Consider the following 72,089-nt stretch of genomic DNA (forward strand, 5'->3'; position numbering starts at 1 on the left):
CACTACACCCTCATCTGTGACATCTTCTAAAGAGGCGCTGAAAGAGGGCTGACCTACAATGTGATTTACCAGGTCTTTAGAAAGAAAATGGGGCCCTGGTCCTCCATGCACTATTGACACTGCAGTCATTTTCCCTGCCAAGAAATACTCATCCTCCCTAACAGCTCATAGAAAATAAAGCGAAATCACACACTCATAAATAAGACGGTCGTGACAAATGTCTGTAACACACTTTTCTTTTCTTTTTTTATTAACAGGAACTTCACAAAACAAACAACTTAAATTAAATACTCACCAACTAAATTGTATACCAGGTAGCATCTGTTGGGAGGTCCATCAAAAATGGGCCGATTCTGCAGGCAGCTCATTAGTAAAGTGAGAAGTTCCCTTCTTGGTCCCCCTGTATCAAGACCCTCTTCCAACAAGCCAGCATCATCAGAGAACTTCACAAACATGTCATTGAATTCCGAGTATGAGACGCGTTTAAATCCTCTGACTGCCCCATCGCACACACTGGATCTCGTTATGTTGAATCTGCTGACACTTTTCCGATCAATAACAAGGGCTAGATTTGAAATAATATCAGGAGCTGTTACACTGCTTTGTTCCCTAAAGAGAGTAAAAAGTATGTTTTTTTTAATCAATGTAATCAGCATTTGTAGACTTACATTCTCCAATCAACATACTTTTTAGCTTACTCTATTGGTAGTGGCAGGGTTGGGGAGTAACGGAATACATGTAACGGCGTTATGTAATCAGGATACAAAAATCCAGTAACTGTAATCTGTTACAGTTACGTCAAAAAACGGTAGTTATCAGATTATAGTTACATTTTGAAAAAAGGGGGAATACTTTCAGGATTACAATGGTTTCATTTAAAACTAAATAAATAAGTATTTTGGCATAATAACACTATAGGCTATTAAGCGCTGCTTGATTATACAGTAGTTCCTGGTTCTGTTGCCAGTAATGACTCACGTGTGCCACGCGCAAATAACAGCTGTCTACAATCTCCTCAGACGCAGATTGAATCACTGCTGCTAGTAGAAACGATGCTGCCTGCGGGTAAAATCGCTTTTAATTCATGGAAATTCCGCTGCTATTTTGTAGAAATTAGGAGAGTAGCTTTTGTAGTACCCAAAATGTCCTTTCTTAATCTTTTCTCACATAACGGGATGTTCGCTGTCTAGGTAACGTAGGGGAACTCCCACTGCCATTGCAACGCCCCAAGTTCAGTCAGGCAAATTAAGAAAGATCACGGCTTCAGTCAACATGTAGGCCTATTTTAAAATAAACTAATTTGTAGATTGTGTAAAAATTTTAAATGTTGTGTTTTAATTTTTTAGTTAAAAATTAGTTAAAAATAAAACAAAATAATCTGTAATACCATACATTAGCCACTAGATGTCTGTATAGCCCTTTACATAAATATATATTCAGGCCTGTGTGTATATTTTGCAAATATTGTACACTGGACCAAATTCTTAATAAATAAAAGTTTTTTTTTTTTTAATTAGTTTTTTTATAATATTTCTTCTTGCTTGACTTTATTTATATACGTGAGCTTGAAGTAATCCAAAAGTAATCAGTTACATTACTTTCATATTATAGTATTTGGATTACATTACTGAATACTTTTTTTATTAAGTAATTTGTAACTGTAATGGAATACATTTTTAAAGTAACCCTCCCAAGCCTGGGTAGTGGGAGGTCAAGACCGTGTGGTGTGATTAAAAGCTCATCGTCGTCTTCAGTAGTCACAGGCGCATACACTTCCATGTATTTTCTACAAATAAGAGATCATCATTATGCACAAATGTTAAAATTGACAAATTCCATGACACAAGATTTAATAAACCAAACAAACCTGTAACACCAGTTCTGCGTCGCAACATGGGCGGAAGTACCTGGGCGGTCATCCTCCGAGTCTGAGAGCATTATCTTAAAACAGAAATCAGGCTTCATCAACAGCTATCATGTTATATATGTAAACAATAAGGTACCTTATTGCTTTTATAAAACGGTTACCACACAATATTAAAGTAAAAAAAAATTATTAGTGCACCTTTCATGAAGTTAAATCAATAAAAGCATTCCTTCCGCTAGAAAAAAATAGTCCCTGACCGTGAACAACAACGTTCCAATGTGTAATATGCATGAAAGCTCAAATAAAAACAACAAATCGTTCTCAAACTTTGTCTCATTCTTTTTATGAGGGCGCAGTGATAAATAGAACCGTTGGGTGAAGCGGTCATAGCCGTGTTTTATCGTGAATAAAGCACAGCTATTGACCAATCAGAATCAAGGATTGGAACTAACCGTTTTATAAAACTGTATCTTAGAGTCATTTTATACAATGCATCACACAACAGATAATAATTGGATTGTGGCTGGCAGTTTATATTATTTTTTTGTGTAGTGCCTTATTAAAAGCACAACAATAGACAACTATAAGATCCAAAAACCATTGCACGGGTCATGCTAGTCAGACTAATGGGTTCAAACCACGGTTACTACTAACCTCATCTACACCTCCTTGTCCACAAAACTCTACACTTCCTTGAGACGGTTCCACAGTATAATCACTAAACGGCACACAAACAACGAGGATTAAGATATAAACTGTGAACAGATGTAATAAGATGTTTTACAGCCCTTTAGATTTAGATTAGATAGACAATATCCAATTTCTTCTGATTTTATAGTGAACATGAGCCATGAAAAGATTGAAAACATCTTACATTTTACTGTTCATGCTGTCTTGTGGCGTGCTTGTATGCTGAGGTATTATTGGCTGAAAGAATGATAATAATTACAACAATGTAGTTGAAAAAGCTAAAAACACACACATACATATACATATATATATATATAGTTTTTTTTTTCTTTTTTTTTTTTTTCACAATTTAATATTAATTAGACCCATTAATCTTACCAGTGTGTCGGCCATGCTTGATTCATCAGTTTTCTGGGATTTTATGACAACTTCTGAGTCAGATTCTGAACTGAGAACCTGTTCTGCAAGACACAGAACAAACCATGGTAAGTAACTTTGCTTAAACAAACAAAGCATGAATTTTAGCTAACTAACCTATAAAGTCTTTCTTTCTGCAAATAAACAAGTTTATCCTTGCATAATTCTTTCCGATTTCTGTTTTGTAATCTTTCAGTGTAAAGGGCCTTTGTGTCCCTGGAATATTAATGACTTCGGAGCCATCTGGGTACAGAAGGATGTAGGGTCCTTCCTCCATGTCTTTATTGAAGTCTTTCATTTTTTTTCAGCCATCATGAGGAGATTCTTCGCAGTTATTTGTGGGTCCGTGAATAAGGGGAGTGTTTTCCCACGTTGTGGTTTTAAGTAACCACTCTGCAGACACATTATACCGACATTAATCTGTAAGAAAAAAAGTGTATCACTTTAGCAAGAGTGCCATTCACAAACCATCGCTTAACAACCATTTGAAAATTATACTGTAACGTTACCTGTACTTTCTTCTTCTGCTCGTGTTTGCTTCCTCCTTTCTTTCTCAAGGAAAAGTTCGTTCTTTCCTTTGACTTCAGGTTTCGGTATTCCAAAAACTGTTGCAAATTGGGCGCAGGTGTTGAGTCTACACCTGTACCTATGCAAGAGACTAAACATCAACGCTGCTCACACCCTAACTGCTTAATATTCAATATTTTTCTTGGTATGAGGTCCAAGTCAAGACACGTTCTAGCAATGCTATCTAGTTAGCCATACCTGTCACGTTCTTTGCCATGGGCGTTTTCTGTCGTGTCTCTTTTAAAATCTCGAGATTTTTGCCACATGAATTACAAACATTTGGAAGAACGCCATATTTGAATCCACAGTAAGGACAATACATGTTCACACATAAAAAAAAAAACGAATAAAGTTAGCTTTTCTACCCTCGTGCTTACTTCCAGTCTATGCTTCCAGTATCGCGTGATTCCGGTTCTGGCTTGATTGACAGGTGTCTCGTCCAATCAGCGATAAGTATGTCATTCTCAAAATATACACAAATCCGGCGAAACACGGAAGTAAAGCAGCGCCGCCATTACTGCGTGCCTTGCTGCTAAGTAGAGTGTTGGTCCTGTAGGCGGCTGTAGCAGATGTAGCTGTACGAAATGTTATTTTTATCTATTCATCTTTAATTTTGTACAGTAGCCCTGCTGTATGGCTACAACACTTCCCTCGGCCGGCCATGCAGTCACACACTACTTCGAGAACTTTGCAGTTTTCTCTCTGTATTGTTACTGACACATTATGGTACGAGTTCACTGCCTGTGAAAACCTCATGACACCTTTTAATGTGATGAGCTCATCTGCGAAGGTATGCAGTTATGGCCAATCCATCTGAAGCTCATGTAATTCTTACCTTCAATCCATGCCCTGTAGTTTAGGTTCTGAAGCTCGCATGCCAGATGATTAATAAAATAATCTTGAATACCTGAAAGCTGCCAACTCTCACGCTTTCACCGTGAGACACACGCAACTTTTCACGCGCTCTCACGCCACACATCCATTTTCTCACGCACAGAAAAATCGCGAGGCAAAGAGGACACGGAGACCGACAGACTAGACAGAGCAGGTTAGTTATGATATAAAAAAAAGCTCAGCTCTCAGATTCTGTCAATTTTATTACGAAATTCAAACAATAAATACCGTTTTGGTGTTTGTAAATGTGACGTGACGGATCCCTAGCGCACGTGAACTGATCATCTCTAGCTAATAGTAAATAAACACGAATGAACAATGTTAAAAGAAACAGTACAACTTACCGAAATGTATATTCATCATACACAATATCGATCAATCAGTGTTTTTTTTAACCGCGGAAAGGGTCAGTAAAACAGCTGGAGAACAATTATGTCACATAACATTTACCTCAGGAAAGCCATTTAATGACCATAATAGGCGCACGTTAGTTGGCTAGAAAAAAAAAGAGCTATAGAGAATATTTTGCTAAATGTGTACTATATTACATATTTATTATATTTTTACTCATATCATTAAATAAATTTGTTATTATAATAAAAAAACGCATTATATTTTTACTGATACAACAATACAACTGATATTAATACTGATAAGGCTCTCTGTATAACTTACAGCATTAGGTGAGTTTTTTTTTTTTCTTGAGAAAAATTAACGCCCATCTTGTGTACCTAATATTTATCCAAATTAGTCAATATCCCTTTAATGTTCACTCCAAGAAAAAAACAATGTAAAAATGATTTGTTTGCATTTTTTAAGTTATTGGGGCACTAATAACACAATTAATAAAAATAAATAAATATATACCCCCCAGTTTTTTAAATATAGGCCTCTACCAAATGGTTGAGATGCTGCTTGATGGTAAAAGTACCTATTACATAATTATAAATGTATAATAGCATTTAAATGATCATTTAATACCTACAAAGACAAAAACAAAGTTACAACAAAAGAACTTCGCTCCCATTTTCTGCATAAAATTCCAACAATTTTAACAACAATTGTATTGTCAAAAACATATGGGGCCCTCTCCAACTTCTCAGCTCTGCTGTGTATAATCCCCAAAGAACTTTTGTTCTTGCATTGTGTGTGTGTGTGTGTGTGTGTGTGTGTGTGTGTGTGTGTGTGTGTGTGTGTGAGACTGTATGCCTGTTTGTGACTGTATGCCTGTGTGTGACTGTATAACTGTGTGTGTGACTGTATGCCTGTGTGTGACTGTATGCCTGTGTGTGTGACTGTATGACTGTGTGTGTGACTGTATGCATGTGTGTGATTGTATGACTGTGTGTGTGACTGTATGCCTGTGTGTGACTGTATGCCTGTGTGTGATTGTATGACTGTGTGTGTGACTGTATGCCTGTGTGTGACTGTATGCCTGTGTGTGATTGTATGACTGTGTGTGTGACTGTATGCCTGTGTGTGACTGTATGCCTGTGTGTGATTGTATGACTGTGTGTGTGACTGTATGACTGTGTGTGACTGTATGCCTGTGTGTGACTGTATGCCTGTGTGTGACTGTATGACTGTGTGTGACTGTATGCAGAGGTGGGTAGTAACGAAGTACATTTACTTCGTTACATTTACTTGAGTAGTTTTTTGGAAAAATTGTACTTTTAAGAGTAGATTTGAATGTGGGTACTTATTACTTTTACTCGAGTACATTTCTAATGAAAAAACTGTACTTTTACTTCGTTACGTTGGGCGACGTTCCTCTCGTTACTTTATTTTAATGCAATATGTGTTGTTAAATGCGTAAGTGCGATGTATCTTTTTTCTGGGCTTGAGCGATGCTCAATTCACAAATGAATCACTCTTTTGAGTCGATTCTGTTCAAAGACTTCATCAAACAAGTTGGCAGATCTGTCTAAATCGGTTCGCGAATCAGTTTGAATGAACTGTTCAGTTCCTGCACGCACTGAATCGTCTGAAGCGGATTTGTGTATACCTACCTTTTCCGTTTTGTCTGAATTGTCGTTGTGTTTTCTGAATTGTTATTTTGTTTTCTGAATTGTCGTTGTGTTTTCTGAATTGTTATTTTGTTTTCTGAATTGTCGTTGTGTTTTCTGAATTGTCGTTGTGTTTTCTGAATTGTCGTTGTGTTTTCTGAATTGTTATTTTGTTTTCTGAATTGTTATTTTGATTTTAGACTTGCTATTGTGTTTATAATTAGTTTTTTTGGTTTTTGGATTTGTTATTTTGTTTTTGTAATTGTGATTTGTTTTGCACCTCTCGGCCACCGTAGCTTTTTGATAAATGGCATTATGGGTTTGAAATTTTAGTTCAAAAGCCTGGTTATAGTGTTTAAGCAATTTTGAAAAACTGAAAAACTGTAATATGCACATCTATTCATTTAAACCCATCAATGCAAACACAACTTTGCATTTGTAATCCAGTTACTTTCAAGTAAATTGATTAGACCACATTACTGAACATTGAGAATTTTGTTTCGCATTAAAAAATCTTGATCTCAGAATAATTGTCACGGAAGTAAATGAGTGAGTAATTTATGACACAGTATATGCATAAAAGCTTAAACCTCGCTGCCCGGATATGTTCTCCAGGATGCCATCATATATAACAGAGGCAATATTTCCTGGTCAACATTTCCTTGTTCCTGATGCTGGTGGAATATTAATCAGCACTAATGTAATGTGTTATGCTGGGTACACACCAAAGGATAATCGGGTCATATATTTTTGTCATTATTTTTTGAAAATGAAAGACTCACACAAACTCATGCCTATCCTCATAATTCTAGTTTTGACTTCTAAAGTTTTTTGAATTCGACCCAAATCTATAATTTCACTTGCACTGCACAGCAATATACAATGAAAGTCCAAAGTTTCAATACTGCTCAACACCATTTTTTATTCATGATTAATTTTGCATTGCATAATAATCTGTGCTGGTCAGAGGTGGGTAATCCAGGGGTCAGAAAGTAGAAGTCCTGCCATATATTTATTCCACCCATGAACTTAGTCAGCTGATTTCACTAATTAGTTCTATCTCCTGTCTGAATTAGCAAATCCAGGTGATTGGAACAAAATACTGAGGAGGACTTTTACTTTCTGAACCTGGACTTTACACCTCTGGTGCTGTTCAACTAGTCTAAAATTAAAAAACCCCTAGAGAACAGTAAAAAAACAACAACAGAAACACAGGAACATTGTGTGTACATTAAATTCCACAGGGAAAAGGGCTTCTATTTGTGACGTGCTGCCTTTGCATTTGAACATTGCACATTTTAAACAGTACACGCATTAGCTGAATAAACGTTAGCCAATACAAACGTATTTATAGAAAACAGTTGGCAATGAATAGACAGGAGTCCTATCACAGCACCAATAATAGCAAAACGAATCACTTATTCTAAAACGAATCAAGTATAAGTTCGAATAAGACGAATCCGATATATAGGTCTAATGAGAGCTGTGTTGACGGTAAAGCATCCGTCATTTAACACATTTTTAAAACACAGATGGATAATACAAAATGCTTTCTGACATTTTGACAGAAAAAACACAAGCAAGAACAAAATTTAAACTTAGCCCGTCAATTTTCATTTTACAATTATCTTCTCTCTCTGTGTGCGCGCGTCCGTGTTTGTGAGAGAGAGAGAGAGCGCAGCACTGATACAACTGTACTTTTTAATCCATAAGTAACTAACGCTCTAGTTGTCATACAAAAATAAATATGTAACATAATGAGGTACTTTATGTAACAAGTGGATTGTTAGTTTCAGGTCATGTTCCCAAGGGGACGGATTGAAGTGATGCACAGACGGAGAATGGCTAGGCCATAGATATCATATAATAAAGGCTAGATGTCTCGTCCGCGCTGCTGACCAATGGAGGTCGACGTCCGCACACGGCGGCCATCTTGCCACAGGGAGCTCGCTCACACATAACATTGTGTTATAATGGTGCATGTACTTTTAAATAACCATAACTTGCTCAATTTTCTACCGATTTTCAAACGGTTTGGTTTGTTATAAACGTCAGAGATGTAGTTATGACACTGCATACATATGAATAATTATGTTCAACATGTTCAAGCATTCAGAATTATAGTCACGTTAATAACGTTTGTAAGAAACCAAACCGTTTGTAAATCCGTCAAGATTTCAGCAAGATAAGAGGATTTGTTTTCGTGCTGATCACTCACCTTACTTCAGATACCACAGACTTCGCCAGAAAGCTTCCCTGTGGCAGGATGGTGATGCCATTCGAGACTCCGCCTTAAGACATCTAGCCTTATATGGATATCTATGGGCTAGGCTATGACACTTGTAATTAGGGATAAGCGAGTACAGCATTATCTGTATCTGTATCTGTATCTGTTAACCATATGAATTATCTGTATCTGTATCTGTACTCGGACTGGGCGGGGCCTAACCCGGAAGTGGGCGGGATTTAACCCGGAAGTGAGTCGGGTTGTCTTAAAATGGGCGGGGCTTTAACCGGTATGTTATTTTAAGCATGCAATTGATATGGGTTGATCAGAAATTGTTATATTTATTGCTGATTAAAAAAATATTTACATGACAGCATCAGCATTGAGCTTCAGATCAATGGTTTTGATCACGATAACAAACGAACTACAGAACAAGTTTTGCAACAATGAATACAACACATGCTGTTGCAATTATGAAGTAAAATGTAATGAACAAGAGTTTTCATCTCAACTAGGGCTGGGTGATATGGACCAAAAGTCATATCCCGATATATTTAGGCTGAATTTTGATATACGATATATATATCCCAATATTTTTTATTTTTCATGTTTTATTTTTTTCAAAATTTGTTAACACACACACAAGTACTGTCCCCCTTTACTTAACATAAATTGTAAGAATATGACTAATAGTAAAGACTAGTACTAATAAATAAACATTAGGCCTATGCTAAAGGTATTAAATAGCAGTCCCAAACTAGTTTTTGTTAATACAATGTTGGTATGAGCCACCACAGTCATTTAAAAATATAAAAAATAACACAAAGAAAAATAGTGGCATTTTGGGGTTAATATGGAAACGACAGTTACCATGGTGAATAGCCTACACAATACAAGAACTGTTAATGAGACATGGAAACTGCTCCTGGTGAATAGAATGAAAATCAGACCTGCATTACTTTTATTTCGTGTAATTTACAACGTAACGGCGTTGCATGCTCGTAGTTTCTTTTGCACTTTATATACAGTGAGGCGATACACAGCGCGCAACGCCGCATTTGTGCGTGCAATTGAGTGTGCGCTACGACTACAGCTGACAGGACAAGAAAGTCCGTTTTTCTGAGGTGAAAGACTTTATTTCATGTTATAACATAACATGCTCTAAACACGCACGCAAAGTGGAAAAGGAGGGGCGGGGTGCGGGGAGCAGTGCAGAGAGCTCCGAGTCAGCAGCTTGCTTGGAGCAAGGATCACAGCGCAAATTTGAACTATATCGGTATGCGATATGGTCTAATTCCATATCGCATTAAAAAATAAATAAAAAAATAAAAAAATATATCGATATATCGCCCAGCCCTAATCTCAACATAACTTTCTTTTTTTTTCAATCCGAGCACAGATATTGACTCGTATTACTCGTATAATACTCGTACTCGACAAAAGTGCTTTATCCGTACCGGATACTCGTTTCAGCCGAGTATCCGGCTCAACTCTACTTGTAATGAAGTTATGCACATGTGTTCAATAAAGTTCTTAGTAAGCAATGATACTGCTTTAATCGTCCATTCTGTATAGTTTGATAAAACAGAACAGTATGAAACATGGTGGCAGCGGGCATGAATTCAGCCGAAGTTAGTTAGTACTGAGCCGTGAAGAGTGAAAAGTGCCGCTAGCTTGTTGCAGTTAGCCTAGCCCGGGAGTTCGAGCAAGTGACTGGCCAGTGTCTATGGAGGCGAAGCGGGAGCAGAAAACAGCGCCAGGCGTCACGATGGATGATCTCAAGCCGACGCCAATACTTTGTTTGGATTCAGCCAACTTTGCGAAAACTTGGAAAAGCTGGAAGGAGGAGTTTACGCTGTATACGGACCTCACTATGCCCGATGCAGAGGACACAACTAGAGATAAAGTTGTTTAATTACCTCCTCGGAGAGAGAGGGAGGGAACTTTTGACAACGCTGACAAGCAGTGATACATCTGCGAGGAGGACAGTAAGTACAATGATGACGCAGTTTGATAAACATTGCAATCCGCCACTGAATGAGATTGTTGAGCGATATAAGTCTTTTGTTAGAGACCAAGGACAAGATGAAAATATTGACAGATGTGTCACAGATTTGAGAGTATTGGCCAGCACGTGCAAATTTGGTGACATTAAACTGTTGTCTTCGGTTGCAAATCACTGTTCACAGGCTTGCAGTGATTTTGGCCGTATTTCGGCGAGAAAATGGAATTTTTTCCGCAGAAAAATGGAAGTCAGAAGAATACAGATCATATTTATTATGCGTTAGCGTGAAGCTGCAGTTTCACAATACATGAATTACACTTATGAAAACCAGTCAAATGTTTCAATTTTTTTTTCTTACACTTGAAACACGATTTACACTTTTACAAATCTTCTCTTGCGCATGCAAATTTAATTTACGCTTGATCTCACGGCAATTCGTACGAATTCTACGAGGTGGCTAATTCGTACGAATTCATATGACCTCACTCGTACGAATTCGTACGATTTTTGCTAAATCGTACATATTTTACGAATTGCCCAATTCGTATGAATTCATACGAATGACCTACCCCTGACCCCGCCCCTAAACCTACCCATCACGTGGGTTGAGACAAATCGTACAAATTCGTACGAGTGAGGTCGTACGAATTCGTACGAATTAGCCACTTTTTTATCACTCGTACGAATTCGTACGAATTGGTCGTGAGATAGCGTTGAAAGTGTTGACAAAAGCTTAGGCCAAATGGATGATATTATAGCACACATTCAACACACACACGGCTATCTGATGTGTTTTCATCTGGAAGATGTATTTTTAAGAGTTTAATCTGCCAAACTGTCAAATGTCCCCTGTCAAATATTAAACACACATTTAGGAAACGTCTATGTTGCATTTGGTTACGAGTGAATCTGCACTTTTTTTAAACAGATGTTTATCAGATGTTTGTACACAGTTAAAGCAATGCTGTCAAGAAAACAATGTTTAACAAATCTTGAGAAGTATGTGTGCTTAATGAAGCACGACTGGTAGCTATATGAAAATTCAGTGTGTTACAGCAACTTAATTAATATATCAATATTTAATATTAATGTCTTCAAATCAATAGTTTCCTCGTCAGTTGTTAAATAAGTGCAATTTAAATATTAATAATGACTGAATAAATAATATGTATTTGTTCCACACACACAGGAACCCAGACTGACCCCTTCCACAGCCAATAACCCTCTGTCCTCCTTTTCTTCGCTAACCGAGGAGGAAGTATCTACACTTCTCCTCTCCAGTCATCCTACCACCTGCCCTCTAGACCCCATCCCCTCACACCTTCTACAAGCCATCTCTCCCACACTTCTACCAGCACTCACACACATCATCAACTCATCCCTCCATACTGGCACCTTCCCTACAGCATTCAAGCAGGCTCGGGTTACTCCACTGCTTAAAAAAACAACACTAAACACATCATTTGTAGAGAATTAGACCTATCTCCCTCCTACCTTTAATTGCGAAAACACTTGAAAGAGCTGTTTTCAACCAAGTAACATCCTTCTTATCTCTAAACAAACAGCTGGATGTCAACCAATCTGGCTTCAAGAAAGGGCATTCAACTGAGACTGCATTACTGTCGGTCACAGAAGCCCTACGGATCGCAAAAGCTGCTTCCAAATCTTCAGTCCTCATTCTCCTGGATCTGTCCGCTGCCTTCGACACTGTGAACCATCAGATCCTTATGTCCAGCCTCTCAACACTGGGCATCACAGGAACTTCACTCCACTGGTTTGAGTCCTATCTCACAGGTAGGTCCTTCAAGGTCGCATGGAGAGGCGAGGTATCCAAAGCACATCAACTGACCACAGGGGTTCCTCAGGGTTCAGTTCTTGGTCCCCTCCTCTTCTCCATCTACACTACATCACTGGGACACATCATACAGGCACACGGTTTTTCCTACCACTGCTATGCTGATGACACACAGCTCTTCCTCTCATTTCAACCAGATGATCCCACAGTAGCTGCACGGGTCTCAAGCTGTCTGGCGGACATCTCCACATGGATGAAGGAACATCACCTGCAGCTCAACCTGGCAAAGACTGAGCTTCTCGTCCTCCCTGCCAATCCGTCTCTACAGCACGACTTCACTATCCAGCTAGATCCATCATCAATCACCCCATCAAGGTCGGTCAGAAATCTGGGAGTAACGTTTGATGACCAGCTGACCCTCACAGATCACATTTCAAAGACAGCTCGATCATGCAGGTTTGCGCTGCACAACATCAGGAAGATCAGGCCTTTCCTAACTGAGCATGCAACACAACTTCTCGTCCAGGCCCTGGTCATTTCTAGGCTTGACTACTGCAATGCTCTTCTGGCCGGACTTCCAGCATGTGCAACCAAACCTCTACAGATGATCCAGAATGCTGCAGCTCGTCTTGTCTTCAACGAGCCCAAGAGGGCCCACGTCACTCCTCTGTTCATCTCTCTGCACTGGCTACCTCTCGCTGCTCGCATCAAGTTCAAGGCATTGACTCTTGCTTACAGATCTATCACAGGCTCAGCTCCCTCCTACTTTCACTCACTCCTACGAGCCTACGTCCCTACCAGACGCCTACGATCAGTCAACGAGCGACGTCTCGTGGTTCCATCACAGAAAGCCACAAAATCACTTTCCAGAACATTCTCATTCACAGTTCCATGCTGGTGGAACACTCTCCCCACCCTCATCCGGAATGCAGAATCCCTGACAACATTAAAAAAACAGCTGAAAACCCATCTCTTCCGTGAGCACTTAACTTCATAAAAAAATAAAATAAAAATAAAAAACCCTTTCCCTTTAAAACCTCACTTATCGGGCTTATGCTACTCTGAATAATGCCTGAACTTCGTATTTTGAGCACTTCTTGCGTTGTTGTTGTTTTTGCCTCTTCATGATGACTCGCTTAATCTAGTCCTAATTTGTAAGTCGCTTTGGATAAAAGCGTCTGCTAAATGACTAAATGTAAATGTAAATGTATGATTCTGTCTATAGACTCTTCAGAAATGTGTGTATAATAGCTTAGCATTTCTCAACATGAGGAAGTTGTTTGATAATGTGTTTGTGACTGATCTACAGTCTTCAGGATAATGATTTAAATAGAGAGATTCACTTTGCATTGTCAGCACATGCTTCAGTGCTCTGAGAGTGTTTATAGTGCTGTGAGTTTAACACTTCATGACTGAGAACAGAACACAATCTTCATCATCACACAAGACTTAACTACAGCAATGAACACAATCAACATCTTCATCTGGACCATTGCACTGTTTATTCAAGGTTTGTGTAATACAGTTTTTATAATTAACTATCTTAAAATGTGAAATGTATATATTTATCAAATACTGTATATCATCATATATATAATTTAAATTTTTGTTTGTGTTTTCTTTCAGAGTGTAGAGGACAGATCACTGTAACTCAGAGTCCATCAATACCAGCAGTTCAACCAGGAGAAGAAGTCAGAATAAACTGTAAAACCAGCAGTGATGTGTATGTGTGGAGAGGTTATCATTTATTAGCCTGGTACTCACAGAAACCTGGAGAAGCTCCTAAACTCCTCATATATGATGCAACAACCCGTAATACTGGAACTCCATCTAGATTCAGTGGCAGTGGATCTGGCAGTGATTTTACTCTGACCATCAGTGGAGTCCAGACTGAAGATACAGGAGATTATTACTGTAAGAGTGTACACATTATCAGTGGTAGCTGGGTGTTCACACAGTGATAAAGAGTCGTACAAAAACCTCTGTCAGTCAGACGTCACAGTGACTGCACTGATACAGCTGAGAGAAACTGCAGCTGCTGATGGAGGATCACAAAGTCAAGTCTCCTTTATTTATATAGTGCTTTTTACAATAAAGATTGTTTCAAATCAGCTTTACAGTGATAACAGGAAAATAATGCAACAAAGTTTGTTTCTGCTGTACAGCAGATCTATAAGAAAACATCGTCCTAGTCCAGCTGAAGTTCAGTGGTGGTTAACTTTTGTTGTAAAAACGTTATTCATTTAGTTAATTTATATACAGTGCTTAGCAGAAGTGAACACACCCAAGCTAAAGGTGACTAAAAAAATCATCTTTTGGAAATTGATCTAAATGCCTTAATAATAAAAAATTAGGAAAACTCCAACCTTTAAAGACACCAATTTTCTTTGTGAATGAATAATGTATCGTTAATAAATAAATGGGTAACACTTTAGAATACTGTTCCTTCATTAATGAATAACTACACAGGAACAAATGAGTAATGCATTAGTAACACTCTAGTAACTACTATTAACTAACAAGAAACTCTGATTAACGAATTAGTAAGTAATAGCGCTCAGTCGGATGTGGTAGTTCACTATTAGCTAATCAATAACTACTATTTGTCATACCTCACTGAAGACTATAAGATCTACTATATACAGGTTAATAAATATTTATAATGCACAATGTTTAATATAAGGTAATAGTAGCCCATAATACATCTTTCTAAAGGAACTACTAATTATTTGGATGAGTATTCTAAAGTGAAGATCATGGGAACACACAAGTAATGACTAAAGTGTTACCAAATCCATTGGAAGGAATTGCTATTCAAAATCTTACAAAAATCGTACTCGGTTACTAACGTAACCTCGGTTTTCTCTAGAGAGGGAACGAGTACTGCGTAAGTCTTACGCTAGGGGAAAATCTCTTTTCCGCGAGATACTGAAGCCAAAAATTATCCTTAATTTTGAAATAATGTAAAACGCGTTGCGGCAGCATGCAGACACAGGCGAGACGGCTCGCGCGCCTATTGGCTGCCCTGCGGCAACTGCAGCAGCCTATCGATAAGGCCTTTTCGTGACGTCAGCTCCAATGGCGGCGCTTCGCGCCCAATACGTCATGTCCCGCCAGAATGGGCGTGGCCTAGAGCTATAAATATAGCTTCGAGAGGCTAGCTCACTGGCTTTTCATCGCCGAAGCGAACCAGAGCATGTGCAGGCACGGCAAGATACGCAGTACTCGTTCCCTCTCTAGAGAGAAACAAGGTTACGTTAGTAACCGAGTACATTCTCTTACGAGAGGTTCTCTCGTACTGCGTAAGTCTTACGCTAGGGGAACACAGTGTAAAACGCCGTGCATGCTAAGATCCAGCACCAAAGTCCCAAGGGCAAGTGCCCGGGCTTATATAGTACATGATCATAAGGGACTCACAGAGAGCCCAGGAAAGAGTGGCTAGAATAGCATCATTCCTGTAATACAGTTTTTCTCGATTGCTTAAACACTATAACCAGGCTTTTGAACTAAAATTTCGAAACCATAATGCCATTTATCAAAAAGCACACCCATTTCACTAAACTATAAACACTATTCCCTGTTTTGACACATGAGTCAGATTTGTTGAACTGTCACTGCAAAACTCTACACACAAATCCCTTCATTTCTCATTGCCTAGACCATGTTGTCATTTATAAAGCACTAGCATTCAATATTGTTCACTCAAGTCAGCACAGCTTCAGCTCAGGTACCACACAATTACCCAGGTGGAAACACTAAGAGTCAAAATTGAACACACATCAATCAGATCCTTCAATAGATATATAAAAGGGCCCAAATCAGTTTATTGTGTTTTGGAACAATGGATCCAGAAAGATATGAAGGAAGAGATGGAGGAGAGATAAGAAGGAGGAGGAGGACGAAGGGCAAGGGCAAGAAGACAAGCAGTCTCAGATGAAATTCAAGCCACTCTAGTTGCCCATGTCTTAGTCAATGGTATGACTGTGAGGGAGGCTGGGCTACGAGTAAGGCCAAATTTGAGTCGCTTTACCATCGCCTCGAGCACCTTAAAGGAGGTGTGGTGGCAAACAAAATTCTATCACTGAAAAAGAGAAAAACATTTCCAATAGTCTTTGATGAGGTGTATTTTCTTGCAAGAAAAGGCCAGCAGTCGTACAGTCACACAGAGTGGCTGAAGAGTGTGACAGTGAAGGGAGGGCATCCTTTCTCCTTTATAGTCTTGACTCCCAGAATGTTATCTTTCTAGGCCAATGATGGTGTTTCAACCATACGTGGAACATTCTTAGACGTGTTCATCATATTGTATCCTTGAGTGGAGAACCTCCTGTCATGACCAACACTCTTTACCATTCCAAAACAATTCCATATTAGAATATGGTTTGTTTGTGCTCTTTTACTGTTATATGATGGTCACACACATCTTACTGTAAGTAAACATCAAATTTTTAGAGGAGAGAATAAAAAATAAAATAAAAACAGTAAAACAGTAAAACAGAGAAAAAATGTTTGTTTTGTTTTGTTGTGTGTGTGTTGTACTGTGTAGTACATGAATGAATAAAAATGTGCCAATGTATCCATTGGTTGTGTCTTTTGAGTTCATCATGTGAAAAGGTTTGTGAGGGGGGGAACCACAAGCAACATAACTTACCAGTTTGGGAAATGTTGTTTTGAATTTATTGCACCAGTGTGTTAGACTATGTTGTAGTGTGTGTGTGATTTTGAGGGCTTGTGTGTGATGTCTGAGGGCAAAGTTTGGTTTTTCAGCAAGAGTGAATGGTTTTGAGTGTAGAGCTTCATTTTGACCTGAAAATAGGATGTTTGGAGAATTGGGTGAGACGTTATGGATTTGTGTTAACAGTTTTGATAATACGAGGCATAGTTTCAAGAAATGTGTTTAAGCAATCGAGAAAAACTGTAATATAACATCCTATAAGGAGCAGTTATACTGATGATGTGTCGTACAGTCAGGGCGACCCCCGGCCTGGACTGACGAATATAGTGGGTCTTACACACTGCCCATAGAGCTGCGCGATCAAACAGCGAGCATTTGCTCAAGCAGTTTCAGTATTCTGGCCCGAACACATCAGGGCAGGCAGTACCGATTTTAGACCGAAAGCAGCTTAGCCTGCAAGGCGGGAACCTCTAGGTTATAAAACCTTATAAATGTAGACGGGGAGGCCCAGCCTGCCGCCATACAGATATCTTGCAAGGCAATCCCACTAGACCAAGCCCACGACGAGGCCACGCCTCTCGTGGAGTGTGCTCTGACACCTAATGGGCACTGTAAGCCCTTAGAGGTATAAGCCAGCGCTATAGCATCAACTATCCAACTGGACACGGCAAGTCCCTTAGAACGTCCGTAGAGTGAAAACAAAGAGCTGCTCTGTCTGTCTGAAAACAGACGTGCGGGACACATAAGCTCTTAAATCCCTGACTGGGCAAAGGAAGCTTGCGTCTCCTTCCTCGTCAGAGGCCGGTAGGGCTGACAGGGAAATGACCTGCGCCCTAAACGGTGTGTTGAGGGATTTTGGAACATAACTGTGCTTAGGTTTGAGTATAACTCTTGAGTCATTAGGCCCAAACTCCATTCACGTCGCGCTTACTGAGAGCGTGTGTAAGTCCCCTATGTGCTTCACTGAAGCAAGAGCCAGAAGAAACACTGTCTTGAAAAACAGGTGTTTAAGATCAATCGTCTGTAAAGGCTCGAATGGGTCACCGCTCATTGTTTCCAGCACTGTAGAAAGGTCCCATACAGGGACTGAGGGAGGTCTGGGAGGATTCAGTCTCTTAGCTCCTCTAAGGAAGCGGATGACTAAATCGTTCCTTCCTACTGACTGACCCAGCGTTGTTTATGAGAACGCTGCTATGGCCGCCACATACACTTTGAGCATGGAAGGGGTCCTGCCCTTGTCCAACAGCTCTTGTAGGAAGGAGAGAACCTCCGTCACCCCACAGTCTAGGGGCGACACGCCACGAGCTGTGCACCTGCTGGAGAACACTGACCATTTCGAGGAATAGAGACGTCGCGTAGACGGAGCTCTAGCCTGCGTGATCGTGTTTAACACTCCGCTTGGGAGGTCAGCGGGTACCCGTTGATGGCCCAAACATGAAGGGACCACAGCTCTGGGCGCGGATGCCAAATCGAGCCCTGGCCTGAGAGAGGAGGTCCCTCCTCACTGGCATTGGCCATGGGGCAGTGCTTGCTAGCTGCATCAGAACTGGGAACCAGGGTTGGTTTTTCCAGAACGGCGCTACGAGTAGCACTGAGCATCCTTCTCTGATCCGTTCTATCACCTGAGGCAGGAGAGAGACGGGAGGAAAGGCATAGAGCGGGCGGCGGGGCCATACATGAGCCAGCGCGTCCCTGCTCTTGGAGAAAAATTCCAGACAGTGAGCGTTTTCTTGAGACGCAAACAGGTCTACTTCCGCTCTGCCGAATTTCTTCCACAGCAGCTGGACTGTCTGTGGGTGTAGAGACCACTCGCCTGTCGGAACATTGTTCCTGAACAGTCTGTCCGGTCCTACGTTTAGGAGCCCTGGCACATGCGCTGCTCTCAGCGAGAGCAGGTTGCGCTGAGCCCACACCAGGAGGCGTTCTGTCAGCCTGTGCAGGTTTCGGGACCTGAGGCCGCCCTGGCGATTTATGTAGGACACCACTGACATGTTGTCCGAGTGGACCAGGATGTGGTGTCCTAGTATTTGGGGACAAAAACGCGTCAGCGCGTTGTCTACTGCCAACATTTCGAGGCAGTTTATGTGTAGAAGCTTCTCCCGTTCTGACCATGGCCAAAGAACGGTCTGCCCTTGAGCAGTGCTCCCCATCCCAAGGTGGATGCGTCCGTAGACACTACCTTCACACTCGAGGAAGTCCCCAGGCTTACACCTGATTGGTACAAGTCGTTTGCTTTCCAAGGTTTCAGAGCTGCGATGCATTTCTGATTGACCTTGAGACGAAGCAGACCGGAAGCCCACGCTCGGCGCGGTACTCGCGCTTTCAGCCAGAACTGTAGCGGGCGCATGCGAAGCAATCCCAGCTGAAGTACTGATGATGCTGAGGCCATGAGACCTAGCATCCTCTGAAATTTCTTGAGCGGGACAGATGTGCCGCAGCGGAAAGAGCTCGCTGCGTGCTGAATGTCTAGTACGCGCTGTGGTGACAGTCGCGCTATCATAGACAGCGAGTCCAGTTCTGTGCCCAGAAAAGATATTATCTGTCTGGGAGACAGAGAACTCTTCGCCCAATTGACTCTGAGACCCAGATTCTCGAGGTGATCGAGCAAAATGGTCCTGTGCTCTATGAGCACCGAGTGAGATTGAGCTAGAATCAGCCAATCGTCCAAGTAGTTCAATACTCGCATGCCCTGTAGTCTGAGGGGTGCGAGCGCTGCGTCCATGCACATCGTAAATGTACGGGGTGCTAGAGACAAGCCGAACGGTAGGACTGAGCACTGATATGCCTGGCCCTCGAAGGCGAATCTCAAATGTCGCCTGTGACGTGACGCTATTTGTATTTGAAAATATGCGTCTTTCAGATCTATTGACACAAACCAATCTCCTCGGCGAATCTGCGCGAGGATATTTCTGGTCGTGAGCATTCTGAACTGTCGCTTCGCAAGCACTCTGTTCAGTTGCCTTACAGATGGTGGACAACCAGAATGAGACTTTTACCGCCGCCGTTCCCGCGGCGGCAAAATTGGGATGTGTATTTGCTGCCTTTTACCGCTGAGTGGCGCTGTAATCACAGACTTTGAAAAGTGTCAGTTTATTCTCTTTATGACGTAATCTGCCGCGGCAGTAATCTGAGCTGAGGCCACAGATAAATTCAAGATAAATATTGTGGTTAAACGAATTCAAATTCATTAAATTTAAACAAAGTAGACACACGTTAAAATTGTGTGCCCAGTTTTTCTATAATTTTGAAAGGCTATGTCAATAGGTTACTTGTCATTTACTTCATGCTATTTTAATGTGTTTGTAGATTTATTAACTGAAACATAACAGTGAAATAAATTAAAATAATTTACCGTAAAATTAAAACATTGTTAGGACTTGCAGTTACTAACCGATGTTAGTCGGTTTAAGCATTCTTTGTTATATTCAGAATTAAATAGGCTTACATGTTGTTATGATTATCAATTGAATTAATTAATAAATAATCAACCACAATGCCTATTACTGCCGCAGCAAAAATAAACCAGTCGAATTTCAAAGTCGTTCGCGAAATGACTAGGCTATACCGGGTGGCGCAAGTGACAGGGCAAAACAGCAGCAACTGCAGCATTTTAAAAGGTAAGTTTCCTATCTGTTTATTTAAAAAAAAAAACAATTTTTAAAAAGAAACATGGCGCAAGATCTTGTAAAAAAAAAAAAAAAAAAAAAACTTTTTTCATTATTTGAACAAAAATGAGACTGATTGAATATGTAAAAATATAAACAAACAAAACAGAGAATAAAACAAACTTTTAGGGAAAAAATATAGGCCTATTATGCTACAACAGAATTGGTTAACATTAACGAAAGCAAAATATGTAAACAAACAGTAGTAGACCTATTTTGGTCTACTACTGGTCAATGCATTAACAATAGCCTCTCGGAGCTTCAAAAGATATGAGATTGAATCTCAGTGTAGCCGACAGTGTTTATGTTTTTCCGTTCTTGATGCTTAAATATGCATCTGTTTATTAAAGTCAATCGTCTTGTTTAATTATCAATTGTACATTACAACATAAATTTGCTAAATTCCAGTTGAGCCACTGCAAAAACGACACATCTGATGAAGGAAGACTGTCAGCCGATCGCACCAGAAAATGAAGATGATGAAGCTCGTCTTTAATCTGCTAAATTATTATTTTTGTGTGTGTGAATCATTCACGAGATTGAGATGACTGCCATTGATACCCGGCCATAGCAACAGTAGACATTTTCCAAAACAGATCGAACAAATCAGAAAAATACTTTCAATACAGTATTGCTTTCAATTAAAAAATAAACAATGAAAATGTAAAAGAAAAAGAAAATTAATTAAGTTTGAAAACCCATCGCACATTTCAAGGTACGAATAAAGTGTCGGGACAGTTTATTTAAACAGGGTTGCATCGATAGAGTTTATTCCCTTTGTGATGCAAAATAAGAAACACAGAATCTTATTCTTGCAACATTTTAAATTTCTATTGTCAAAGAAATTGCAGCTAAATTAAAAAATTAAAACGGTACATAACGAAAAAAAGTTCAAAGCAACATAAATTAAGAACAGGCGTTTTTCTTTGCCTTTCTCGCGCTGGATATTTTTTTAGTAAGTTTGGTCTCCCTCACTGCGCGCGGCGGGTCTTTCTCGAAATGAAGCATTTCAGCGTAAAAAAACACCATACAGCTGATAATACTGTATATGTCGCTGTGTGTCATCCACACAAATCACGAAAGAAAAAACTGTAACAAATAGCTTTTGTTCCTTCAAAGATACAACATGCCTTGCTGAATTCACCTTACAATAAAACGAGGTGGGTCGCGAATTAAAGAGCTCTGTATCTGCTAAATTGAAATTGTGTGTGGAAAACCTTTAAATACAATCAATAAAACTACAATATATAATTTAATAAGATATAGGGCCTACTGTACATAGGCTATGGACTTTTGGAGATTTTGAGATTAATCCTTAAAAGAATTTAGCCTTTGCCTGCTCATCAGGCTGGCTCCGACACTCTCCATATGAAAGACGGAACATTAACACCTCTGTCCTGCACCCCCACGATAAAGCAACTATTGCCTTCTCCAAACCCCCCACAGGCTAGCTGAGTTTGCAAAACAAAACAAAGAGTTTGCCACTCGTCGTGGTGTGCCAAAACACTTCATTATAAACTTCAATATTTCATTCAAAACAATCTCAAAACGCTTTGTGACATTTTGAAAAGCCGTGGATGCATTACTGCCACTGGAACCATGATGAACGCAACAGAATACTGGTTCTGATTTTATTGTTTGTCGTTTAAACGTCATATATATATATATATATATATATATACACATTTTTTTTTAACAGAACTGCTTTTGAAATTACGACTGGAATTATTATAGGCTACAGAAGTAAAGTCATTGTATAATATTTGTTCCTTAGTGTAAAATGGAAATGCATGGTGATTTTATTTTGTAAATAGGCTATAAGCAAAAAACTATGTTTTAGAACTAGACAAATCTCTCTGCATCAACAATAGACTATAAAATGCATTAATAGGCTAATATAAAAATATCAGTAGTCCAAGTTAGTTCGGGATTCGAACCCGTGTCATCTAAATGATCGTAACGTAAGTTCAACCACTCGGCCACGATTCACTCGTTGCGACATGGCCTAATGTTCCAGAGTGTGTTCGCTCACACGAGCGAGAAGCGCTCTTCATTCAAATGAACGCGCCGCCGCGTTTGTCGAACACTAATTCAACATGCCAGAATAAAACCTGGCTTTAGAACAATGCATAGCGCCACTCGTCATGGTCTGTGCCAAAATTTTTTACAATAATTTAGTTTCATTTATTTCAGTGTTAATGTTTGAGTTAAAAAAATCCTCTACAAATTAAATTAACACAAAGTCGGCTATAAGAGTCCTTTATAGGCTACGTAAAAAAGCAAAGGGCTTACAGTCTTAACATTTAGGCTACTTTGCTTAAATTCGATACATTTATTTTCAGTAGGGCCTAATAAATTTGTAGGGATGTAATTTCAGTATGCTTTACCAACGCTATGTATTCAATTAACAGCTCTTTTAAGAGCCAACCATTACAAGAGCTACTAGTGACTCGCAGCGAATCTTGCCGTGATCAGCCCTTCCCAGGTGAAGTTTCTAGAATATTGCAATCAGTTTTTACTCATCAAATGTTCTCTCCTGAATCATATGGTAAATAAACTTATTTATAACTGTCTTAATTTAGTAATTGCACATAGAGTAAGTCGAGACTTTCTTGTTTTACAGCAGAGAAGGAAGACCAGTCCTTATATCAACGCAAGCTAATTGATATAAGTCCTTTGTTTCGGGTGAGGAAGGAACATCTGGTGCCCAAAGAAGACTGATTTTATGGACTACATGCACACTTGAGTTTTGTTTATTAACCAATTAGTCTATAAAATGTAGGTGTTTGAAAACCGCCAAACCAATTTTTACCAGAACAATCAAACTCAAAACTGCCCAAATCTGGCAGCACTGGCTTCATGTCATCACTGTTTCCAAATGTCACTGGTTCGTCACTAGGGGGCGATGATCTCTGTGAACCCATGAACCACTGTCTATTTCATTTTACCTGATCTCAGATCAGTTTTTAAATATTAATGTTTATTGACACATTTTTATAATAAAAAAGGAGTTGTAGTTAAAAGTGTCTAATTGGTCTGATTACCAAGCTCTCCATAAAACAAACAAAACAAGCCCTTCAATTTAATAAACTAACACATATTAACATTAAAACATTTGCATTTGGTGTGTAAAAGGTGTTTTTATGCTGAGTTTCCGCTGTTCTGACCAGCGTGTGGCGTTTCCAGAGCTTCAATACAGTGAATCATTATGCAAATCAATCGGTTCAATGGTTTCTAAAAGCTTTGTTTCTCCATCACTAGAGCAACATGATTCTGGTTCACTCTTGAGTTGATAACAGCAGGCCAGAGAGCAAACTTTGCCTGGCCCACCTCCACTTCTGGCTGGGTCCCCGGCCCAAAACTGGCCCAACACACTGAACATGGACACACAGAGCTTCCTCTGGCCCAGATGTGGCCCACACCCTGTAAAGCGACTCTTATTGACTGATATGGCCCAGGTCTGGCCCAGGCACTGTAAGACAGATCTGGCTGAGAGTCGGCTGGGCAGAAACTGGCAGTGACACACACATTCAACCAAGGGTTTTTATTATAAAATTAACAAATACAGTTTAATATAAACATGTATGAACAATGAACAAATACACTATGATATTAACATTTATTAACAACACACTGATTCTTGATTTGTGAACATGTATTAGTTATGATTTTCATAACATTTTCATATACAGTATATTTACACCATCGCCTATAAATGTAATGATTATGTAACAATTAGTGACAGAACGGCTGATTCTTGTTTGTTATTATTATTTTTATGATATTTTTATATAATAAAGTTTTTAATTTCCTATAAATATAATGATCAGTTTCTGCCATTTAAAGCAGTTCTTTAACCCTGTCAGTAAAGCTCTCTGACTCTGATGAGTCTGAGGTGAGTCTGTATCTCGTCCTGGGGTGCGTTTCCCGAAAGCATCGTTGGCCAACTATGGTCGCAAGTTCATCGCAATGTCCATTGAACTCTATTGGTAACGACGGAACTTGCGACAATAGTTGGCCAACGATGCTTTCGGGAAACGCACCCCTGATCTCCCTTCCTTGCACCTGACTGACTGTGATGCATTACAATTCTCCAACAAGAAAGTTGTATCCATGTTATTCCTCTCGTTATTCCAAGCTTAATCCACTTATTATTTCAGCTTCAAAAGTGCACTTGATTTCATGGAAACAGATGACAAATGCAACTTTGCAGATTTGCATTTCAACCCGAGTTAACTTTGACTGTTTGCACTTTTGAACTATAATAACAATTGCTCGTTTAGCTTTCAAAAAAGCTTACAGACATATCAAACATATGCATCAAACATAAGACTAACAGATACTGGGGAAAACATATAACAGATCTTACACTGTACAGAGTAAAACATTAAAGGGGGGGCGGGGGGGGGGATGCTATTTCATGCATACTGAGTTTTTTACACTGTTAAAGAGTTGGATTCCCATGCTAAACATGGACAAAGTTTAAAAAATTAAATTGTACGTTTGATGGAGTATTTCTGTGCCAAAAATACTCCTTCCGGTTTGTCACAAGTTTCGGAAAGTTTTTTTCTAGTATGGGCCTGTGTGACATCAGATGGGGCGGAATTTCCTTATACGGGTCCCTAAGGGCACTTCTCCCGGAAAGGCGCGGGCGCGCGCGCATCCGTAGACCAGAGAGAGAAGAGAGCGAAAGCAGTTCGCCCATCAAAGCGCTCTGCTCGGCTTTAGCACAATGTCAAAGAAAGAAGTGTGTTTTTGGTTGCCAGGGCAAGACAACCCTGCACAGACTCCCGAAGAACCCAGCGTTAAGGGACCAGTGGATGGAGTTTGTTTTTCCAGAGCATCAACGGAGTTCCCTGTTCCCTGCATTTCGACGATGATTGTTTTATAAACAAGGCCCAGTTCGACGCCGGATTTGCAAATTGTTAATGCTTAAGGATGGAGCAGTCGCAACGATAAAGGTTCACGGTCGTGCGTTGGAACCGCAGGCGGTGAGTAAAACTGCTTCAAATGTCTTTGTGTAGTTAACTATCGGCGCGTAAGCACAGCAAGTAAACAGTGAACAGCGCTCGTGATTCTTTAGCTCCACCCACACGGCACGCCTCCAGCCGCTCTTTCTTTTATAAATATAATAAAACTAAAGACTTTTTGGAGATATGAAGGATGCAATACTGCTCTTTAGGTACTCAAGATTAACATGAGATTGACTGAAACTGAGTGTTTCACCCCCCCTTTAAATTCTACAAATAATTATTTTTCAATATAAGAGATGTTTTTATGCACTTCTTATTTCTAGTGACTGAATTCAGTGAGTCATAGAATATTTTAAGATCCTTACAAAAAAAATTAAAGGAGGGTGTTATAGACATTACTTTAGCTTTGTGTATATGAAACTTCCCAAGAAGAATTATTAACTTTAATGTGTTATTAATTATATCTGAGCCAGTATTGCAGTCCAAGAATAATATCATAGCCTCATCAATTCTAATTATTTTGTAGAATGTATCAAAAACCATCATAGATACCTGCTTCCAAAAGTCTTCAGAATATTTACAATTACAAAATATACAGTATGAGAGTTTCAGATTCAAGATCACATACTCATCTGCACCTCCTGCCACAGCACCCTTTTCACTACGGAAAAGGTCTGTTAATTTGGTGCATTTAGCTGCCTCTTGTGCCAACGTTTTTTTTCGGCCCCACCCATTTCTTTCTCTTCTTTACTTCTTTTCGCCATTTTTTTCGTCCGTCTCTGTTGCATTCACACAAACCCAAACCTGCGCACCATAAAAAAAACTAATAATAAAAAAATAAAAAAACTCTTTGACCACTGGATTCTGTATCAATACGGTTCAGCCTGAAATGGACCGGCCGTTCGGGATTGTTCCCGGTACTCCCGATTGCTAATCTGCTCCTGATCCTGTGTCATCTAGATCCAACCCTAGTGTTTAGTTCAGGTTTGAATAATGATTTATTTGTTTGTATTTTCTAACACTATATCATTACAATCAACATCACTCTTGTGTTTATGAAGAGAATGAGTCAGTGTTTCAATATGATCATCATGTTTTAGGTGTAATATATGATCCTGTCAATCAAACTGAACAGACTGCATTCAGTCACTTCTGCTGTCTGGACGTGATGCTTTCCATTTGAGACACAGAAACTTTTACATTCTTACACAATTACTGTCACTACGGCTGATTCTTGAGTTGTGATCATGTATTATACTTTAAATAATATTTTCATATACAGTATATTTACACGTATATTATATAAATGTAATGATTATGTAACAATTAGTGTCAGAACGGATGATTCTTGATCTTGATCTTTTTTTTTATATAATAAAGTTTTTAATCTCCTATAAATGATCAGTTTGTCTGCGCTGCTTCACTAAAGCAGAAGTGAAAGTGTTCCAGTCCAGATCATGTAACCAATCAGAGAGTGAGACTGAAAACCCCATTTGCATTGTCAGGGTGGAGTGATTGTGATCCTCTCAGAATAGAGCAGCTCTGTCTCCAGAGACCATGTTCAAACCCCAAGAGCTTTATTTGACATTTACTGCTACATCAACCTTCTGAAAAGCACCTGCATCTTCATCTGTTAGTTGAATGATGTTGTCAGACACAAAGTGAACTTGTTGAGAAGCTTTATTGAATGTTGCAGCAAACACAGCAGATTGAAAGATCACACACACACACACTCAGTTTCAGTATTGAGTTGTAAATCACTCCAGCTGCAGCACTAGACTCATGTGAATCCTGCCTGACACAGGACACTCAGATACGGCTCATCTTCAGGAGAGAAACATCAGCACTCAGAGCTCTTGTGGAACGAGACCTCATGAGGAGCTCCATCATGTGTTACTCTGCAGACGTACAGCTCTCCCTCTTCCCAGCGTGCTTTGCTGAGGGTCAGGACGCTACTGCGGCTGTAGCGGCCGTCCTGCTGGCTCTCTGCACTGGTCAGAACCCCCTCGGTGACCTCTGACCCGTCCAGTGTCCAGCTCACCAGCGCCCCCTGTGGAGAGTAAGAGCTGAGCAGGCAGAGCAGTGCGGCTGAGTCTCCAGAGATCTGCAGAGAAGAGGGCGGCAGCAGAGACACTGAGGGCTTCACTGTGGGACCAGCTGCAGGAGACAAACACAACACATTCACACACACACACACACACACACACACACACACACACACACACACACACACACACACACACACACACACACACACACACAAATTTTAGATTAAAACAATAATTAACAATAATTAAAACAACAAAAAACAATATCAGTAACACTTTATTTAAAGCTTTCATACATATTGCATTATAAAATAACTTTTTAATGAATTATGCATTTTTAATTTGGTTACAGTTATTTATGATAAGATATAAGGCATTGTAACATACATTATGAAACACTTTATAATGCATTAAAGGCTTTATGTAAAGTTTCAACACAATTTGTAATAATAATTATCATTAATAAATGTTGTTCTTGTTTCAACTTGTTTTAAATTGTATGTTTAGGAATATTATAAGAATTAAATAGACAGACTTACTGAACACTAATTATAACTGCAGTCATAACACATTATTATATTATCTATTCATTGTTACACCTTCAAAAATTATAATACACCAAAACTCATGACAAACAACCAATTTTAGACGTAACAAGGAGTTTGTAAATATTATTGCACATTTTAACTTTGGTTACAGTTATAAGTAAAGTTTGCCACAATATCTAATAATCATTATTATTAATAAATGTTGTTCTTGTTTCCACTGTAAAACACTTTCTGAAATCTAAATTGTATTTTTTTATTAGGTGATTAAATAGACAGACTTACCGATCACCAGTTTAGTTCCTCCACCGAAAGTCCACCACAGTGATACAATCTAATGAAACGCTCGTACAAAAACCTCTATTCCACTCGAGTGAACACACACTCCAGCAGAGAGAGAGAAACAACACTTCAACACACTGATATTAGAAGATCCTCAGCTCTTCTCAACACTCACTCATTCAGATTTGACTAAATGCTTTCTGATATAACACTGTTTAAAGAAATATATTTGATGAGCTGTGACCTCTGAGGTGACCTTTGACCTCTTTGATCATGGATGATGTTGTGGAGTTTCTCATAATGATGCTTCTGTTCTTCATATGCAGATCAATCATCATGATTCACAGAAAAACCTGCAGCTTCAAATAAATGAATCAATAATTCTGAACATTTCAGATGCACATTGTTTAATAAATAATGACCTGATTATGAGTCCTGATGAACTTCATGCATGTGGAAAATGTGGGAAAAATAGATATCATGAAAATATTTCCCAGAGAGCAACATGTCAACATGTCCAAAGACCTTAATGGACTTTTTTTATTATGACTCTAAATATAGTAAAACTGATTTATTTAGTTCTTGATTTCTCATTGTTAACATGCTTGTAAAGGTGTAGCACAGAACTGAACTCAGAGAAACTGCTGCGTATGACATATGTTTAAAATGATCTACATTCATGATTCTCCAGAGAAAACCTAGTGTCTTATCAGCCTGACAAACAAAAATACTTCACAACTAATAAATATGTGCAATTAATCACTAAATGGTTCAATAACATTATTCTGAAAGTAAAATCTTCTATGTAGAGTTTATGAGTTTGTTATCAGCACAAGCTGTTGTAAATCCTGCCCACTTCTTTGCATTGTCAGCACATGCTTCAGTGCTCTGAGAGTGTTTATAGTGCTGTGAGTTTAACACTTCATGACTGAGAGCAGAACACAATCTTCATCATCACACAAGACTAAACTACAGCAATGAACACAATCAACATCTTCATCTGGACCATTGCACTGTTTATTCAAGGTTTGTGTAATACAGTTTTTACAGTGATTATTAATTCTCCTAAAATGTGAAGTGTATATATTTATCATATACTGTATATCATCATATATACATTTTTCATTTTTGTTTGTGTTTTCTTTCAGAGTGTAGAGGACAGATCACTGTAACTCAGAGTCCATCAATAACAGCAGTTCAACCAGGAGAAGAAGTCAGAATAAACTGTAAAACCAGCAGTAATGTGGATGCCTGCTGTTGTGGAGGGACTGGATGTATTGCCTGGTATCTACAAAAACCCAGAGAAGCTCCTAAACTCCTGATTTATGGACTGAATAAACTCCAGTCTGGAACTCCATCTAGATTCAGTGGCAGTGGATCTGCCTATGGCAGTGATTTTACTCTGACCATCAGTGGAGTCCAGACTGAAGATACAGGAGATTATTACTGTCAGAGTTTACACAGTGGTCCAGTGTTCACACAGTGATAAAGAGTCGTACAAAAACCTCTGTCAGTCAGACGTCACAGTGACTGCACTGATACAGCTGAGAGAAACTGCAGCTGCTGATGGAGGATCACAAACTACACAATATCAATGTTTAGCAAAGTTTCTAAAGACTTTGAAAATATACATTTATCAGTAGGCATATATTTTGATATGAAATAAGAGTTAGAGCTGATATTGATTATGGCACTGGGATGTTTTATTGTCAGTGTTTCAGATCACAGTATGAGAGCGATGCGGAGTGAAGCAGAAACACCAGCTGTTTTTAATGTGTTTTCTCTCACTCCAGGATTGATCTCAGTGGTTTCTTTCATCAGTGGTCGTGGAAATAATATACATACTAACTAATCAGATTTGGTCTGAAAGGAAAGTTGGAAAGTTCTTGCTTATAGAACTGTTATATAAAGTAATATCACCTTCACAGTCGTGCTGCTCTTCATGTCTATGGTAGAATCACAGGCGTGCTGATATTCAGTATAACGGCACTCTTGATCATGTGACACTGCTTACATGTGGCAGGAGGAGAGAAGAAACAGCACAACACCTTCACACATTTAAAGAAAAAAAAACAAAACCATTTTGAAACATGTCAGCATCTACTAGCAACTGTTAGCTAGGCTTAAAATATGTTTTTCACAGCGGGTTAGATGTAGCTCAGTGTTACAACTAATCCACCAAGTGTACAACGATAATGAAATGAAAACAGGGAGCCACACAACTTTTCAGGTTTGAGTATTTATTTATATATTATTATTATTATTTATTTATATATTTATTCTGCCACATTTAACTTTGTTGGACTTTCACAAACAATGTTGTACTTTAAATGTCAAAATATGATTTTTCCCCCACATTTGTTAACTATGCATTGATCACTTATTTATTTATTAAGAATATAGTCTGTTTTTCATGCAATAAACCCTTTAAAATGTGATTTTAAGCTCATTTTTATTATTATTACTGTTATTATTAATAATAATAATTTTGCATGCAGCTGCCACACACAAATATGTCGTGAGGCCTGGAGTAAAATATGAGGAGGACTCAAATGCAGTGAGGAGAAGTTTATTAGAAAACTTAGTGAACAATATAATAAATTCCGTGACACAGTGAGTAATCGTGAAGCCTCTCCGATTAGCGGTTCCAGAGAGAACAGGCCACAATCCTGCGGACGTGAAGAGAAGTAGAGACCAACGTCAGACAGAGAGAACCCAGGAATGTCCAGCAATAGACGAGGACAGGAACCAGCAGGTGAACTGTCCTGTACCGATCTTCACGTCTAGGAATCCTGAACACAGATCACTGGTAAGAAGCACAGCTAACACCAACAGACCAGAAGCACACACGCGACATAAAACAATCCACTGACAAACACTGGTAGACACAGCTGGGGATATAAAGGGTAGAGGAAACGAGTGACAGGTGGGGAAGATCAGCTTGTGATTGTGCTAATTGCCACCCTCACGAGCTGCAGAAATGACAGGACCAAAACAAACAACAGAGAGGGACCGGTGACACACCCTGACCCGTGACAAAATATAATTCAATTACAATATTTGATGATTTTATTTATTGCAAAACTGTGCAGCCCTTTCCTATATCTCTATCCATGATATTGCTCCATAATAGCAGGATGATTGGATGAGGGATGGATGTATGGATATCTGTCTATACAGATCCACAAACAATATCAAACTATACAGAAAAAATAGTACTGAATTATGTGTGTTACACACAAGTGTTCAACTAACCCCTCTGTCTGTTACAGTTAACCCCGCATATGGGGTAAGCTGTGACATCTGCACTTCTGTCACTTTCAGTGCAACTGTATGAAAATGGAAGGTCCTCGAAAAAAAAAACGTTAAGTGTTCGTTTGTAGCAGAGATGTGTGTGTTGCTTGTGTAAAAAAGAAAAGAAAAGAAAAAAAGATTAATCTAACTTAATTATTTTTTTTTATAATTGAGCCAAAACCAAAATGTGTTAGGTTGTGCCCCGCTCTCCCCTACTAAGAAAAGCACTGGGTAAGGTAACTACATGGGTTCAGGGTTAGTACCTAGTTATTACCCAGTTATTTCAATTACTACACTGTAAAAAAATTCTGCTGTGATTTTACAGTAAATTACTGGCTACTAATTGCATTACTTTCACAGTAATTTACATGTAAATTACCTGTTAATGTAAATTATAGTAAAATTACAGTTGTGTATATATCAAATCATTACTGTAATTTTACAGTGCATAACTGTATAAATACAGTTATCAGCTGTAACTTGTACAGTAATTTACTGTTTTAGCTGTAAAAGTAATGCAATTAGTAGCCAGTAATTTACTGTAAAGTTACAATTAAATACAGTAATGCAATGTGATGACAGAAAAGTAGTAGTAAAAAAAAGGATTAAACAATGCTTTCCTCAATTGTTTTATTTTTTTGATACAATAATATCATAACAAACATGTTGCATTAAGCTGTTAGGACTACATCCCAAACTCTAACTCGACTGACACTATTCTCAGAACACAGATTCTAATTCTAATTCTTCCAAATGCAATGCCACAAGAACTGGTAAAGGTGAATGTGTATGTATGTTGAATGCATGCTGGCCTGTGAATGTGTGTGTTTTACCTTATGAATGTGCACGGGTCAGGTAATAGGTAAGGACCCAAAAAACAAAACTATTAATTTTGTCACGGTTCATGGGTTCACTGTCTCGCCCTCGCTGTGTGCCAGTGTTGTGTGTATTAGTGTTGTGGGCATGAATTGTTATCAGCTGATCCTCATCGAGCACCCTATTTATTGTCTGTGATTTCGCCCTGTCTTTGTCAGATCGTTGTGAGGCTTCACTGGACCATTGAGCACCCGTCACTTCAGTTTTTGCTGGTTCCCTTTGAGTGGTTCACCTTCCCGGATCTCTTGCTTCCTGTCTGGATTCTGCCTGGATTATTCTGCCCATTGCGTCCCTGCGTTGCCAGTGCCTCATTAACTCTGTTCATCTACGCTGACCAGCTTCTCTGCTTTTCCTGTTTATAATAAACTGCTGTTTTCTAGCAATTGGATTCTACTCTCGTTCTTTCTATACAGAGCGTGACAAATTTATACTGGCAGCGACCCCAGAAGGATGAGGCAGATTAAGTGTCAGAGCAGGCAGGAGTAGGCAACGAGATATCAGTCCAATAAACACAGCCAGAGGGAAAATCCAAAACAATAGCCAGGTAGAAGTGAAGGTCTCGACCAGAAGGGCAGCCCAACATATCCAGTGGCAATATGGCAGGTGAAAATGAAGAGTGCCAACAATGACCAGAGCAAATGGAAAAAAAGCAGAAAACAAAACTAATACCATTGAAAAGAGCAAGGCAGGACAGGAGCAATTAACACAGCAACTCGAGCCCCAACACACAGGTTTCATGACAGTAATAATACACAACACAAAATCTGCTTATGTTGCCATCCATTCAAAATCCACAAGTTTTCGCAATAGAGAACAAACTTGCTGATCGATGCCACCCTGCTTTTTTTGGATTTAGATCCCGTATCAAGGTTGATGCCGAGGAAGCACCTAAGACGACAAGAAAAAAAAGCAAGGTGGCAAAAGCACATGCAAAATACCTTAGATAAGAGGTGCTGGTCCTGTTGCTGGGACAGATATCCAGGAACAGGAATGAGCACCCTTTAAGTCAAGTCAAGTCAAGTCAAGTTTATTTATATAGCGCTTTTCACAATACAGATTGTATCAAAGCAGCTTCACAGTATTAAATTAAAATAATACATCAATGTTTATTTCTAGTGGAAAACATCCACTTTTGGTAATGCTGATCAATAGTATTGTTGATTGATTAATTAAATTAAATATCCCCAAATATCCACAAGTTTAACCACTTTAACCTAAGGCGTTTTAAAAATAGTCTTAATGTTATGGACAGAAAAACAAGAGTCATGATATAGAGTGAAATAGGATTATTAAACTTCAAAAAGTGACAGTTTAATTAAAGAAATGCAATGCGCGCTTACAAAAGTGTAACGTAATGCGATTACAAGACACGTGACCAAGTGCACATCACAGAGCGATGGAAAAAGTGAGCGTTTGCAGTTAAAAACTACATAAGTATTGTTTTGTTTATGAAAATGATCAATCATTTCAATTCAGAAGACTTTTATTTGTCGACTGGAATCGTGTGGATTATTTTGATGCACCCTAAATATGCATTTTGAACCAGCTGAATTTTAAGCTGCAGATAAATAGTCACAAATGTTAAAATGTCATTCACAGAAATACAATGACAGACACAAACTTGTATTCTTTCATTCACATTCCCAGTATAAACTCAAGTAGGCACTTCCAACTTCTCAGATCTGCCATTTCAAATTGCCCCGCCTATCTCTCTTACCGCCACTGAGTTTGCAAGTGCACGAGTTAGTTACGCATCTAATATATCGCGAAAATAGTTGCAAAGTCAATGTGTGAAGATTTGATATTGCAATGGCAGATTTGAGAAGTTGCAAGTGCTTAATTGAGGTTGTGCTGCGAATGTGATTGAAAGAATACAAGTTTGTGTCTGTCATTGTATTTCTGTGAATGGCTTTTACATTTGTAACTATCTGCAACTTAAAATTCAGAATACAAGTTTGTGACTATTTTCTGCGACTGCTGATCTCAACATTCAACAAGTTTTCACATTGGAGCTGTGAGTGTAAATTTTAGCATACAAGTACAAATATTAATTGTACAAGTTCTCAAATTCACATCTACATGCTCTGGAGTGTTGCTACTCTTTCACCTTCATAAGATCACGCCGGTGTTGGTGGGGGGGGGGGGGGTTGAAGCTGGCCGTTGGGTCTGTGCGGAGGACTGGTCTGGTTCTCGTGGATCTGATCCGATGACTGTGCCGAGGACTGTTGTGTCAACGAGGTCTTCACAGGTGTTTGTTTCTAGGTCTCGTCTAGTTGTCATGGTCTCTTCTGACATTCAGAGCTCACTGTGGTCATCTTAGGGTGCAGGTCCAGCATCTGATCTGGATACGGACTAGATCCGGCTGACAACAGTTACCTCGGGATAAGAATGAGACAGAGAGACTAACTGTACGTTCACACCGCCCTGCCAAGGACGCCGGAGAAAGATTCGGGGACGCTCTGATGCTCTGACGTAGATCGAAGTAGACCAATGTTTACAGGATTGCGTTCTCAGGAATCCTCTCAGGCGGAGGACTTCTACATTCTGATTGGTTGCCGCCGAACCGCTTCATAGCTTATTACCATAAAGTTGACCTGACTTCAACTCTCGCTCTCACCGCCCAAGACGCGCCGCGCCGCCCTCGCCGGAGCTCGTCGCCGGCTCTCATTGAAAATGAATGACTTCCGGCCACTTTGACGCTCTCGCTGGCGGCGGTGCAAACGCACAGTAACATTAGCGTAGATGCCATTGTTCATTGTTATGAGAAGTGTTTCCGGTTCTGGTTGAGCTAATTTATGCGGCCTAACAATCCTTTTTGAATTATATTGGATTATAGGGATTTTAATGATATAAATGTGTTATGTTTATGCTAGGTTAAAGAGGTGTGTTTTTAATATAGATTTAAACTGCCAGAGAGTGTCTGTCTCCTGATCAACACTAGGAAGACTTATCTTGTGTCTGCTCCTCGATCTGCTGCCAGATGGAGGCTGGAGCCACCAGTCCATGATCCCTCGACCTCCATTTCAGCAGCATTAGCTGTGAGGGTTTCTCTGAACTGCATCTTTTAAATAAAGGAATACATATTGTGAAGTCATTATTAAGGATTAGGTTTTTAAGTGCATAGGTTTGATAAATGTTGTTGTCAGAGTTCATGCAGCAGTATATGCAAAATATCGGTAACAGTTTACAATAAGGTCTCATTTGTTAACATTAGTTAATGTGTTAACTGATATTACCAATATATTTGTTACAGTATTTGTTAACATTAGTTAATACAAATACAACTGTTCAATGTTTCTTCTTGTAGTTCACAGTGCATTAACTAATGTTAACAAATACTGTATAACTTTTGATTTTAAATGTCAAAAAGAAAATGAACTAAGATGAATAAATTCTGAAGTATTACGCATTCTTACTCGGTTAACTAATGTTGAAAACTAATATTAACAAATAAAACCTTATTGTAAAGTGTAACTAAGACTGTAAAACCTGTTGGTGTCAGATTCCAAACAGTGCGTTCAGATAAACTTTAGTTAGTGTGTTTGCTCATAATCATCATATATCCCCACTGCAGTAAAATGTACTACATGTTCAAGTTCTACCATTTTAATCGCATTATACAGTGATATATACTCTTTAATATATTTCTTTCACTCTAAAGTGCACCTGCTCTAAAGCAAATTACGTTAACGTTACATTCAATAACACAAGTCAAGCAAAAGACAATGAATTAATAAGCTGCACTTATCTATAACGGTCTTCTGTTTCGGAGCTCCCCACAGGAGTGTTACAACAAAATAAATCTTATTTTTAATTTCAGATTGTACATATAATGAGTTGTCTCCGCGGGTGTTATGCAGCAGCCTGGTGGTCAGTGTAGCTCGATTCACAAGTAAATGACTTTTGAAATGTTCGTGAATCAAATCAGATAGAGTCGCCTCTATAGATCACTATGGTGCCGAAAGCATAGTCCGACTCCTATGATTCGATAACTAATCACTCGTTGAAAAAGACGAATTGACAGACTAAATTTTAGCAAACAAAATGGAATATAACTACTAAATATCATTTCATTAGCCAACATTACAGTGCACTGGATACAGCACAGCAGTTTTTCTAATAAAACAAATACACAATTATCCTAAAATGAAACCGTAGGCCTTTTCATCAACACTCCGTATCCCCGCGACCGAATGGGTATTCTGATGTTATGAAGGCCTAATTATCATTGCAAACCATCTAGATATTAAAAAAAAGTATTTTATCTTGCCAATTAAAACATCAAACAATAGAACAATAAATTAATTAAATTACTTACTCGTTTTTTCAGCTGAATGATTCCTCTCGGAAACGAAATGGTCTGCGACGCGTCCGCTGGATCCTCCTCAGGATTTAAACGCCAAAACCTTTTTTTCAGGCGGCTGAGTTCCTTAATTCTAGTAGTGGCCCGCTTGTGACAAATCGAACTCGGGTCGAAGGTACACACAGCTACACCGAGTATGGACCTGACACCAGTAAAACTGATTTCAGTCGAGGCTCAGGGTGGCCCATACAGAAAAAGCTGTTGGCCCAACTGTGCTTGCTATCTGGCTGGGGTCTTCGTTCTCAGCTGAATAGTCTATTTTGTACAGTAATTTGCTGTCATATCACAGCAGATAGTTAAAAGTCAGTGAGCAAATCCACATTACTCTGAAATTACAGTAAAACAATTAAAACAGTATTGTACTGTAAAAACACAGTTAAATATTGTGAATGTCTGGAAATATTTTACAGTGATAAGTAAATAGTAATAACATGGAGAACAGGACTGTAAAATAAAAAAGCTACTGACTATCAAACATTGTTCAAAGGGCGAGGGGGAGGCGTGTTAGATGTGAAAGACACAATCAAATGTAATCTGATTGAATGGTCGCCTGTATTAGATATTGAATGCCTTGGACTTAACGTTTGGCTATCCCCTGAAATGTCATTTATTTTAATTTGCCTGTATCGTCCTCCTTCATCTATCATTGCTTTTTATGATAATTTACATAAACTCTTAAAACAATGTCAAGAAAGAAAGGAGCTAATTTTAATGGGTAATTTTAATATAAACTGGGAAAATAACTCCGACCGGAAAAAACTTAAAGACATAACAGACAAATTTAATCTCACCCAGTTAGTTCTTGGTCCCACCCGCATCACTCACTCCTCTCAGACGCAAATTGACTTACTGTTTGCAAACAGACCAGAAAAGCTAACACAATCATTCAATTTATTAACAGGTTTATCTGACCATAATATAACACTACTGGGAAGGGAACTCACCAAAAAACGTTTTAAGAACACAACCACAGTGAAACAATATCATCTGAGTATTCCTAAAAATGATATGGACAAATTAAAATCTGCTTTAAATGATATCGACTGGACTGATCTTTTGGCTATTGAAGATGTAGAGAACATGAACTGTTTTCAAGCACTGCTTATACTATAATATCCTCATATAGGAGAAGAATGACACACAGACCAAGACAGAAAAATTCTCCACCTTGGCTCAATGAGGCTCTCTGGAAACAGATGAGGGACAGAGACTCCTCACTAAAGTTTGCACTTAAGTCAGGACTCAGAAGTGACTGGTATAGCTATACATCACTCAGAAATAGAGTAGTAAGGAACATAAGGAAAGCCAAAGCAGATTTCTATATGAAAGTAATTGATGATGCAAAGGGAGATGGGAAATCTGAAACAATCTTAATAAATTAATTGGGAAAGATACTCAGCACTGCGCACCGGCACTTGAACTGAAATTAAATGGAATCATAACCAGAGAAGACGACATTATAGCAAGCACTTTTAACATTTTTTTTATCCAATCAGTTGAGGAATTGGCACAGAATTGCATTGCTAGTAATATAGTGAGCATTCCTATTGATATTGACAAACCTGTTTTTAGAATTGAGGAAATTAGTGAACTTGAGGTAGAGAATACCATTGTCACGGGTGACGCCTGGTTCACACCGGATGCGGAAGCGTCGCGGAACGGAAAATCACGCGCGGTCCGGCGCCTGCCTGTTCACACTAGAGGCGTATTCTCCGCGGCGGTCGACAAGCGCTTCTGCTCAGTTGTTGTTTATTCAGAGCTATTTTTTTACATCATGGGTAAGTAAATAACCTCATAAAATGAATACACCATGTTTCTGTAACCAAGAAGTTTGTACACTTCTTGTATTAATACTTTTTGTTAATACTCGCGGTATTTTAATTTGAAAATTGCTTATATTTTGACAATTGACCGGATGTCTCGTGTTTCTTGGTGTGACTTCCTGCCGGAATGGACGCGAATCACTCGCGGCTCGCGCAAAAAATAGACCAGACGCCGAAACTGGCGCTTCACGGCGCGGGCCGGCCGCGGCGCTCCGCGTCTGGTGTGAACGACACCATAGGTTAACATGGGCGCCGAAAGGAAGCGGCCTCCGTTCGGCGCCGCTTCGGCGTCCGGTGTGAATGGGCCGTCACCCCTCATTTACACTGCACACGTGTGCGGTGCATTACGTCTGCGACAAGGTTTTATTCCGTCCTCCACGCGGTGCCAACTCACACCAGGAGCATTTCAGAAGCGGAGCGACTGGATGCGCGAGACCACGTGATTTGCCTGTCCGACGTGTTTTTTCTTGATTCTTGAGTTTCTACCATACAGTCTATGGTTTCTACCAAGGATATTGGTGTGTAATATGTTTGGGAGTTTGCACAGGGTGTTTATTTTGAATTTGACAATGTTTTTTTTACTTTTATTTTGTATTCCCGGTGCGACTTGGACGCGCGTCCGTCAAAAATAGACTAGGCGCCTATATTTAGCGAAGCGGCGCGGAGAGCCGCTTCTGGGAAGCTTCTGAAACGCGCCGCGTCGCGGCCGGTGTAAACACAAGCATTGACTAGAATGGGCGCGATCAGCTCCGGTAACCGTGTCGCAGCCGTAATGCGCCGCAGACGTGTGCGGTGTAAATGAGGGGTAAAGCTGCGTTCACACTACACGCGACCAAGCGACGCGATACCATTCATTTTCAATGGGGAGCGGGCGACTTCCGGCGACCGTTGGCGACTGGATGGGGCGTGTCTGGCGACGCGACAAAGTTGAGAAATGTTTAACTTTATGCAAATGAAGAGCGACTTTCGCGAGCGACAACCAATAGGAGTGAAGTCAGTGGAGCACACGTGATCCGTCACTCTTCAGTGCAGCGTCTGACCGAGGCAAGATGAATGAGAAGTTTATTTTAGCAGTCAGAAACTGTCAAATAATTTATGATATGTCTCTGTGTACATACAGTGGTACTCGCCGTGCTGCTCCGAGCCTGAATGGTTTCGTGAACTCAGAAAGACCAGTATTTGCCCATTTTCTGCAGTTAAATAGCCACGATAGCACAGGACACTCGCTGTTTCTCATTCATCTTCAATATTATGCATTTTATGTACTGATCCCATTTATATTTAGACTTTTCCTTCCAAAATGTAAGCTTGTAGCGGCAAGAAAACAGATTTGTTGTCTTCAACACGTAACATCCGTGAATGTCACTCACAAACATTACCTAGGCAACCAGAAGTGAGAACGCCCACTAACGACCTCATCGCCAGCCACTGGCGACATGCAGCGATAAAGTCGCTTGTAGTGTGAACGGGGCTTAAATGAGGGGTCAGGGTGTGTCACCGGCCCCTCTGTTGTTTTGTTTTGTCCTGTCATTTCTGCAGCTCGTGATGTGGGCAATTAGCACAATCACGAGCTGACCTTCCTCACCTGTTGCTCGTTCCCCCTACCCTTTATATTCCCAGCTGTGTCTAGCAGTGTTGTCAGTGGATTTTTCATGTCAGGTGTGCGTTCCTTGTCTGTTTGTGTTCTCTGTTTTGCTTACCTGTGTTCAGGAATCCTAGACGTGGGGGTTGGTGCAGGACTGTTGCCTGCTGGACCCAATTCTCATCTATTGCTGGACATTCCTGGGATCTCCTCTTCTCTCTACGTCCGTATGTGTGCGGGCTGTGCTCACAGGAACCACCAATAGACTAATCATTTGTTCACTGTGTCACTGAACTTTATTTTGTTCACAAAGTTTTTAATAAACTTTTCACTTCTCATCACTGCATTTGAGTCCTCCACATCTCTATACATCAGGCCTACTCGACAGCCATAAATTCGTTAAGGAACTCAAAAGCTAAAGATGCCTTTGGTCTTGATTCTGTATTTTTTAAAACTCATAAACAGTCTTTAATTAAACCTCTTACACATTTAATCAATTTATCAATTAAACAAGGTATTTTCCCAAGTTCCTGAAAAACAGCTGTGGTAACCCCCAATTTCAAGGCCGGTGATAAAACACTGGTGGAGAACTACAGGCCCATCAGTATCCTACCTGTAGTATCCAAGGTAGCAGAGAAATGGCTGGTGAAACAGCTGACTTCTCATCTTAGTAAAGGCCATACACCACTGCACCCAATGCAGTTTTGGTTTTCGAAGTAATCACTCCACAGAAACAGCGAACTGCTTTTTTATCGAGAACATCAAAATGAATCTAGATAAAGGAGGCGTGGTGGGTGCAATATTTCTAGATTTAAAAAAAGCATTTGACACCGTCGATCATGACGTTCTTTTGTCAAAACTATCCTATTTTAATTTTTGTGGGAATGCAATCAAATGGATGAAATCATACTTAACTGACAGAAAACAAAGCACACGCATTAACAACACTCAATCTACATATCTAAACTGTAAAATAGGTGTCCCTCAAGGATCTATACTGGGCCCTCTTCTGTTCAGTCTCTATATAAATGACCTGGCCACTGTTTGTCCATCTGTACATTTACAAATGTATGCAGATGACACAGTCCTCTACGTGCAAGATAAAAATAAACAACAAGCTGCACACCAACTGATTGAGACCATGAGCAAGGTATCCATATGGCTAACTAATTCATGCTTACACCTGAACATAAGTAAAACAGTATGTGTGTATTTTACAAAACAAACTACTGTGACTTATGACCCTGAGGTAATTGTTAACCAAGAGAAGGTTAGAGTGGTATCTGACTTTAAATATCTGGGAATCATCCTAGACTCACAACTCTCATTTAAAAAGCATACAAAAAAGGTTGCCAATATTGTTAAATTTAACCTGGCAAATTTTAAGCACATAAGATCATACCTACTAATGAAGGCCGCAAAGCTCTTCTTGCATGCGATGATCTTCTCACATTTTTCTTACGGTTTAACTAGCTGGTCGCAAGCTAATAAAACAACATTGCAACCATTGGAGTCACTTTATAAACAGGCATTAAAGACATTGTACCGTAAGGGTAATAGCTATCATCATTGTCACATAATCAAAAAACACAACATGTTTAGCTTTGAAAACTTCAGACACTTTGCTGATGCCTGTCTTGTCTTTAAGGTACTCCGTGGGCTTGCTCCACCACCACTGTGCCAGTTTATAAAACAGAAAGATAAGGTCAATAGAGTAACCAGAGCAGCCTCCAGAGGGGACTGCATAGTTCAATATAGTCTGTCCTCTTTTAAGAAAACAGCTTAAATCTTGGATTAGGGACAATTACAATTGTAACCATACACCAAATACTTAAGTCCATGAACATACTTTGCTTTTATTGCTTTTCTTTCTTTCTTTCTTTCTTTCTTTCTTTCTTTCTTTTTTCTTTCTTTCTTTATACTGTATTTACTTAATACTGTAATTAAGTTGGGGGTTATGTGAGGTGAGCAATATATTGTCTGTTTGAGGGTATGCTCATATTGTATGGAAGTATATGGGTAGCAATATTCAATTTGAAATGTAATATGCAAAATCACAATGCAATATGTAAAATGGCAATGCATTTCTGTATTTAAATTTTAATTTTCCCATACATTTGTGCAACGTTTGGTGCAAAATGAAAATGAAGTTATATAATTTACATTTGCCATTTCATACACTAGTTTTAATATGTAAATTGAGTACATTTTTAACGCTTTATAAGTTGCAAAATTAAAATGTATAACAGAAATGATTAGATATGTTTAACACGTTCAAGCAAAAACTGTAGCAAAATTGTCATTTAAATGTAATTTTTTCTTAATTGCATTTACACTCACAGTTAAGACACTTGCGATTGCATTTCCATTAAGTGTCCCGCAATGAATGTAGCAAAATTCAATGTGCAATTTGAAAATGGATTCTGAGCCGATCACGTGCCCGTCCTGCCCTGTCAATCACTGCGTGAAGGCGGGGCTCGGCAACAGGTAAACATACGCCGCTATGGTGCGTATTTTGAGGTGTTGGAAGGAAACAGGGCGGCGGCAGAGCTGATACGAGCGTTAAATTCACTAGCAGATGAAGTGGAGCGTGGACAGAGAAATGTATTCCCGTAGATTATCACGCGCCTGCAGGTGATAGAACCAGTAAGATGTTGGACCGTCTGGGTCTGGGAGAATGTTCTGCCTTATCAAGCGTCAACACCCATATCAACATTATGCTGAGCAGCTGTTGTCTGATGCTGGACTGTGTTGATGGTTTCGTTTTGTATAAAATATTATCATTGTCTGATACATGCTTATCTTTATTCTTATTAGCCTACTATTAACTGTAATACCCAATAATGTTGGAGATCTTATAGTTTTTTCTTACAAATGCATAAGCTATTACTCTGAGATCACATAATATGCATGACAAAGCTCCGTTGGTATTTGGTATGTGACCGATTTATTTATTTATAACTGACTATAATGTTCAATAAAGTGACGAATGTGATGTGTGACCATCTCTACCCTGCAAACACGTCCACTTGGGGCCCACATGGGCCTCACTTGGGCTAGTTGGGCTTCGGCTGGGCATGGGTTCAGAGTGGGCTTTGTTGTTGGGCCCCACATGGGCAGTAGATGGGCTAAACTAAGTGGGCTCCAGCTGGGCTCCACTCCTAAGATATTATGTTTTCTATATAATAGAAATAGATATTAGATATAAATATATAGTATTTATACTATTATATAATATAATATAATATCTTATATTTCTAATTTCTGTAGTTTTTGCATTTTTAGTTTTTGTTATTTATTATTAGATATTAATATTTATATATTATTTTTAGATATTATGTTTTCATATATAATTATTCAAAATTGAATAATATATAGCCACTGGGCTAGGTCCACTTTTTATACGAATTTTATTAGACTATTAAGCTATTTAGAAGCCATAGCAATTTAATAGTGGTCTTAAGCACTATACGACTTTCAACAGACAAGTTTGCCACAGCAGGTTTCCCCACAAAATGTTAAAACCCCAAAGTAAGAAGTGCGCACTCTGAGTAGCAAAATTAACTGGGCCCCATCTGGGCAGCCCACATGGGGCCCACTCACCAGCCCATATCCATCCCTTATGGGCCCCACATGGGTGTGTTGACAGGGTATTTATGCAGCTGTATAATCATAAAATATGAGGCAGACATGCGAGTCCCTTTCCATTTTATAAAGCATATTGATAAGGTGTTAATTATGTACATGGTCACGGAATCTGACGGGTCAAATTCATCGACCTAGCCTTTTTTGGGTGAATGTGGAGCAGTAGGGGGCTGAGTGACCTCAGAATGACCAATAAATATTATTTTAATCTAAAAAAACAGAAGCAGCACAAACAAACAAAAATGACAGCACAAACGAAGTAAAAACGATTGAGCCTATTTTGCTGACGTTTTGCATTGGGTTGGGGGCGGGGCCAAATTCACGCCGTGATTGACAGGGCGGGACGGGCACGTGATCGGCTCAGAATCCATTTTTAAATTGCACATTGAATTTTGCTACATTAATTGCGGGACACTTAATGGAAATGCAATCGCAAGTGTCGTGACTCGTGAGTGTAAATGCAATTAACAAAAAAATACATTTAAATTCCAATTTTGCTACAGTTTTTGCTTGAACGTGTTAAACATATCGAATCATTTCTGTAATACATTTTAATTTTAATTTTGCAACTTATAAAGCGTTAAAACAAGTATTCAATTTACATATTAAAACTAGTGTATGAAATGGCAAATGTAAATTATATAATTGAATTTTCATTTTGCACCAAACGTTGCACAAATGTATGGGAAAATTTAAATTTAAATACAGAAATGCATTGCCATTTTACATATGTCACATGCCTGTCCTGTCTTGTGCTGCACATGGGTGTTTTGTTATTTTGGGCCATGTGCCCGTGTCATTGTCTGATCCCTCCCCCTTGTTATCTGATTATTGATTTATTTGTCCCACCTGCCTTACTCGTTACCCTCCTTTGTTTGCTCGCCTATTTAGTCTCATTGTGTTTGTAGTCCAGTGCTGGTTCGTTATATCTGTGTTTCCTCGTGTTCCTGCTTTAGACCTGTTTATCTTGTTTGCCTGTTTTGTTTTCATTTGTACCTGGATTTATTTTCTATTTTTTATTAAACATTCTACCTCTGCATTTGAGTCCTCGCTCTCCTTTCCACACCCAGATCGTGACAACATATTGCATTGTCATTTTGCATATTACATTTCAAATTGAAATTTGCTACCCATATGCTTCCATAATATTGTTATAAAATTCCTGCTGTATTTATTACCATTGCTACTGTATTTATTAAATTTATAGTGTATTTTTATTGACTTTTGTATTTTAGGGTGCCTGTTAAGACCTGGCTAGGGACAACAGATGGAAACTAGTGTAGCTGTAACTCTGGCTTGTTTACAGCAAGTAACTTGTTTGTTGATCAATGAGCATTGTCCCTGTCAAAAAAAAAATGCATGTAAGAGGGAGAGAAAGTTGTTTTTGTACATGCAATGCTAGCAAAGAGACATGTGAGTTACCTGAATGTGATCTCTTGATTTACGTGACTATACAACAATGTTCACTAACTCTCATTAGAGTATTAGTAGACTGTATAGTATTAGTATACTAATTATTAGTTGTGATTGACGATCAGTTAAACTTCACAGAGCACATTTCTAGAACGGCCCGGTCCTGCAGATCTGCCTTATACAACATTAGGAGGATCAGGCCCTTCCTATCAGAGCTACACAACTCTTGTTCTCTCCAGACTGGACTATTGTAATGCTCTCTTGGCCTTCCAGCATCAACTGTCAAACCTCTGATCCAAACACTAATAACACTATATCATTACAATCAACATCACTCTTGTGTTTATGAAGAGAATGAGTCAGTGTTTCAATATGATCATCATGTTTTAGGTGTAATATATGATCCTGTCAGTCAAACTGAACAGACTGCATTCAGTCACTTCTGCTGTCTGGACGTGATGCTTTCCATTTGAGACACAGAAACTTTTACATTCTTACACAATTACTGTCACAACGGCTGATTCTTGATTTGTGATCATGTATTATATTTTTAATAACATTTTCATATACAGTATATTTACACCAATGCCTATAAATGTAATGATTATGTAACAATTAGTGTCAGAACGGCTGATTCTTGATCTTGATCTTTTTTATGATATTTTTATATAATAAAGTTTTTAATCTCCTATAAATGTAATGATCAGTTTGTCTGAGCTGCTTCACTAAAGCAGAAGTGAAAGTGTTCCAGTCCAGATCATGTAACCAATCAAAGAGTGAGACTGAAAAGCTCATTTGCATTGTCAGGGTGGAGTGATTGTGATCCTCTCAGAATAGAGCAGCTCTGTCTCCAGAGACCATGTTCAAACCCCAAGAGCTTTATTTGACATTTACTGCTACATCAACCTTCTGAAAAGCACCTGCATCTTCATCTGTTAGTTGAATGATGTTGTCAGACACAAAGTGAACTTGTTGAGAAGCTTTATTGAATGTTGCAGCAAACACAGCAGATTGAAAGATCACACACACACACACACACACACACTCAGTTTCAGTATTGAGTTGTAAATCACTCCAGCTGCAGCACTAGACTCATGTGAATCCTGCCTGACACAGGACACTCAGATACGGCTCATCTTCAGGAGAGAAACATCAGCACTCAGAGCTCTTGTGGAACGAGACCTCATGAGGAGCTCCATCATGTGTTACTCTGCAGACGTACAGCTCTCCCTCTTCCCAGCGTGCTTTGCTGAGGGTCAGGACGCTACTGCGGCTGTAGCGGCCGTCCTGCTGGCTCTCTGAGAGTAAGAGCTGAGCAGGCAGAGCAGTGCGGCTGAGTCTCCAGAGATCTGCTGAGAAGAGGGCGGCAGCAGAGACACTGAGGGCTTCACTGTGGGACCAGCTGCAGGAGACAAACACAACACATTCACACACACAACACACACACACACAACACACACACACACAATTACATTTTTAATGCATTAATTATGCACTGCTATATACATTAAAATGCATGTATGATCTCATCAATAAGTGTAACAGCAGTTATAACACATATTATCTATTATCAGGCCGATCTGACTGCTTTAATTCCAGCAATTATTCACTCTGAACATAAATATCTTACATTTTGAGATATTCTCCTGAACTGAAAATGTAACTCAATTTCAAACAGAGTTAAAACACAATTGAATCACACAGAATGAACAAAACACTGAATTATAAGCACAACATGAGCAAAAGAGATTCAGTATCATTGACTGAACTACAGAAAGTAGCAACATTTACATTCTGATGTCAAATCTCTTTTTCCATGTATGATTTCTACAATAAAAGATGAACTAAATATGAACTCAGTGTAGAAATAAATGAAGGAAAAACAAACCTGTAATAAACTGAATAAACTCATAGTGAGACACAGTGTGGAAATATGTTTAGGATTATTATTATTATTATTTTTTTGTTATTTGTTGTTGCCGTTCTTTTGAATGAATAACTTAATCACTTTACTTAAAGCCTTTATATGTATTGCAATATAAAAAGTATTTTGAATATTGTTATACACATTATAAAGCATGTATGATCACATGAATAACTGTAACCGTAGTTATAACACATGATAATATTATCTATTCATTGTTACACTTTCCAAACATTATAATACACTAAAACACATTATAAAAAACTTTAAGATGTAAAAAGTAATTTGCAAATATTATAAGACATTTTAACTTTGGTTACAGTTATTTATGAAAACATATATGACATTATAACATACGCTATTGATACCTTTAAAATGCATTATACATAAAGGCTTTAAGTAAAGTTTGCCACAATATCTAATAATCATTATTATTAATAAATGTTGTTCTTGTTTCCACTGTAAAACACTTTCTGAAATCTAAATTGTATTTTTTTATTAGGTGATTAAATAGACAGACTTACCGATCACCAGTTTAGTTCCTCCACCGAAAGTCCTCCACAGTGATACAATCTAATGAAACGCTCGTACAAAAACCTCTATTCCACTCGAGTGAACACACACTCCAGCAGAGAGAGAGAAACAACACTTCAACACACTGATATTAGAAGATCCTCAGCTCTTCTCAACACTCACTCATTCAGATTTGACTAAATGCTTTCTGATATAACACTGTTTAAAGAAATATATTTGATGAGCTGTGACCTCTGAGGTGACCTTTGACCTCTTTGATCATGGATGATGTTGTGGAGTTTCTCATAATGATGCTTCTGTTCTTCATATGCAGATCAATCATCATGATTCACAGAAAAACCTGCAGCTTCAGACTTCAATCTTCAGTGAAAATCTCTTCAAATAATGAGTTTATTGAATATTAGAGCCAAAGTCAATAGAAAGTGTCAACAATGAAAATATAAAAGGTATTTTGCATGTTCTCCACAGTCAAGCATGTTTTCATATTCAAGGTCTGTTCTAAAAGTATCTGGACTGGTTATGAATCTCCACACAAGATCATGAAACGTGAACAAGCTCTAATATGTCTCCATCTTTAACAGCCTGTTTCTTCTCCATTTGATGATTTCAGACACACATGAGGCTTCATGATAGATGGAGTGACACCATGAACTCTGATTAGAGATTCACAATCAGTCCTGATACTTTCTGAACAGACTCATGATTCATGATCTTACTTTAGTGATGGCGGTTCATCTTAGACTTAGACTTAGACTTAGACTTAGAAAACTTTAATGTCCTCAGAGAGGCAATTTGTTGTACAGTACAGACATATTGACACATAATCCACAACATAAAAATTATCCACATGCACAATATCATAAATAAATAAAAACTACTTCACATTACTTCACATATATTCTCAAGTCATACCCCTCCCCACACCTTATTTGATTGGGTTATTGCCATGGGAATGAATAAGTTTTTTGCTCGATTGGTTCTAACTTTGGGGTATCTATATCTACGACCTGAAGGGAGAGGCTTAAACTCCACTGAAAGTGGATGGGTTTTATCCATGCAAACCTTGTCTGCCTTCTGTGCCAATCTCATCAGGTATAGTTGGTACAGGTCTACCTGTTGTTTCCCAATGATTTTTCCACAGGTTTTAACAATCTTCCCCAATTTGTTCCTATGGGCGATTTTTGAATGTCCATACCAGCATACTATGCAGTAGGAGAGAATACTCTCAATAAAGGACTTATAAAAAAGAGTCAACATTTTATTATCAACATTAAAATAATTAAGCTTTCTAAGAAAATACAAACGTTGTTGACCCTTTTTAAAAACAGCATCAGCACACTGATCCCAGGATAATTTGCTGTCAATGATAAGACCAAGATACTTGTACTCCGTCACCATCTCTATCTCCTCTCCTTTTATTAGAGTCGGAGTGGGTGACGGTACCCCATGTCTAAAATCAAAAACCAACTCTTTAGTCTTAGATGCATTCAAATACATATCTAGTGGAAGTGTAGCAGTGATGATGGTCACATGACTGAATATGGACACAGAGATGGACGTTCATCTGCACATCCTCAGTGTCTCAGGAGTCACAATAAAAATACTAAATAAAGTCATGATTCTGTAACTCTAGTGTATATTAGTTTGTTATCAGCACAAGCTGTTGTAAATCCTGCCCACTTCTTTGCATTGTCAGCACATGCTTCAGTGCTCTGAGAGTGTTTATAGTGCTGTGAGTTTAACACTTCATGACTGAGAGCAGAACAGAACACACTCTTCATCATCACACAAGACTAAACTACAGCAATGAACACAATCAACATCTTCATCTGGACCATTGCACTGTTTATTCAAGGTTTGTGTAATACAGTTTTTATAATGAATATTAATTCTCTTAAAATGTGAAATGTACATCATTTACATTTTTGTTTGTGTTTTCTTTCAGAGTGTAGAGGACAGATCACTGTAACTCAGAGTCCATCAATAACAGCAGTTCAGCCAGGAGAAGAAGTCAGAATAAACTGTAAAACCAGCAGTGATGTGGCTGTGGCTGTATATAGTAGTAGTGGTAATCAATATTACTTAGCCTGGTACTCACAGAAACCTGGAGAAGCTCCTAAACTCCTCATATATCTGACATCAACCCGTAATACTGGAACTCCATCTAGATTCAGTGGAACAGCAAATACTGGACGAGATTTTACTCTGACCATCAGTGGAGTCCAGACTGAAGATACAGGAGATTATTACTGTCAGAGTTATCACAGTGGTCCAGTGTTCACACAGTGATAAAGAGTCGTACAAAAACCTCTGTCAGTCAGACGTCACAGTGACTGCACTGATACAGCTGAGAGAAACTGCAGCTGCTGATGGAGGATCACAAACTACACAATATCAAACCTTTCACACACTTTATTCATTTATTATGATGTAAGTAAACATATCTACATATAGAATATAAGTAACACAATCTAACATCTCTTACTAAATTGGATTAAAATGTGGAGAAAATGTGAGTGGTGCTTGTCCCTGTAAAACTTTCCACTACAATATTATCTATGTTATTACTGTAAGTCAATCCTTTAATTACCCTTCCATACTTCACCACTAGAGGGTCACATGTCTTTTACATTACTGAGTTCAGTGGAAGCCCTGAACCGGCACTGCGACATGGAAAAATAAATAAATCTAAAATTATGTGTGGTCAGGGTCCGAAATTAACACCCGGCAAGCGCCAAATGCGGGTAGATTTTCCGTTTGCCGAGTAAATCTCAAAAGGCTATCCGCCACACTGGCGGGTGAATGTTCATACCAAAATAGTAATGTAATAAAATGTTTATTACAATTGCATTTTGTAATGTTATAAAACATCTGGCATGATGGCTCGGAGTTGTTGTGTTTGCCAGTCACTAATCTGGGGACGAGGTTAGCTAGACACAGACCGTCTCTAGCGCTCCAAGTCTCGCAGCTCTGTCTCGGGGGCCGGAAGGTAAACAGTGCCGTGAGACTTGGAGCGCTAGAGACGGTCTGTTGCTAGCTAGTACTGCAGCTAACTTCCGGTCTGCAGCTAGCTGCCGCTTATTAGCTGTTATGTGGCGACATTTACCAGGAGTGAGCTAACCTTTGAAACAAAAACCCACAGACGAAAAGGGGGACGAATTACATAAAAAAGAAAGTTTCGTGAGAAATGGAGATTTGGAGATAACAGAGTTTCAAGAGGCTGGCTACAATATGATTCTGACGCTGTCGTGATGAGTTGTTCTGTGTGTCGCCAGAATGCTAAAGATAAAAACAGAAACAACTCATTTGTCATCGGAAATAAAACGATGAAACTTGAGAACATTTGTGACCATGAACACAGCAAGTGTCACATTGCCTGCGTGTCTGTGTCTCTGGCTCAATCGGAGCCTCTACTCTACTAAAACTTCTGTGACAGCGCTAATGGCAATGTGTTACGATATTATGTGACAACAAGTTGTGCGACTTTGGGGTTTCTAGTTTCTTTTGTATTGTTTCTGCCGCTGTCCGTTTATCTTCTCTTTCCCAGGTGATGTGCTGATCGGTCGCCTGATTGGCTGGCAACCGTCCGAGAGGAGGGGTTTGGCGTGCTGACGTCTGCAAGCAAGATCCAGTTATATGGTTACCGGAAATCCGGGAACTATAAAAGGAGTCACGAACGCATTAGACGGGGGCAGCCTTTTTGTTTGTGAACTTGATTTTGTGCGCTTGGCATTTCTGTTCTGTTAAGTTTGATTTTGGTTTTGCTTGTTTTCGTTGAGAATTTATCAAGCTCTGTTAATGTGCTTAACATCGGTCATGTGAGATCTCGCTGTTTTGCCGTCCAGTTCTGTTTATCTTAATGTTTGAGAGCGGTAACGCTGTGTTTTTTTGAAATGGTAACGGGAAAGGGACAGGTAAGAGATGTCACGTGACGTACACTGCACTTAGGTTTATTTTCTGTTTAAATACACTAGGTTAAGGGGCATGTGCCATTTGTTGTATTTTTGTTTAATAGTTAGAGTAGGGAAGGATACGACGTCTTGAATGTCGAAGATTTTTCCTTTCTACATTTTTCTTTTGTATTAGTTAGGTTAGATTAAAATGGTATAGAAAGATTCTTTTGTTTTGTTCTTTTCTTTGAGTTGGCACTGTCTAGTTATTCTCTTTTCCCCTCCCAGGTCTGGGATTATATAATTTGTTGGTTTGTTTGAATTGTTTTGATTGTAAACAACTTTAATTCTTTATTTATTTATCTCTATATATATTTGTGTATATAGAGAGATCATTTGACCAGTTGCACATAATACATGTGTTCAAACGTTTGTTGCTTCTTGGTTTCACTCATTTTCCAGTGTCCTAATAGTAAATATTGTTGACAGGTAACGTAATGTTCCCCTTCTACCTTCCTAGACTTTAAAATCATGAAGGGTCGTAACACAATGTCAGAGCAGACCAGCAAGAAGATGAAGCTACTGTTTAGGACTGTACATGCCATTGGCAAGAAGGCCAGGCCACTTTCTGACTTCGAGTGGATGTACGTGTAAGTGGAAATGTTTTTTCTCCTGTAGCTAGACTAGTGTTTTTGTAGGTAGTTTATAAAGACTATTTAGCAGATGTGGGCCAGTATTGGTTATTTCTCAGATTTTGTTAAGCTCTGGTTTACCTCAAAATAATTGTGTAAATACAGTAAAATAACAGTCCTGCTGATGCTGACATTGAGAGCTCCGTGCTTTCCTATGGCTCTGTAACATTAGGTTAATGTTTGTCTCCAGATACTGTTTAAATTCTAAAGCAATGTGACACAATTTACTTATCAGACTTATAGTGTTGACCCTGAAATAAACTAAGGTTAGGAGGCTGTTTTCACAATCAACTACCAGCTATGTTGGAAACATGATTGTAATTATTATTGAATTAATTTGGATGCTTGATTTTTGCAGTTTGGATGACCAAAAAGGATTTGCTGTGGGGTCAACATACAGAAATGAGAAGCAGGCCAAAGAGTTTATGCATTATATTGCAGAGGTAGAGAGAAACAACATCAGAGAAAATCTAAAAAACACAAAATTTCTCTCCATCATGTCAGATGGCTCCACAGACAGCTCTGTGAAAGAGGAGGAGTTAGTGTATGTCAGATTCTGTCACAAGGGCAAGATCGAGTCTAAGTTTGTTGGAATTAATGCAGTGGAGAAGGCAGATGCCGCACATATAAGTAAAGCCATCAGCGCCATCATGGAGGGAGTGTGTGAAGAGTGGGAGAGCAAGTTGGTCGCTCTGGGAACTGATGGAGCTGCTGTTATGACTGAAGTCAAGAGTGCTGTGGTCAGCCGGCTGAAGGGGGACAGGGCCTACAACAGCGCCATCCACTGTATGGCACACCGCCTTGAACTGGCCTTTTCTGATGCCATTCGTTCCTGCGTGATGTTTCAGATAATAGAAGACCTCCTCAGTGGACTCTACACATTCTACCACACCAGTCACTGAACAGGGCAAACCTCGTAAACAGCTTCCAGGCTCTTGGGCACACACCACTGGTGCCCACTAGAATTGGCGGAACCTGATGGGTAGGACACCTATTGCGTGCACTGGATCACTTCCTGCGAGGTTACCAGGGGGTTGTCCAGCACCTGGAACAGGTATTGGTCTAGATTGCTACTGTATATAATGTACTCCAAAAGTCATCATCAATATGTAATGTCAAGTTAATAACAAGAAGTAATGTTACAATTGGTCAATGCTTTATACACTGATAAAACATGTCATTATTCTTTTTTAACAGCAAGTAATTGTCTATTTGTATGTATTTGTTCTTTATGCATTTTAGACTCAATCTGCTAATGCCCAAAATGTCAGAGTTGTCCAGCAAGCCAAGGCCAGGAAACACTATAGTACTGTGAGGGAGGCTGTTGTTATCCGCTTCTGTGGCTTCCTGCATGACACACTAACCCCACCTGAGCATCTGTCTGCCTGTCTGCAGAGGTCCACAATCACCATAGCAGAAGCCCACAGCCCCTTGTGCTCAACACAGGCAGTACTTAAGAAGTACAAAACCAAGTATGTTCATTTAAGCTGCAATAAGAAATACTTAAAGAGAATTAAGAGAAGTTATTACATCAATAAGAGAGGGAGAATGTGAAGGAGTATGTGAGAATGTGAAAGAGTATGAGCCTTTTATCATCAGGAAAGGGCCCATGATGAAAGCCACAATGGCCAACAGCTATGAGGGAATTTCGCTGACCAGAGGTGACAGCAAGACCCTCGGCCTCGTCGTCTCACAGGACAAAATGCTTGACAGTCTAGTGGAGAGTATGTATCCTGTGTGCAACCAAGCTGGTCAGCTTCACCAACTGGCCAGAGTCAGGAGATGCAGCAGCAGGTTTCTTTATGTTTTGTATTACAGGGCAGTCAGGTTAGGTTTAGGTTCATTATCATATTTTTATAGTTTGAGAAGTAAAACTGCATGATGCTTGTTGTAATGTTGTATAACATTATTCTAGATTTTGGTGACACTGAACTGGAAACCTTGGTGGACCACTTCAAGCCTGTCCTGGAGGCCTCTGGCATCCATGTTGAAAGAATCCCTGACCAGTGGACAGTCCTGAAGGTGCTGATATACCAAGAGCCCCAGTCCCTGGAGAAGATATCCTGGTTCCATGTCAACAGGAGCCATCAGCATTCCTGCCCTGATTTGCTGGCATTGGTTGACCTAGTCCTGTCCTTCCCTGCCTCCACAGCTGAATGTGAAAGAGGTTTTAGTACCATGAAACAGGTGAAAACCGATTGGCGCTCCAACCTAAAGTCTGATACACTGTCAGATCTCCTTATGGTCCTGCTGTCCTCTCCAGAGATCAGGGAGTATGATCCAAGCAAAGCTGTGATGCTGTGGCACCAAGACTCTGTCAGGAGTAGGAGGCCAGAATTCATGGACCATGCAAAAGGGGTAATTGCGGTAGAGAGTGAGGAGTCGGATGAGGTTTCATTAGATTAAGCATCTGATAGTTTTACAAAACCTTCAAATGTACTGTTATGAGCACTAGTTCTATGCTCACATCTTCCATGTCTTACCATTTGTTGCTCTGTTTTGACTTCTATGTACTCTTATCCATTTCATTTGTTTTCATTGTGTGTCTACTTGTTTGGCCTTTTTGCACTCTGTACAGCACTTTTGGTCAACTACAGTTTCTATAAGTGCTTTACAAATAATGTTGATTACATTTTGATCAATATATAGATTTTTTTTTTATTATTATACATTTCAAATTTTGCTCTGGACAATTTTTTATGTTTGTATTCAACATAATACCTTATTATCTCAATTAAATGTACTGAAATTAATGTATATGTGACAAAAAAAAAGGTTGTTCATAATTTTGGCGGGTAAAAAATATGCTTGGCTGGTGGATTTTTTCATCTCCCCATGGCAGGTGAGCCAAAAAGTTCATTTTGGACCCTAATGCCAACTCTTTTAAACTATTTTTGATATTGCATTTTGAATTATGTTTGTATTTTATGCTGATCAGTTATGTATTGTGTATTCTTTTTAATCCTTTGAATTGATGTTTAACTCTGCCTGGCAAAATAAATGTTACATCTTGATTTATTCTGAAATCATTATTTTAGTAGATTATAAGGAGGCTGATGCTACTGCAAATCTTAGTCAGGGTAGGTCAAACTAAAGGCGCATGTATGAACGGAGCAGTAGCACGTCATCTGAAGACCTTTTGATTTCTGTTTATCACTGATTTAGTAAGTTGTATGGAAGTGGCTAAAATAAACTACACTTTTGAGTGAGCGGTAGACAACCGACTTAAGAGGTATTAGCCAACCCTGCATCCACTGACTAAAGTCAGAACTGACAAGTTTGTGTCCGTGAGAAACACGATACGGCACACGATACGGCATTGGGTCCATAATGAATTAATAACTGAAAGTATGAGATCCTCAGAATAACTAACGATCTAAATCAAATCAAAATTAATCTTATGATCTGTTAAATCATAATCTGTTCTCTAAGCTGTTAAAATAGAAAATCAGTAAAAAATAAAGAGTCATTTAAATTTGGAGTCAGAATTAAAATTAGAAATCAACTGTCTAATAAATTAAAGTGATTTTTCCAGAAGCGGCAGAAAAGACTGAATACCTGAAGCACTGAATACCTGAAGCGCTGAATACCTTCGACCACAACATTGGATTCTGTTTTTGGGCCAGTGGATGGAGTTTACTGTTGATTTGCACCAAAAATACCTTCATACGTTTCTGTTGGTCGGTGTGAGCAGCTGCTGCTTGCATTGCTTACTCTTTCAGACCTGGATTATTTTATATATGCCTGTTAAATTCTTATTCTTAGTGAATTTGAGTTGAAATGTCAATGAAGAACAAAAGCTGGAATGTGAACAGAGGAAGGGGTCGTACGTGGTCTGTAAAAATACTGGCGATATCAGGTAAGAAAACATTTTTCAGTCCTTAACAGTCTAACGTTTAAGGACACGGGTAACGGTCATAGGCCTACTGCAACGAGACAGGGGTAGCTGCAGCTTGGAGGAATGGGCGTGTCGAAAGGTGTGTGTGTGGGGGGGGGGGGGTCGATTGTAAAATTTCAGTCGTTTGTAAAATTTCAAATCAATTTAAGATTGTTTAAAGGAATGGCAAAAAAAAAAAAAAAAAAAAAATCCTGCTTTAAGGACTTTTCAGTGAATCATTTCTTTGTTCCCCCTCCAGATTCTCCAGGATCCCGCTGATTACTGGCAGTTTGGAGGAGGGTTTTTCTTTCACTGCTACTATCTTATTGCACTATCACTACTGGGACAAATTCATTGACCTTTTGGATATGTTTTGATTTGACTTAATTTAATAAAAATGTACTTTATTTTATTTAATTAGTACAATGTATAGTTAGGAGTCTGAATTAAAACGGTGCAATGTTTCTCCACAAATATTATCAGATATATACGGAGCCCTCAGGGGTCAGGAGAAAACTGTTGAAACAATATAAACCTGCATTGAAAGATATAAGCTAAAGAACAACAGACCACAACCCTCTCAACTCAACACCACAATTTGTTGATTTCTTCGTCTGTTTTAAAGATGAAATCATGACCTTATGATGATAGTAACCGTAAGTGACACATGAAGTAATATTAAAAATAACTGAGTTCCATCTTGGGACTCTGAAGAACTGCTTGTGAATAAATGGTTGATATTGTACATTTACATCTGAATACATCAAACATGTGTTTTAGAGTGGATAGTGTTGTATACTTTGTTTTCTACCCGACTGTAATTAAACTGTAAAGTGAAAATCTTGTATGTGACTTATTTTGTATTCAGTTTTCAGGGGTTTTGCTTTTATTTATTCAGGATAGTGCCGACAGCGGAGGAGAAGTGAAGAGGGAGCGAGAGGAAGGTTGGGACTCTGTCTGAGTATTTTTTTTGAGAATTTAAAAACTTCTTTACTGTTCATTTTAAATATTAAATGTTGTATTTAATTTAAGGTTTACTGTAATTGAACAAAAACTGTCTTTAAATACTCCATTTATATTTCTACTTCTACAGGTTTTTAACATTGCATCAAAAACATCATTTTCGCTGCAAGTTTAAGTTTGAGATGTTTTTCATCTGTTTTAGAAAGTATTTTTAGACTTTCTTTTGTTTTGTTTTCCAAAATAAAACTTGTTTTACAATCTTGAGCATGTGTTAACTCTTTATTAAATGTGTTTGTAATTAAGCCATTGCTGCCAGTCATTTGACAGTTAACAATTTTTTAGTGTACAGTATGTACAGTTAATCACACATTCAGTCAGCACTGCCATGACTCATGTTCCAACTGCAAACTAGTTTGTAACTGAATGTACAATTATATTCTTCCATGATGAAAGGTAAGACAGTGAAACAATTAACGTCACGATATCAACGTTGATTCAATTTGCAAAATCGAAACATAATTCAACGTTCACCGGTGAATCAACTTTGAAATGCCGGCTGGGAGGTTTGGTGTATACTGTGGGATTGCGGGGTTCATCATCTGCAAAACCCACAGTATATGATGAGCCACTCAGTAACAGGGCATAGTTAAGATGTTGCAAAATAAACCATAGAATATTGCTTTTGGGTATTAAATAATTCAAATGGTCATTTAGACCAAACCTAAAAATACCTTTGAGAGCAGCATCATTAAAGTCCACAGTTCACAGAGTTCCTCCTCATACGTCTCCTCGGGACGATTCCCCGGCGTAGATGCAGGAGGGCCACTGCTGGGTTCATAGGAGAAGGCCAAGTATTCTTTAGGTCAAGGATCCACTGCAGGCAAGCTTACATTGGCACGGGGGCTGGGCTCGGCACGGCAAAAGACCATAACCTCCCCAACAGTGGTTCATGGACAATACTTGACAAGGAACAAGGCAAACATGAGGGCTTAAATAAACAAGGCTAAATGACAAGACAAGGGACACCTGTGAACATAATCAAGACAATTAACCAATGACAAGACACATGACAGGATCACAAGTCTAGAACAGGGAATCACATGACAAGACAGTGACATGAAACATGAACCAAAAACCAAAGCAAACCAAAACTTGTACGTATAAAAAGAGAAGCGGTTTGGAGTATTGATGGTTGTTGCTTACAGAAATGTAAATGTGTAATTGATTTGAGGATGCTTTCCAACAAAACAAATGTTATATTATATAATAAATATTTTATGTTTTGACAATAAACTCAAGAAGGCAAATAAATCATTCATCCCTTTCCTTGGTCTCCCTCTCTCAATTGCTTCTTGATGTCTTCTTTCTTCTATCTTTCGGTCTTCTCGTTCCCGTCTGTCCTCCTGCTTGTCTTTCTCTTTCTCTACGTTCCTCCTCCTCCATTTCCCGCCATCGTCTCTCCTCCCTCTCTGTTGCTTCTCGCTCTCTCCTGGATCAGGTCCTCAAACTTGTAACCCTAACCCAAACTCTTCTTTCTCTCGCTGGCTCTGGTCTCACTGAGGATGAAGAGCCCACAGCAACACCGGGCCGGATGAGGCAATAAGGGCCGGTGGAGTGATGGAGGGTCTCGTCCACTTCCAGGACTCTGCTGTGGCTCCTCATCCTCAGTGCTCACAATACATCACTCATTTTAATCACTCCATTTACATAGTCATTAACTGTTGCATTAGTAGTGACAAAATCATAATACTTTATATTTTGGTTTAAGGTGTTTTTTAAATAATTATTTTCTATAGTATACTTACTCAAAACCTTTGATTGTGCGTGTGTTCATCGGTCCCTTTAACATCCAAACAAGATTTAATGTTAGATCTGTCATTTATGTGATCAAAAGGCTACTAAATCATAGACAAATAAAATCAAAAAAATTATCTTCAGTTATGTAAATCTTTATGTAATTTAGTAAAATAAGCATTTATGTGTGTAATGTAAAGTGTTGACAAAAGCTTAGGCCAAATGGATGACATTATAGCACACATTCAACACACACACGGCTATCTGATGTGTTTTCATCTGGAAGATGTATTTTTAAGAGTTTCATCTGCCATACTGTACGTCTGTCAAATGTCCCCTGTCAAATGTCCCCTGTCAAATATTAAACACACATTTAGGAAACGTATATGTTGCATTTGGTTACAAGTGAATCCGCACTTTTTTTTAAACAAACGTTTATCAGATGTTTGTATTCAGTTAACCCTCTGGGTTCATATTTGCATGTGAATATCTTTTGCGCGAGTGGGCGTGGTAAATTAAAAAAATAATGAGCAAGCGTTTGAGAAGCTGGACATCTTGTTGGTTTTATACAAAGTACTTAAACAGAGAATATTTGTTTTCAGTTTGAATCCGATCATTTAAAAGTACACACTTACATGTTTATAAAGGTATATAGCTCATAAATGTGTGACAAGTATTCGCTGAGTTTTGTTTCAGTTTATAGACGTGCTCAAGAAAAAAAAGTTCACCGCGACGGAGAGGCAGAACGCACACCCTGTTTATTTTCTTTATTTTACAAAAGCACAATGTTTTGAATTGATTGTAAGTGGACACATACAAAAGTAGAAATATCACAGATTCTTTTTTTTCTGTATGACCATAAATGACGGAGTAATTTAAGTTTATAGTGCTACAATGTGGAGAAAATCCAGCAAAACGCGCCCACGCGTTTGTCGACCTCAGAGGATTAAAAAGCAATTTTAACCAGAAAAATCTAAAATCTATTCCCAAAATCGTGCAGCCCTAGTTTCTCTTGATATCAGTATGTTCACAGTTGGTGTTTTTTTTGTTTTTTTTTTACAGGGCCCAGATGCCACTGAGTCCTGCTGACTTCAAACATTCACATGAGTCTCTGTACATGAACATGGTAAAGTGAAAATCAAACAACTTGGAAATGAAAGGTATGTTTTTACGAATGAACTTTTTTTTTGGAGCACGTCTCTAAATTTAAACAAAACTCAGCGTATACTATTCACCCAGGCATGAGCAATATTAATATATATTGATATAATCATTCAAGTGTGTACTTTTAAATTATCTAATTCAAAACTAAATCAAATATTCTCTGTTTATGTAATCTGTATGAAAAGAGAGAGATGTCAGTCGTTCTCATCTCAGCTCATTATTTTTAATGTGACCCCGCCCACGGAGAGCGTGCGCTATTCAAACGCAAATGACTGAGGCATCCATGCAAACTGTGAACGCCACCATATCAGCTCGAGAAAACACATCAAGTTTAATCAGATCATTGTACTTGTTTACACCGTCTCGCAGCGTTGTGAGGAATAATACTATCGTAATAATAATAATGGAAAATGTACCTCAAAAGTGCTGGTATTTTGAGGAGCAACAGATTCAGCTGAGCTGAGTTTTTTTCATTCTCAAGTGAATCGCGTTTCTGTGTGTGAATGAATGAACGGCAGAGATGCGCGCTGTTTACCACTCGCAAAAAGACGGTTTAAATTTGAATCGCGTTTCTGTGTGTGAATGAATGATTTTATTAGTGACAAATTTGGGGAGAGGATACATATTCCAAAACGGAAAATACAGTATGAGAATTAACTGCACAATTACCAGACATGTTTTCCTTGGATTTTATACAATTTGCAAGCACAATTTGTGGAAAAAATAAAAAAATAAATTGAGATGCTTCCAACTGTGAACCAATTTTGTAGAATATATATATATATATATATATATATATATATAAATATATATATATTGCTCTTGCATTCTTTCTTGTGGCTCAGTGACACGCCTGAATTTATGGCTCATTATGTATGCGGGCCCCATTGTCTCCTCAGGTGTGAACCACTCAATATTCATGATGGTGTTGGATTGTTGACGCCCCTGCGCATATTGCCTTTCCAAACAGAAAGTGTCTTACAAAATTTAAATCAATGTATTGTTTTATGTGAATGATTAGACAGGAGGATTTTCACATCATTTTGAAGAAAAAATGTGGACAACATCCATTAGTCAAAAGTCTTATTGACACATATTTTGTATGTGTTTTGTGGCCTTATTTCAGAAACTTTAGTTTTTAGTTTTTTCAATAACCATGCATAAACATTATTCTCTCAAAAATACAAGCATGTACATACATGTTGCTCACATGTTATGGTAGCCCTGTTTGTGCTAAATACAGTGTAATTACACCTTTGCCATTAATATGTTTATAAGCAACTGAAAAAAGCACAAATGTCAGGGCATGTCAGAACATCTCAAAGACCCCAAAAACAACTTAGACCCCAGAGGGTTAATAATGACTGAATCAATAATATGTATGATTCTGTCAATAGACTCTTCAGAAATGTGTGTATAATAGCTTGGCATTTCACAACATAAGGAAGTTGTTTGATAATGTGTTTGTGACTGATCTACAGTCTTCAGGATAATGATTTAAATAGAGAGAGTCACTTTGCATTGTCAGCACATGCTTCAGTGCTCTGAGAGTGTTTATAGTGCTGTGAGTTTAACACTTCATGACTGAGAGCAGAACAGAACACAATCTTCATCATCACACAAGACTAAACTACAGCAATGAACACAATCAACATCTTCATCTGGACCATTGCACTGTTTATTCAAGGTAAGATGTAAAAACTGACTCTGGTTTTTGTGTTGTATGATGTTGTATGGTTTTGGTGTTTTGGTGTTTGGTGTTGGTGATGTAGAAGTATATGATGATAATAGTTTTAAACACTAATAGTTTTTCTTTTCTCTTCTTCAGAATCTAGAGGAGTGACTCTGACTCAACCTGAATTTAAAACTGTCCAACAGAGTCAAACAGCAACAATAGAGTGTCATATGGATGTAGGACTATACAGCGATGACTTAGCCTGGTATCAGCAGAAACCTGGAGAAGCTCCTAAACTCCTGATTCATGACATAAACAGCCGTTATACTGGAACTCCATCTAGATTCAGTGGCAGTGGATCTGACTATGGCAGTGATTTTACTCTGACCATCAGTGGAGTCCAGACTGAAGATACAGGAGAGTATTACTGTCAGAGTTTACACAAGATCAGTGGTAGCTGGGTGTTCACACAGTGATAAAGAGTCGTACAAAAACCTCTGTCAGTCAGACGTCACAGTGACTGCACTGATACAGCTGAGAGAAACTGCAGCTGCTGATGGAGGATCACAAACTACACAATGAATGTTTAGCAAAGTTTCTAAAAACTTAAAAAAAATAAATATAAATGTATCTGTAGTAATGTATTTGATATGAAATAAGAGTTAGTGCTGATATTGATTATGGCACTGGGATGTTTTATTGTTAGTGTTTCAGATCACAGTATGAGAGCGATGCGGAGTGAAGCAGTGTTTTCTTTCATCAGTGGTCATGGAAATAATATACATACTAACTAATCAGATTTTGTCTGAAAGGAAAGTTAGAAAGTTATTGCTTACAGAACTGTTAAAGTAATATCACATTCACAGTCGTGCTGCTCTTCATGTCTATGGTAGAATCACAGGCGTGCTGATATTCAGTATAACTGCACTCTTGATCATGTGACACTGATTTGACACTGACACTGGTTTGTGGGGAAGAAGGATGGTTCTCTGCGACCGTGTATTGATTACCGAAGGTTGAACAACATCATATTTATAAGCTGTAAATTCATATTTCACCTGTTCTCCCATCTTGATTCTAATTTACTTTCTTTATTACAGATTTAAAACCTGTCTGCAGCAGTCCACAGAATAGACGCTGCCAGCAAACCCATAACTGCTTTTGGAGATGAATGCGAACTCAAAACATGCACCATAGCAGACAACACAGGAAATATTTCCTTGTGGGACAAACACATTCATCTAGTTGAAGTAAACCGCTCATACAATTTCACAAACCTTTCAACCCGTATCTTCAACAGTACCCTAAACTTGACAACAACCTCACAAACCACCATAACTCATAACTCACCATACAAACCCCGATTGCATCCATTTCTCCACACACCAGTCAACAAGAACAACCTCCACTACTACAGATCACAGGAGAGATTGAAGGGGCTGTGATAAACCAATCAAACAAATGCCCAAAATGCAACTTCAACTCCTCAACAGGTAACCTTGAAACAAACTTTCCACCGCTGCAAATTATGCAAAGTAAACCGAAAAGCAACCACCTACATCAGCACATGCAGCGGACTACTGACTTTAACACACCCACCGAAGCAGTAGAGCTAACCATAACCAACTCTGTCCTGAGACAGCTTTTTAAAAAGCTAAAGGACATAAATGCAATGGATGCAGTTGACGTTTAAGAATATTTATTGACTGCCGGGCCTCTGACAGTTACATATACTGCTGAAAAACATATTACAGACCTCACGGAAACCAAACAAGACCTCTCCTCCAAATCAATCCCTACATTGCCACAAAGCCAACCTGCAACAACCAGTGACCAACCTAACATAACCCAGTCCACTTCAACCAGTGACCAACCTAACGTAACCCAGTCAACTACAACCAGTGACCAACCTAACGTAACCCAGTCCACTACAACCAGTGACCAATCTAACAAGTCAACAACATCCTGGAACGACCAACCTTCAACCTCTGACCCACCTGCATTTCCTCCTGACCCAAAACTCCACAAAAACGTCCTGCTAACAACAAGTGTCCAACACCACAAAAGATTAAAAAAAACGACTGAAACCCGAAGAGTCCTTACTATGACCGTTGACAATGAACCGGCTCTAGAAGACATCACACAGATGTTTGTGGAAAGTTAAACACTCCACCACAATATACATGACACATATATCACACATATACACACATACCTGTTTTAATGTAATGCATTATAAATATGTTGTTATATTTTTCCTGTGTTAAAGTTTAGTCAAATGTTTTATTCTACTTTTCCACTATTAGTATTTAAAGTTTGTTTCCTTCCTGTTCACATATTGTTATGTTATACACTACAATGTAAAATGTTACATTATTTACATTGGTTATGTTACATAAAAAGTTAAACTAAATACATACCACTGCTTCTTTAACATGTTACTTTCTGTGCTTCCGTGTTTCTCAACCCTGTCCTGGTGACCCCTCACCACTGCACAAGTCTCCCTCACATAACACACCTGATTCAACTTATCAGCTCATTAGTACAGATTGCAAGACTTGAATTGGGTGTGTCTCATGAGAAAGACATAGGTAGATTTATGAATACCTGCAAAAATTAAATTTTTTAATCATTCTTTGCATTTGCAGTCTATTCAAATTCATGATATATATATATATATATATATATATATATCTATATATATATATATATATATATATATATATATATATATAATATAATATGATGAAATAGGTCGTTTTTAAGTCTCAGGTTATAAAGGCTGTTTTACATTTTACACAAACCCTGGTTTACTCCAACAAACATAAGTTTTGTTTGATAGAAACAACACCCTCATCAGTTTTTGGTTTAATTTACTATAATCAGTCCTTCCAGAAAAATGCGGAGTTTTTTTGTGATTGTTGCCGCATAATCAAAAATCCTTGATTATGCGGCACATTCATGCACATTATCTTTAGGTCATGTTCCAAGAACATTTAAATTGGCAGTTATAAAACCACATTTATTAAGAAACCACAATTAGATCATAATAACCTAGCAAATTATAGACCCATTTCAAATCTTCCATTTATGTCTAAAATATTAGAAAAAGTGGTGTCCGCTCAACTGGGCTCTTTCTTGCAAGGAAATGATATCTATGAAAAGTTTCAGTCAGGATTCAGGCCGCATCATAGCACTGAAACTGCGCTCGTTAAAATCACAAATGATTTACTCTTAGCTTCTGACCAAGGCTGGATCTCAATACTAGTTTTACTTGATCTAAGTGCTGCGTTCGATACTATAGATCATACAATACTCTTAGGTCGACTACAAAATTATACTGGTGTTCAAGGACAAGCATTAAGCTGGTTCAAATCATACCTATCTGACCGCTACCATTTTGTCTATTTAAATGGAGAAAAATCATAACTCCAGTAAACTATGGAGTGCCGCAGGGATCTGTGTTAGGCCCTCTATCAATATATATGATGCCACTTGGAAATATTATAAGGAAACATGGAATTAGTTTCCATTGTTATGCTGATGACACTCAAATATATATTTCATCACGGCTGGATGAAAACGCTAAATTATCCAAATTGACAGAGTGTGTTAAAGATATAAAAGACTGGATGATGCGTAATTTTCTTTTATTAAATCCAGACAAGACAGAGGTACTAATCATCGGTTCAAAAAAACCGCCCACAAAACCTCTCACAATACAACTTTAACATAGTAGGATGTCCTGTTACTTTATCCTCTACAGTAAAATACCTGGGTGTTATACTCGATTGCAACCTGTCTTTTGAAAATCATATTTCATATGTTACAAAAACAGCCTTTTTCCACCTTAGAAACATTGCTAAGCTACGTAATATGCTATCAGTTTCTGACGCAAAAAAGTTAGTTCATGCATTCATGACCTCAAGACTAGATTACTGTAATGCTTTATTAGCTGGTTTTCCTGCAACCTCAATAAACAAGCTACAGTTAGTCCAAAATGCAGCCGCTAGAGTTCTTACTAGATCAAGAAAATATGATCATATAACACCGATTTTATCATCTCTGCATTGGTTACCTATAAAGTTCCGTATTAATTACAAGGTATTGCTACTTACTTATAAAGCCCTAAACGGCTTAGCTCCAGTCTATTTAACGGATCTTCTATCGCCCTATAATCCATCGCGCTCTTTAAGATCACTAAATTCGAGGCTTTTGGTCATACCTAGGATATCCAGATCCACTAAAGGAGGGAGAGCATTTTCACATTTAGCTCCAAAACTCTGAAATAGTCTTCCTGATACTGTTCGTTGCTCAGACTCGCTCTCCCAGTTTAAAACTAGATTAAAGACGCATCTCTTCAGCCAGGCATTCATATAATATTTTTAATCTTACAGTTCAAACTACAATCCGGTCTCTAGTTCATAAACACAAGAGGAGAACTGGCCCCCGACTGAGCCTGGGTTCTCGCAAGGTTTTTTTTTTTCTCCATTAGGTCACCTGATGGAGTTTCAGGTCACCATTAGGTCACTTGCCACTGTTGCCTTTGGCTTGCTCAGTTGGGGATATTTTGGGGATATTTAATTTAATTTTATCAATCAATAAATTCCACTAGAAACAAACCTTGTTGTATTATTTTAATTTAATACTGTGAAGCTGCTTTGATACAATCTGTATTGTGAAAAGCGCTATACAAATATACTTGACTTAACTTGACTTGACATTCATACCTTCATGTTGATGTAGGTCAGCAATGTTTAGAATTAACATTTAGAATTCCCTGTGGAGCCGTATATCATGTCCTAGAAAGGTAGCAAATTGATCCATTTAATTTTCTTTTAAGTTTAGTACTGTTGACAAAGTGGCAACTTGTTTCCTCAATCTTGTTGAGGTGAGTGACTTTGGTTTTTTTTCACCACATCGTTTTGAATACTTGCGGAAGCAGTCAGAGCCTCTGTAATGGGAAAGCACACATGGGCGTGCAAACAAGTACACATTCTCTGTGTGGACTTGACACTCATTCCTGTTTTTAATGAGGAGGTCCATTGCAGTGATCATGTCAGGTGTGAGAAGCACGGGCACCATTCGTGACCTTTTACCTCGAATCTCAATTCTGTCAAAGTACTTTGCAACCTTCCTCTCAAACTCAGTAAGGCCCATCATAATGTCAGGAGTCAACTCTGTACGATTTCTGGATGTGAAAGCCTGGAGTTCCATTTTTGAAACTTCCCCTTGCCTTCTTCTGTTAAATAGTACCACCACTTGCAAGATTCCCAAAGCTTTTGATGTTGGGTTCTTCCTCAAGGTCCTTCATGCACTTAGCAAACTCAGTAGCAAGAAACTTGTGCAGCAGGTACACATCCCGTGTAAAGGGCAAAACATGTGGTTTATTCCATGTGGCTTGTTGAAGTGTACCCAGTGCAGCACCTGAAATGGATTCCGCCCATCTTTTCTCACACAGAGTGGCGAATTGCTTGACAGACTCTGCGACGGCATTGCGATTTGCAATGATGGCATTGCATTGCACAGTGCCTGCAACCTTAGCCAAACTGTGACCCAATTTTAAAGCCAATGATGGGATTTTATTTTAGTTGCTATCCAAGTCATAACCAGCAACAGATTTCACTGCTTGTATCACGTGGGTGAAATTACTGGGCATAACAAGGTCTTCAGTGCTCTTCAAAGGTGTTGTAGCTCTTGCAGTTATCAAGAGTCTTGCCATCTCTCTCATTTTTTGACATTTGTAATCATTTCTTTTCTCATTTGGTTTCCTGCCATTGTACATTGACTCGACTAAGTCTCTTTCACTCCATACAACTAAAGAAATGTCATCCTGGTTCATTTCACAAGCAATCTTCCAAACAGCTTCATGAACTGTTTCAGCTTTTGGCAGGTCAGTGTGGATCCGTTTTCGCCCAACTCTAGTCTCCACCTCAACAGACTTCTGAGGGCAGTTTCTGACATGTCTCCATAGACTATCTCTTGCATAGAGTCCTTGACAAAACTTGCAGTGACTGAAGACATTAGATTGTCTGACTCTAGTGGGTCTTCGACAAGCAACCATTTCTCCATCACCACTGCTTGCCACAGTGGCATTATGATTAAAGTTTATTCTTCTTCTTAAGAGAGCGTAACAAATCTTTTCTTTCGCGAGATCTCTTATTAAAACTGAAAGCCTTTGCAACATCAGGCTGTGTACTGAGAGCAGATTCGAGGTGTCTTGCCAATTTAGAAATGGCCTTATTACAATAAAGACAATTTTGTTTCTTGTTGTACTTGCTTCGTTTTGCTGTGTTTGGCAACTAAGTGACATTTATGGAGCTGTGCGATGTCTTCTCTGATGAACTGTCACTGCAACTTATCACTGAACTACAATGGCCGCTGCTCATCTTTGAGGAACTACAACTTCTCTGCTCCTTGGAACTGTTGGTACTGTCCGAACTGTGGGCTGTAGCGATCCCCAATGATATTTCCTTTAACACTTTGTGGGGAAGATGATTGTCTATGATTTTTAGATCTCTACTATTAGAACTTGTGTCAGAGGAGTTGCCACTTGAATCTGGAACATAGTTGGCATCATCATAGTCCGTAGCATCCGAAGATTCATCAGTCATGTCATTAGAGATCGAACGGAAAATGGAGAGAAAAGCATCTCATTCCATCAATAAGTTAAACATTTAATAATAGCTAGAATATTGTTCTCCTAGTACCATCACATTGTGCATAACACAACATTTAAACATATTAATAAACACATACAATTAAAACAACATTTGAGCTTCTTAATATGATTTGTGTTTTACTATTTCATTATTGTTGTCTATTAGTATTTATTACCTAGTCATTTGGGCTTGTTGAGTTTCCATCATGAAATCCACCATCATCGACTGAGGAAGGTCCAACCTTTGAAATTATTAATAATTTTCATCAAACAGAAATGTTCACCCCAAGTTATATCCACTTAATGCTGATTGTCGCAAATTCACATCACACCGCTTCCATTCAGACTGCAGCCGAGATAGCGTATGTTTTCCCCCAATGCCAGTTTGTGCATATTTGATACGTACCTAGGAACCTGTTGTCAACCATTTGGGTTACACTTTATAATAATGTTCAGTTGTAAGGCATTTATAAGTGGTTGGTTAATGATGAACTAATCATTTACAGAACATTCATAAATGATTAGCAAGTGATATACTAACATTTTATGTATGTTTTGTAAATTCCGTTGCAAGTCATTTACAATTGATTAGTTAATAATGAACTAATCATTTACAAAACATGACTATGCGTTTCATAAATGTTTAATAAATTGTTACTTTTTTTTATGTTTTGCTCACATCAGGTGCACAATGGTTAAAGACTCCATGTGTTTCAGAGAAGACAGCTGTCTATACCCTCACCAGACAGCACTTACACTGCAGTGCACACTACACTACACACTACAGTACTCTACACTACAGAAGACGGCTGTCTATACCCTCACCAGTCAGCACTTACACTGCAGTGCACACTACACTACACACTACAGTACTCTACACTACAGAAGACAGCTGTCTATACCCTCACCAGTCAGCACTTACACTGCAGTACACACTACACACTACACTACACTACACACTACACTACACTACACACTACAGTACACTACACTACAGAAGACGGCTGTCTATACCCTCACCAGTCAGCACTTACACTGCAGTACACACTACACTACACACTACACTACACTACACACTACACTACACTACACACTACAGTACACTACACTACAGAAGACGGCTGTCTATACCCTCACCAGTCAGCACTTACACTGCAGTACACACTACACTACACACTACAGTACACTACACTACAGAAGACAGCTGTCTATACCCTCACCAGTCAGCACTTACACTGCAGTACACACTACACTACACACTACAGTACACTACACTACACTACACTACACACTACAGAAGACGGCTGTCTATACCCTCACCAGTCAGCACTTACACTGCAGTACACACTACACTACACACTACAGTACACTACACTACAGAAGACAGCTGTCTATACCCTCACCAGTCAGCACTTACACTGCAGTACACACTACACTACACACTACACACTACACTACACTACACTACACTACACACTACAGTGTTCAACACCTGTTATAGATGTGTAAACACATGAATAAATCATTTACAACCCTTTTTGCATCCCCTAATCTAAAGTGTAAACTATTATGCTACATACATACAAAAAATACATTATTTATTAAACATTTGTATATGATTATTTAATCATTTACTAATCAATTGTGAATGACTTCTAACTGAATCTACAAAATATACATACAATAATTAATATATCACTTATTAATCATTTATGAATGCATAGTCATGTTTCGTAAATAATTAATTAATCATTTACTAATCACTAGTAAATGACTTGTAATGGAATTTACAAAACATACATAAAATGTTAGTATATCACTTGCTAATCATTTATGAATGTTCTGTAAATGATTAGTTCATCATTAACTAACCACTTATAAATGCCTTACAACTGAACGTTATTATAAAGTGTTACCATGCTAGGTCCTAACTGTTATAGGCTACTGTGCCAGGATTGTGTAGGCTAGGCTATATCAATAGTTTTACAAGCGCACACACTAAATGGAGAGCTAGGATTAAAATCATAGAAATAAAATAAATAGAAACGGCATTGAACTGATTGGCTTGGTCATTCCATTGGTACACAAGAAAATGGCGACTGTTGTTATTTGTAATGGTGACATCAAGCGTTAGTTGAATGTGGAAGTAGGTCGCTAGCTCTTTGCAATACGGACTACCGGCACATCCGGGAACTTAACTGTAAATTTCGTCACCGCCCCTTTTTTGGGGGAAAATAACTAGACTTCATTACATAATAGTGGCATAAAACAATGTCTGTACACAACCGGCAGGCATGAATAACTTAAAGGTCACATATTGTCAAAATCGAAATTTCCTGGCTTTTATCATCATAACGAAGGTCTAGGCGCTATGTACTTACCGTCTAAGTGTCAACACTGTGGATCGTCAGACAAACGCACACTGCCTGCATTTAGATCAGATTTAGAAGATGTGGCTGAAAACGAGCCGTTTTGACTTCCTGCATTTTGTGACGCCACAAACGGCTGAGCTCCTCCTTCAGTCACTGCACACACACTACAGCTTGTTACCTGTGGCTGCCCTGCTCATGCCTCTTTCGAATCGGCAAATCAGAAGAAAGGTTCGTGATCATTAATTAGATAGACCAAAAGCGACCTGTTTTTAGCAGAGCTGCTGAGAGAGGAGCTGCAAAACGATATTTACCTGGTGTTTGATACTTACAACTGCAAATACCCCTAGCGTTTGATAGATCTAACTACCCCTTTAAAAAACATTAAAAATTATCTTAATTTTCACAAAATTCAATGTGTTTATCTACTTCAAACACATTTATTGCCCATGTAAGCTTCTTCTTATCAGTTTACATGGTTTAACTTCTAGGGAAGTAGATCCCTGTCCATTACTGTGGAGATTTTAGCTTTCTTTTACTACAACAGTATAACTTAGAAGACAGGAACGCTGTGTGTGTTCAGTTGTCATGTCCTGTGAAAGATTGAACTGTGTTTCAGATGACGTCCTGATATTGTATGTTTCAACGTTTAGAGTGTGTGTGTGTTTAACAATGTCCTCATATTGTGGGTAACAGATATTGTACAGTTTAAGATAGTGTTAAAAGCCCAGGTCCTCACATTAGCTATTTTTACTACAATTTGTGTTCCTTAAATGCAAAGTTGACGCAGCCCTTGACTTCAGCAATGAGTCTCAGCCCAAAAGTGATTATGATAGAATGGGGGTGGGATTTCTTTGAACTGAAATAGGTCGGATCATTAGTTTGTTATAGTATATG

At 38.7% G+C, this 72,089-nt stretch overlaps 2 protein-coding genes, 2 long non-coding RNA genes and 1 gene segment (V, D, J or C); 3 read left to right on the top strand and 2 right to left on the bottom strand.

Moving 5' to 3' along the window:
• Positions 1 to 3,957, bottom strand: part of LOC311071489 (uncharacterized protein) — a 6,193-nt gene extending 2,236 nt beyond the window's left edge. The window contains exons 1-8 of the mRNA XM_084095888.1: positions 3,740 to 3,957; positions 3,484 to 3,620; positions 3,092 to 3,394; positions 2,936 to 3,018; positions 2,742 to 2,794; positions 2,522 to 2,585; positions 1,868 to 1,941; positions 296 to 1,786 (exon numbers count right to left, since the gene is read on the bottom strand). Coding sequence (XP_083952014.1) covers positions 1,606 to 1,786; positions 1,868 to 1,941; positions 2,522 to 2,585; positions 2,742 to 2,794; positions 2,936 to 3,018; positions 3,092 to 3,272 — 636 coding nt within the window. The 5' untranslated portion in view covers positions 3,273 to 3,394; positions 3,484 to 3,620; positions 3,740 to 3,957 and the 3' untranslated portion in view covers positions 296 to 1,605. The remainder of the gene's footprint in view (positions 1 to 295; positions 1,787 to 1,867; positions 1,942 to 2,521; positions 2,586 to 2,741; positions 2,795 to 2,935; positions 3,019 to 3,091; positions 3,395 to 3,483; positions 3,621 to 3,739) is intronic.
• Positions 3,958 to 29,581: 25,624 nt separating this feature from the next.
• LOC311071504 lies at positions 29,582 to 33,215 on the top strand. The gene is made up of 4 exons (XR_014603878.1): positions 29,582 to 29,679; positions 29,802 to 31,210; positions 31,296 to 31,462; positions 32,982 to 33,215. It is a non-coding gene; the product is annotated as an uncharacterized lncRNA (long non-coding RNA).
• Positions 33,216 to 46,615: 13,400 nt separating this feature from the next.
• Positions 46,616 to 48,289, bottom strand: LOC311071506. Its single transcript, XR_014603880.1, has 2 exons — positions 48,098 to 48,289; positions 46,616 to 47,051 (listed from the first exon to the last, which is right to left on the bottom strand). It is a non-coding gene; the product is annotated as an uncharacterized lncRNA (long non-coding RNA).
• Positions 48,290 to 53,685: 5,396 nt separating this feature from the next.
• LOC311071493 (zinc finger protein 862-like) lies at positions 53,686 to 55,703 on the top strand. Its single transcript, XM_084095891.1, has 4 exons — positions 53,686 to 53,743; positions 54,085 to 54,161; positions 54,289 to 54,413; positions 54,605 to 55,703. The coding sequence occupies exons 3-4, from the start codon at positions 54,299 to 54,301 to the stop codon at positions 55,093 to 55,095; spliced, it is 606 nt and encodes a 201-aa protein (XP_083952017.1). The 5' UTR covers positions 53,686 to 53,743; positions 54,085 to 54,161; positions 54,289 to 54,298; the 3' UTR covers positions 55,096 to 55,703.
• A 6,341-nt stretch (positions 55,704 to 62,044) lies between these two features.
• On the top strand, positions 62,045 to 64,572 carry LOC311071492 (immunoglobulin kappa variable 3D-20-like). The segment is given in 2 exons: positions 62,045 to 62,174; positions 62,316 to 64,572.
• Positions 64,573 to 72,089: the final 7,517 nt, after the last annotated feature.

Source organism: Abramis brama (assembly GCF_963993115.1).
Source record: "Abramis brama genome assembly, chromosome: 20".
NCBI classification, from domain to species: Eukaryota; Metazoa; Chordata; class Actinopteri; order Cypriniformes; family Leuciscidae; genus Abramis; species Abramis brama.

Bases quoted from the DNA above. Each gene is read 5' to 3' on its own strand.
- LOC311071493 (XM_084095891.1), top strand. From the start codon at position 54,299: ATGATGAAAGCCACAATGGCCAACAGCTATGAGGGAATTTCGCTGACC. The intron at 54,414-54,604 runs GTATGTATCCTG...ACATTATTCTAG, and splicing joins GCTTGACAGTCTAGTGGAGA to ATTTTGGTGACACTGAACTG.